The sequence below is a fragment of the Callospermophilus lateralis genome, chromosome 1 (genome assembly GCF_048772815.1).
Source record: "Callospermophilus lateralis isolate mCalLat2 chromosome 1, mCalLat2.hap1, whole genome shotgun sequence".
NCBI classification, from domain to species: domain Eukaryota; kingdom Metazoa; phylum Chordata; class Mammalia; order Rodentia; family Sciuridae; genus Callospermophilus; species Callospermophilus lateralis.
The window spans coordinates 217,772,242-217,844,330 of NC_135305.1; the positions used below are offsets into that span (position 1 = coordinate 217,772,242).

The 72,089-nt window shown below is 38.0% G+C and overlaps 3 protein-coding genes and 1 pseudogene across 6 annotated transcripts; 2 read left to right on the forward strand and 2 right to left on the reverse strand.

Moving 5' to 3' along the window:
- The first annotated feature begins 616 nt into the window (after nucleotides 1-616).
- Nucleotides 617-1,712, forward strand: LOC143400961 (putative gustatory receptor clone PTE01 pseudogene; annotated as a pseudogene).
- A 10,236-nt stretch (nucleotides 1,713-11,948) lies between these two features.
- Nucleotides 11,949-12,551, reverse strand: LOC143400970 (olfactory receptor 7E24-like). Its single transcript, XM_076857951.2, has one exon. It carries the CDS (start codon nucleotides 12,549-12,551, stop codon nucleotides 11,949-11,951), a length of 603 nt encoding a protein of 200 aa, XP_076714066.2.
- Nucleotides 12,552-21,437: 8,886 nt separating this feature from the next.
- Nucleotides 21,438-22,373, reverse strand: LOC143394916 (olfactory receptor 7E24-like). The gene has a single exon (XM_076849486.2). The coding sequence runs from the start codon at nucleotides 22,266-22,268 to the stop codon at nucleotides 21,438-21,440; it is 831 nt and encodes a 276-aa protein (XP_076705601.2). The 5' UTR covers nucleotides 22,269-22,373.
- A 5,150-nt stretch (nucleotides 22,374-27,523) lies between these two features.
- On the forward strand, nucleotides 27,524-51,223 carry LOC143394722 (uncharacterized). Of its 4 annotated transcripts, none has more exons than XM_076849377.2 (6): nucleotides 27,524-27,610; nucleotides 30,119-30,171; nucleotides 31,988-32,114; nucleotides 43,454-43,564; nucleotides 44,350-44,533; nucleotides 45,600-51,223. In XM_076849377.2, exons 2-6 carry the CDS (start codon nucleotides 30,124-30,126, stop codon nucleotides 47,122-47,124), a joined length of 1,995 nt encoding a protein of 664 aa, XP_076705492.2. In that variant the 5' UTR covers nucleotides 27,524-27,610; nucleotides 30,119-30,123; the 3' UTR covers nucleotides 47,125-51,223. The 4 variants fall into 4 exon arrangements, with proteins under 4 accessions (XP_076705492.2, XP_076705507.1, XP_076705497.2 ...); XM_076849382.2 differs by lacking the exon at nucleotides 27,524-27,610 and adding an exon at nucleotides 27,612-27,686; XM_076849387.2 differs by lacking the exon at nucleotides 27,524-27,610 and adding an exon at nucleotides 27,726-27,765.
- Nucleotides 51,224-72,089: the final 20,866 nt, after the last annotated feature.

Sequence of the window (72,089 nt, forward strand, 5' to 3'; positions counted from 1 at the left end):
TGGTCAATGTAACTCCAACATTCCTCCCATTTCCCATGCCTCCTCTCTCCCCCTCAAACACTTAACTCCATTGATATTTCTTGTATTTTCATGGGATTCCAGCCCTGCCTTTTTTTTTTTTATTTTGTTGTAGCTTCTACATATGAGAGAAAATATTTGACTCCTGACTTTCTGAGTCTAATTTATTTCACTTGGCATGATGTTCTCTGGTTCCACCCATTGACCAGCAAATGCCACAATTTCATTCTTCTTAATGGATGAGTGAAACTCTACAGTGTATATATGCCACATTTTCTTTTCCATTTACCTGTTGTATTTTACATAATTTTAATGGAAAAACTTAAAGGAAGAAAATCAGAAAACCAAAGACAGATGAAAACTCTAGATAATGACAGGCTTGTAAAAATGTCTTCTGTTAATTACCTTAATTCAGTGAGTCCTCACACACTGTTTCAAATATTATAGTTCAAAAGAATTTGTCTCAAGGTCCACAAAAAAATAAGGTATGTTGGATTGCTTCTTAACTTTCTTGTATTAAAGTGATGCTTTCATAATGAAGGCTATTACTTATTCTGTATTTTTTTCCAGAAAGAGTAGACTGCATTTTATTGTGCTCATGTACTGTTCTGTCTACTGCTCCTATACATCTAACATTCTGCTTAAAGTTCTCATCAAAGTCTGTAAGTGCATATAGAAAGAAGGGGTGAATAACACATAAAGCAACAATGAGAGTGTTTCAGGGAGATGGATTTTTCATTAATGAGAGTTATCGTTGGAGTTGTGTGGAATTCAAGTGAGAATATTTCACTTGCAAATACATGAATTCAAATGTATTAAGTACTTAACCTCTTTTATTTTTTTTGAAAGGTGTCCAAACAACACAGAAACACAACATAGAACATATCTCTGAATTCCAACTCATTAGCCTCTCAGAGGATCCAGATCAGCAGCCCCTCCTCCTTGGACTGTTCCTGTCCATGTACCTGCTCACAGTGCTTGGGAACCTGCTCATCATTCTGGCTGTCAGCTCTGGCCCCCACCTCCACACCCCCATGTACTTTTTCCTCTCCAACCTGTCCTTGGCTGACATCAGCTTCATCTCCACCACGATCACAAAGGTGCTCGTGAACACCCAGACTTACAGCAGAGCCATCTCCTATGTGGGCTGCCTGACACAGATGTCTCTTTTTCTCATTTTTGAGTCTATGGATGCTCTGCTTTTTACTGTGATGGCCTATGACTGATATGTGGCCATCTGTCACCCTCTGCATTACTTAGTCATCATGAACCCTCAACTCTGTGGCTTTTTCGTTCTTGTGTCATTTTTGGTTAGTCTTTTGGACTCCCAACTGCACAATTTGATCATCTTACAATTTACTAACTTCAAAGGTGTAGAAATTTCTAATTTCTTCTGTGACCCTTCTCAACTTCTTAACCTTGCCTGTCCTGACACCTTCTCTAATAACATCCTCAAGTATTTTCTTGGTGCCATATATGGCATTTTCCCCATCTCAGGGATCCTTTTCTCATACTATAAAATAATTTCCTCCATTCTGAGGATCCCATCCTCGGGGGGGGGGGGGGGGTACAAAGCCTTCTGCACCTGTGGCTCTCACCTGGCAGTTGTTGGCTTGTTTTATGGGACAGGCTTTGGAGCTTACTTTGGATCAGATGTGTCACATTCTCCCAGAAAAGTTGTGGTGGCTTCATGATGTACACTGAGGTCACCCCCATGTTGAATCCCTTCATCTACAGCCTGAGGAACAGGGACATTAAAAGTGCTCTGAGGAGGCTGCACAGCAGGACTGTCTAAACCCAGGACGTTTGGTGTCCAGCAGCAGGGTATTTTGGAAAATGTAGTGAAGTCAGACATCTAGTCCTTTCAATCTCATCTCCTTCAAAACATTAATGACTTTAATTTCTCATCACATTTCATATATGAATGGTTGCAACCAGGATTGGGAAAGGAGGTCTGGGAAGTTTTCAAAATGGGAACAAAATATCACTTTGAGATGGTGAAAAATTCCTGGAGATGGATGATGATGATAGTTTGACAACAATGTCAATGTAATTAAGGCTGTTGTGCTGTGTACTTGAAAATGGTAGAAACTGTAATGGTTTTGAGATTTAAATTTACCACAGTTTATCTTTCTTGCCTAATTTCTCTAACAAATGTTTCAAGGATGGTATTGAACAGAAGTGATGGAAGTGTACATTTTTGCCTTGTTCCTGAATTTGGGAAGGAATAATAAAGAAACATAAATCATATGGAAGAAGTCTAATTGTCTATTTGCTGAAGATATAATCCTATTCTTAGAAGATCCTAAAAACTGCACCAATAATTTCTTTCTTTTTTTTGTTTGCTTTAGTATATTGAATATCTTTCTAAAATAATCTATGAGAAAGCCATTCTAATTCAATGGAAGAGATGCTGAAAGATTCAAGATTATCACCCATTATTAGCAATGTAAAATGGAGGGAAAGATCCGTGAATTATACTTGTAGAATTCTGCCCCCATGGGAGAAGGGTGAAGCTGAAAGCCATCAATGGGAAAGATGAAGAAAGATGGGCTCTCAGAGCAGGGGTTTCTGGCTAAAAGCTGTTCCTTGCTCACTGTGTCAATTTTTTTCTCCCAGCCCCCTCAGGCTGATTCTTTAGGCTAAGATGGTGGAGATGGTGTTTGCTGTAGTAGAGAAAGAAAGTGGCGGGCTGAACCCAGGGGTAGTGCTAAATAGCTTCCCGAGTCACACTTGGCTCAGGCTTCTCCAGGGAAGATGGACAGAGGAGCTAGAAGTCCAGGTGGCAGGACATGCCTGGATAGCAAAGAGAGAGAGTCTGCAATGCCCATACAAGAAACAGCAGTCCAAACCCTATCTTGCATAAGCAGATGGAGTCTGACAAAGACTTGCTCTATAATGTCACCCCTGTGGGACTGACCTAGCCCTATTAAGCCCTTGGTGGGCAGCCTGGGAGAGTGGGGGTCAGGGTAGCCCAGTGTTGGACAGGACACCATGGGAGACAGACCCCCATGTGTTTTCTGGCTCATCTCCATCTCTCAAAGCTTTTGGACGTGCACACAGCTGGAGGAGATCTCCCTGGCAGAGAACTTTGGAAATGTCCCTCTAGTGAGACTGGGCAGGGGTGGCAGGGTTGGGGTGGGGACTGCCTTGAGAAAGCATCTGAGGAAAGGTTTCTTGAGCTTATACACATATTGAGCAATTTTGTAGTATACAACATCAGCACACAGAAACCAGTTTATTTCTTACATGTCAATAATGAATATGTTGAGAAAGAAATCAGGAAAACAGTTCCATTCACAATAGCCTCAAAAGATCTTCAGAATTAATTTAACCAAAGAGATGAAAGACCTCCTCAAAGAAAAGTATGGAAGGCTGGAAAAAGTAAGAGAGAAGACACCAGAAAATGGAAAGCCCTCCCATGGTCAGAGTTAGGAAAAATAAATATTGTTAAAATGGCCACATTACCAACCAATCTACAGGAGTCAATGCAATACTCATCAAAATATAATTCTGAGAAGAACTGGAAATAACAGTTCTAAAATCTGTGTGGAAGAACAAGAGACCCAGAATAGCCAATGCAACTCAGATACAGAATAACAAAAGCAGAGTAGAGCTGGAGGCATCACAATATTTAATATTGAAATACTGAAATCCTTCGGGTTTTAGATAACATGGATCAATTTGTCTAATTATGAGCTTTTTGCATTGAACCTCCAAGGTCATATGAATGTCAATTATCAGCCTGTAGCCCTTCAGCTTGATCTATTTGATCCACTGGCCTCCATGATCATGTTTCTTCCTTCCATGGTTCTGCATCAGGAAGCTCCTATTTGAGACTGAAATGATAGCTATCTTAGGGACTGAGCAGGCACTCAATGGGCACCAAGCAGGAGAGGGGCATTAGATCTGTGTTCTTTGGTTATAACCCAGCAGAGATGCACCATACCCTAATGAATCCTGAGGTAGACATTGGATGGAGGAAGGTCCATTAGAAATGTTGTTTCCTCCTCCTCAGGTCAAACATCACACTTTGACTAGCCAAACTGGAGGACACCAACATGCTAAATTTCATAATCCATTCTCCAAATGCCACGGAAGAAATGCCACAATTGAAATCACATGACTGAAGACTTGTGTTTCAAAACAAGGTCCTCATAATGCCATCCAATCCAAAGAACAGAGGTCATTCCTTGGGCTTTAACTATTTAATGTGTGGTTTGTGAATGACTTGCTTAAGAGAACTGAAAGGCAGGAAAGAAGCAGGGAGGCCCATGTTGTTGTTGAGGGAAAGAAAACGGGCTTCTAGAAAAAACAATGATTTGAGATTGGAGAATATTGCTCCAGAAAATAGAAAGGATTTATGAAAAAATAGAAAAAAAATGAGATTAGAGAGAATATAGGAATATAAAAGACAGGGTGCTGTCCATGCTGTGGATGTTTTGGACACAGGTATCGGGCATTCTCTTCCTCTTAATTAAAAAAAATGTAGGTGTGTGTAAGGTGGTGAAGGATACATCAAATAGTAATGAAATAATCCCAAGATCATTGGGTTGCTTACAACTGTGAAATATTAGTGAGGGTGTATGGACCTCAGCCTGAATTCTTTAATTATAAATATTTTTATTAAAAATATACACAGATATCTGGGTTGTAGTTCAGTGGCAGAGCACTTGCCTAGCCTGTTTGAGGCACTGGGCTCCATCCTTGGTACAACATAAAAATAAACAAACAAAAAAATAAAGACAAGCTGTCCATCAGCCAATACAAAAAAAAATAAATAAAAATTAAAAAAATAAAATACAGTGTATGGGTCTGCATGCTTCCTTCTTTTTGTCCTCTTTTCTATTTAGAAGGTATATAAGCAATATAAAAGCATAGAATCTAACATGTGTCTCAAAGTTACATTTCCTGGGACTCTCAAAGGATCCAGAACTACAGTCCACCCTCTTTGGGCTGTTCCTGTCCATATTCCTGGTTGGGTTGTTTGGGAACCTGCTCATCCTCCTGGCCATCAAATCTGATTCTCCCTGTCCTCCTTCATAGATTTATTCCTCTCCAAAGTGACATTATCATGCATTTTAAATCTCCACTAACCAAAATAAGACTCATCGCTTATGTGCACTTCTTGACACAGATCTCTTTTTATCATTATTGGGTACATAGCTGATCTGCTTCTGACTGTGTTGGCCTATGACATCTTTTTGGCTTTCTGTCATCCTACATTACCCAGTCATCATGAGCTTTGGCCTCTGTGGCTTATTAATTTTTATGTCTTTTTGGTTAGCCTTTTGGATTATTAGTTGAAAATTTGGTTGTCTTACAATTTACTGACTCCAAAGATGTGAAATTTTCTAGTTTTAGCTGCTTTATCTTACCTGTTCTGACACCTATTCTAGTAATATTGTAAAGTATCTTATTGTTTATATTTATGGCTCTCCTCATCTCAAGAATCCTGTTTCTTAATGTAAAATTATTTCCACTATTCTGAGAATCCACCTGTGGGTAGAAAAAGCCTTGTCTACCTGTGGATCTCATCTGTCAGTTGTCTGCTTATTTTTCAAAACATGCATAGAAGTGAATCTCAGACCAGCTATATCATTTTATTGTTGAAAGTTTGTGGTTACTTAACTGATGTACTCCTCTGCTGAATCCCTTCATCTATGGTCTAAGCATCAGGAACATTAAAAGTGTCCTAGGAAGGCTCCAGGACCTGTGGCATCCAACTGGAATATGTATTGTAAAATGTTTTAAAGCTAAACAACTAGTCCTCTCCATTTAGTCTCCTTGGAAACATTATTTTTGTAGTTCCATGGCTTTAATTTCTTGTCAGGTATCATAGGATACTGGAGTAGCCACTGCTGAGGAGGGTGTTTTGGGGAGTTTTTAAAATGGAAACAAATCCTCCATTTGCAAATGGGAAAATTTTCTGGAGATGGATGGTGATGATAGTTTACTGCAATGTCAGTGTAATTAATGCCTATAAATGTGCACTTGGCAGGGAAGAAATTGCATTTTTCCCCAAATATTGATTTTACTGTAATAAAAATGTAAATAAAAGGAAAATTCATCCCTAAACAGAAATTAAAGCAATTAATTATACCCAGGAGATTATTTTTCAGTAGTGGAAAGACTACAAACACTTTTTGACATTTTCTCCTCCTCTTCCTCCACCATTAATATGAGGAAGTCCTTAGAGTGGGCCAATTTAACTAATTATGAGCTTTGAGCATTGAGTCTCCAAGGTCCTATAAAAGTCAATGTCAGCTTGTGCCTCTGGTCCCTCAGCTCAATGGCTCCAGTCTAATGTATGCCGTACCTATGTCTCTTCCTTCCATGGTTTGGATCAGGAGGCTGCGCTGATATCAATCCTGAAGCCTGAGCAGGAGGTCATTTACTACCAAGCAGGGAGGAGTGTTGGAACCACAGTCCTTCATCATGACCCACCAGAGACACAGGGCAAATCAGTAAGTGTAGGAACTGAAGGATGGAGGAGGGACTGCCCAAAGCGTTGTTTTCTCTTCACCAGGAAAGTCATAATATCCAGGTAGTTGTATTGGAGAAGAATAATGTGCAAAATTTTACTTATGAGTACTCTGAGTTTGCATATGTGATTTTTTGTAAGAGAAATCTTTCCTCTCACACTCTGCTTTACATAGCCTGTTATCCACCAAAGCAAAAAAAAAAAAAAAAAAAAAAGCACCCTTTTCAACTGTGTCCTAAGCACTGCGATAGTACCCATAGCCTCATGAATCTTTATTGGGGAATTTTGAGTGCCAAGTTCTGAGCTATGTGATCCATGTAGATTGTTTGAATTTATGTGCAAAGTTCTTCCCAAGGTATAAGTACATTATTTTTACAAAGACCAAAGGAGCACAGATATTTATGTAAATTTGTGCTAGGTGTTTAGGTTGGGTAGAATAACTGAAGCCATGTTTGACTTGAGCTGTGGATTTGAGACACAGGGTGTCTGGGCTCAACAATGCTGACAGGTTGTCCCCTCACAAACCAACCATGCATTTCTTTTTCTTGTGTTTCAGGATGGGACTTTACTATTGCTCCCATTTTGGAAGTTCTGTTAGTTATAGGGATACAATAATGTGTGACATTAGCTTCCCAAATTCAGGTAGAATGGATGAGATGACGAGATCTAAGAGAAAGAAGGCACACTATAATTCTACATAGACCTCCCTCCTTCCCCCACTCTGGGATGTCCTTGCAGCTGTCCATATCCTCCTATTCTTATAAATAGAGCCTCAATTTGAAAAGGGGACATAATGTAACATTTGTATTTCATTACTATGCAGGAAACTGGAAAGAGTTATTAATGTATTTGTTATGTGCCTGCAGTTCAGCCTCTGGATTATGTTCAAATATTCTTAAGGTTGGAAAATAATGAAAAAATTAGGACATCAGATTCAGAGTTTCACAATTTCATTTTGACTGCTGCTGTTGGCTCCTACTTAGTATTTCTTGAACATACTTCAGGTTGTTAGTATGTCTGAAAATCAATATGGTAATTCAAATAGATTTCTAGTTGATACAGATGTATTAAGTAGAGATTAAAAAGAAAATGGGTATTCCCTACGTGATTAATATGTGATGAATGAATAAAACAGGGGAAAATAAAAATTGGCTGATTATTATTAATATGGCAATATGGCAAGGTTAATCTACATACTCCTTCAAATAAAATGTCTTATGACCTGAAGTTATCAGCCTTTTCCTGTAATGTTATATTTTAATTGTGTCCTTATGTGCTGTATGTTTGGTGAGGATTGCCTTATTTCTGATTCCCTAGAGCCTTTAACATATTTGGTATAAAGGGCATAAAAAAATGTTAAACACTGGATAGAACTTCCTTTGTTCACAGATCCTGGCCTTAATCTGGTGTCTTCAACACACTTGGGGCTTTCCTGTCTGTGCTTTCACCTTCTTAGGAACGTTCCATAGAACAAGAGATATGAGCAACAACTCTTGTTTTTGCCTTTGTCATGGGCCCATGAGCCCCATACTCATGCTTCACAGCATCCAAAGCATTCAGTTATTTTTTAAAAAAACAACAGAAATTTTCATAGGCATAAGATAGTGTTCACAATAGTGTTCACCAGCAGATAGCGTGTAGGTAAACAGAGAACAGACTGTTTTCTTAGCGATTTCTTAAGAAAAACCCCACAATGATCAAGTATTTATTAAGATGCAAACATGTATATTACGAGCTATACATGGTGTGACCATGAGTGTTCTTCTTCCTATTTCCATTAAGTAGTACGAGCACAGAGAGGTACTACTTATGTAGCAGGTCAATATACATGCCAAGAATGTGTATTAGTAACTCCTAGGGCAGGCTATTTTCTCTTTTACTAGAGTAAAATGTAGATAATACTCTCAATACAATAAAAATTTTCTGGAGTAGCTACTTCAGATGAATTGTTCTTAGCTGGGTCTCAGGGGTAATTTTGATAATGTATATTAGGAAAACTGTGGGTACACATGCTGATGAATTTTTTTCTGAGTCAATAGATATAGGTGATTAATAATAATATTAACATTCATCCACAGTGGATGTCAAAAAACTATCCACCACACACTCATTACAATTTTCACTTGTGTGAAATAGACAACAAAATTTTTTTGGGGGGGTACTGGGTATTGAACTCAGGGGCACTCAACCACTGAGCCACATCCCCAGCCCTATTTTGTATTTTATTTAGAGACAGATCTGAGCACCATGGGAAGCCCTAAAGCTCTCTCTTATTTCCAACCAACTTATTTCCACTTTATGAACATCTGGTCATTCCTTATGTGTGGATTTCAGCTCTCTGTCTTAAGCCACATGAGGACAAATCTGGTTTGTTATATGTCAGTTCTCACTGTGCTTGAATTAGATAACAATTCATAAAAGGACGGTACAGGAACTAAGGTAAACACTTCTGGGGAATTTTCAAATTTTAAATGTAGGAAAATAATTACCTATCTTGGTTCTCATAAGAAATTATGTTTTACCTTTCCAATTGTGTATCTAGTGGTTGTGTCTCATTTATTACTATATCCACTTGTGGATATTTTAGTATATTCACGTAATGTGACATCAGATCAACACCAATTTAATCAACATGTCTGCATTTGAAGGTCAGGGGTCCTTTTTCACTAGAGTTGGAGACCAATGTCTAACAACATCCTGGCACATAGAACAGGCTCCATGAATATTACCTATTCTTATTGTCAATAATACCCTCTGCCTATATGAAAGCATAAGAATTTGATAATACTTGTCTCAGGACTAACCTTGGATAGAAATTGTACAATTATCTAAGAAACATGAGTATACAGTCATGTATATTGTTGGTGCCATATTTGGCTTTGTTTCCATCTCAGGGATCTTTTTCTCATACTATAAAATTGTTTCCTCTATTTTGAACATCCCATCTTGGGGTGGGAAATATAAAGCCTTCTCCACCTGTGGGTCTCACCTATCCATTGTTTTCTTATTTTATGGAACAGGCCTTGGGGTGTACCTGGGCTCTGCTGTGTCTCATTCTTCTAGAAAGGGTGCAGTGGCCTCAGTGATGTACACAGCTGTCACTCCCATGCTCAACCCCTTTATCTACAGTCTGAGGAACAGAGACATTAATAACACCCTGAAAAGGCTTTGTAATAGCATATTCTAACCTCCTGTTCACTGACATCGATTGGATATGTAGTTTGGCAAATCAACTACATAACATCCAGACCTATAAATCCTGATTTTTTGGGTCAGATTATGTTTTGTAATATATTTAATTTCTTATGTTTCATACTGGAATGGTGGTCATCAGGGTTGGGGTAAAATATTGATGGAGTTTTGAAAATGCTTATGAAGTGTCATTTTGGGAAGATGAAGAGTGTTAGGTCAGTGGTGGTGACTTAGAACAAAGCAGCCCTCACAGGAAAGAAATATCAATCAGGTGCCCACAGTAACACCTGTCAATCAGTGGGATCTCTGGACTAACACCTGTCAATCAGCAGGACCCCCTGGACAATGCTGGAGTTCAGCCAAATCCCCTGACCAACTACAATGGGACAAGGAAGCCTAAAAACACCTTTTCCTGTCCCAAGCCCTTCCCTTCCCTGTAAGCCCCATAAAAGTCCAGTCTGGGTGAGCTTCCACACGGTTTCTTCTCAGACCCTTCTCCTGTCCACTCTGTGGGTCTGATCGAGTTCCACCTGGGAGTAAGTCTCAAATAAAAACTCTTCAGGGTCTTTTTTAATCTGCCTCCTTTGGTCGCTGCCCGCCTCACCTGATCTTACAAAGAGTTCTGGTGACATTACCTGGTGATAGTTTTACGATAATATGAGTGTAATTGATGTCACTGTGAATGGTCAAAATTGTAATTTTCATTGTGTATATTTTGCCACAATTGCAAATGTGAACATAATGGATCTTAAATTTTAAAAAAGGAAGAAAACCAGTGACTACTAGACACCAATGTGCCCCCAAGTAGAGAAAGACTCCAAAATCTTTTTTGGATGTTCATTTTTATTTTTCTTTATCGACTAATGTTAGGAAGTCCTTAACAATTAGACTGGCTTGTTCCAATTTGCATAATTTTGAGCTCTGTTCATTGAGCATGCTGTTATGTATCAGTAAATAATCAGCCTGTGCTATCAAATTTCAGTTGGATGGTTCTGATTCTGTGGACTTCATACCTGTTTCTTCTCCCAAGAGGAAGATCCTGTCTCAATTTGCACTCATATCAATTGTGGACATTACTTGAGCTGCCATTGGAACTTGGCAGGGGAGGGACATCAGACCGGCAGTCCTTGGTCATGAACCAGGAGAAATGCAGTGGAACTGAGTCAATGCTGCAGGGGATGATGGAGATGTCAGAAGCACTATTTCTTCACATGGCATTGACCATAATCACTGCATCTTCAAAAAACTTGGTACCTTGAATTTGCATTTCCATCCCTTTTCCATAGAACTAAAGTAAGTTAAACTGGACACCTGGGCTCTATAATTCTGCTTCATAGCCCCTACAAATTCATTTGTTCAAAGATCATGGCAGAGATTTTTATGGGCATATAATGAAAATGTGATACAAAGATAAAGCTGTATTCAGGAATAGGACTAAGGCATATTTTAGAATTCACATAACTCTAAACTCCAGTGCTTTTGGGGATTCTTTATTTGAAAAATATCAAAATGATCCAATAGTTATTAAGTTCCAGACTTACATTGGGTGCCATGCCTGATATAGAGATGGGCAGTGCTCTCCCCATTTTCATTAAACATATGAGTACAGAGTGGTGGGGAGATTTAACACTTCCAGTGGGTCAATGATATGAGAATAAAATGTTCACTTCCCAAAGGGCTATGTCTTCAGGAGCCAAATAGAAATATTGCTCAAGATGAAATTTCTTGATGATTTATCATGGAAGGATGATTACTAAACAGACTGCAGAGATATGTCAATTGTATAACTTCATAATAAGAGGAAATAGTTGATAAATTTGGACAACAAATATATTTTTAGTAGTAAAATTAAATATGCATAAATTATTGGAAGTCAAATAAATATCCTCCACTTACATATAAATGAAATTTTCACTTGTGTGATATGGAGAGAGACATTGTTCCTCAGGCTGTAGATGAAGGGGTTCAGCATGGAGGTGACCACAGTGTACATCATGGAGAACACAGCAATCTTTCTAGGAGAGTCTGATACAGCTGAAGCAAGGTACACTCCAATGGCAGTTCCATAAAATAAGCCAACAACTGCCAGGTGAGACCCACAGGTGGAGAAGGCTTTGTACTTTCCACCTGAGGATGGGATCCTCAGAATGGAGGAAACAAGAGTTATCCTTGCGACTTTATGACCCCATCACTGGGAGTGCATTAAAAGCGAAGCCTCTCTGCCCGCCGCCATGTTGGATCCCTCGAAACAATTTTATAATAAGAGAAAAGGAAGAAAGCCATAGATGGCACCAACAGTATACATGATGATATTTTTGGTAAAGGTATCAAAACAGATAAGACTAAGGATCTGAGAAGGTTGACAGAAGAAATTAGCAATTTCCACATCTTTGAAGTAGGTAAAGTATAAGGCAATCAAATTGTGGAGCTGGGATTCCAAAAGGCTAAGCAAAAGAGACACCAGAACTAAAAAGCCACAGAGGCGAGGGTTCATGATGACTTGGTAATTCAGGGGGTGACAGATGGCTACAAAGCGGTCATAGGCCATCACAGTCAGAAGCATATCATCCATGCACCTGAAAATGAGAAAAAAAGACATCTGTGTCAGGCAGCCTACATAGGAGGTGACTCTGCTCTGAGTCTGGATGCCCACAATCATGTTTGGGACCATGGTGGAGATAAAACCAATATCAGCCAAGGACAAGTTGGAGAGGAAGAGGTACATGGAGGTGTGGAGGTGGGGGTCAGAGCTGACAGCCAGGATAATGAGCAGGTTCCCAAGCACTGTGACCAGGTACATGGACAGGAACAGTTCAAATAGGATGGGCTGCAGCTCTGGGTCCTCTGACAGTTCCATGAGATGGAAATCTGAGACAAGTGCTAGATTTTTCAGTTCAGTTTTGCTTGGGCACCTTTTGAAAAAGAAAGATGTCTTGGAAAAAGGAAACCAATGAATACATGCAAGCATGAACACAATGTTACCCAGTACATTAGCCTAGAATATTTAAACACCACGCATATGTTTGTCTTGTGATATAAGGAAAAGTGAGATTCATGGTGGTATATTCACATATGCAGGAAGGAGAGCTTGGTCTGGCTCAGTCCCAGGCTCCTCCTTTTCCCAGTCCTTCCTTTCTCCCCCTCAATCCCCTTCCTCTACTCTCTGATACCTCTTCTATTTTCATGGAATTGCTTCCCTCCACCTTTTCTTTTTTTTTCCACTTATTTTGGTACACTAATCATTTACATCAGAAAATATTATGCACTACTTATTTCTCCTGAGTTTTTCTGCTTCTTGTGCATTCTATTTCCCCTCCTCTGTGAATGAAGTCCTCACTCAAATTTTGTATGTGTAATAGATAGCTTGAATTATTATTTGTGTTGCACTCTAATTTTGATTAATATGTTTAAGATGAATGTACATAACCAATATCATCAGCCTTAGGGCACATAGCCCCATCAATGATTCACTGATAATGAAATATTAGTGCTTTTGAATTTTCTTGTTGTGTATATGTTTATTTGTGTCAACTCTATATGTCTTTCCTCAAATATCTACTAAAGAAATCTATTTCTTGCTTTCCAAACACCTTATAGTGGCTTAGGTACACTGCTTCTTTGTTCTTCTGATCATAAACCCTTTTACATACTTTTGAGGACTTTAGCTTTAGGGAACCCAAAGAACTGAAGTTTGAGTATGATACTTCTAATACATTTTGTAGATTTTTATATCAATATTTCCTGGTAAATGGATTATAATTCTCCTACATCAGCTACATGAAGGCAGCTCAGATTCATTCCTTTGTCAGGTCACACTGTCATTTAATTGGGAAAAACACAACAGAAAATTCTAGGAAATTATTTAAATACATCTGGACCATTTAGTCACATCTAAACTGGGGAAAATAATTTCCTAGCTTATGTGTTATTTTTGAAATGCTTTAAAATATTTTTTTAAATCACATGAAGTAGCAGTTTTTGGTCTCATTTATAATATTTACTTGTGAATATTTTGAAATATCAAGATGCCCTGGTACTGGATTAAAATCAGTTTGATTATAATATCAGCTGGTGAAGATCTTGGTCATCCTGTCTTATACCAGGGTTGAAAATCACAACCTTAGAATATTTGCTGGCATTCTGAAAATGCCCTATTAGTATTATTTTCTATGTCTATTAACAATAACTACTACCCATATTAAAAATAAACATTTAGTAATATGTGCTCCACAACCAATATTTTACAAGGATTTAAATTATTACGTATGAAATGTGGGTCTTACTATCTCTGCATGATTCCATTTTCTGTATACCTGTTCCCGCAAAGAAACTGCTCCCACAAATTCAGTGGGTATATTTTTGTCAATATTTTAATGTTAGTTTTGATTTCAATATCCATTTGCACTTTTCTTTAAGACTTACCTGAAAAAAACCCAATGTTCATTCAAGCCATCTACAACACATTATTGCGCATGAAATTTAGAAGTTTAGATCAACATGTGAAGCACATTCCTTAACCTCAAAAGCCTTAGCTGATGCACACCATTACCTGAGGGATAACAATTAATTTGTCAATTTATTTTTATGACCAGCTTTCCAAAGTCTTGTGCCTGAGTCCATATCATGTAAATGAGGATTTCCATATAATATGTGGGTGGCAGACAGTTTTTTGAATTCCAATAGTTGATGTGCATTTCAGGTGTTCTATTAATCAGGAACATTTTTTGGTTAAATATAAACTAGTCCTCATCAAACACAACTTAAGATGTACTGTTCAAAAATATTCCCGAGGTATGTCTAGTATGAGCCCCTGCATAATTACTAAGATATTTCCTCTTGTACAGTAGAGATATTTCCAGTGGGCTCCAGCAGAGAGGACAGAAGTTTGGGGTAAGAGTTAGAAAATCCACATTTTAGTTCCATATCATTAACCTTTGCCTGTGAGCTCAGCCATCCTGTCTATAATGGAGGCAGCTGGGGCAAACCACTACTGACTTGTGTGATCCACCTGGAACCTTAATTTGAAGAGCATAGTGAGTATCGGGGATTTTTCTTGGTATTTGGAATAGCTGTGTGGATTGTTATAAGGAAAAACTTCCAAGAGTATTCTGGGTAAATGCTTGTTGACTGTGATCACATAGCTCAATTCAATTATGGGTTCATTATTTTACATCTAAACACAAATTAAAATGCTGTCTTTCCATTTGGGTAAAATAATAATGTTGGTGGAGCTTCTGAGTTGCAGAAGACTATGTTCATGAAATGAAACATGCTACACAGAACATAGCGATTACAGCCTCCCTTTAGGAAACTGTCAGTATCAGTTCATTATATGATTATTGCCAATCTCTTCCTCCTCATCACCTTCATAAACCATTTGAAATGCTTAGGAAAAAGTTCACAGGACCCAATTTCTACTTCCACACATAGAACCAGTGTGCAAGGAAATCAAAACTTTGAATGAGATAAACTCTAAAGAGTTTATCCGGTTGATAGCTCATAATCAGGAAACATTATTATATACCAGTTTTCTCCTAGATGTTTTTCTTCATTACTGTTTTCTGATTACCTTCCTTTGTGGGTATAATTTGTCACTCATTCATATTTTGTTTTGTTTCTTAAAAATCATTTAATATGGGGCTGGGGTGGTGACTCAGTGGTAGAACACTTGCCTAGCTTTTGTGAGGCCCTGGGTTTGATTCCTAGCACCACATAAAATGAAATAAACAAAATAAAGCATTGTGTCCATCTACAACTAAATATATAAAAACAATTTAATATATGTCCCTTTTTTGTGTTGGTGGACATCAACATTTCAAAAAATGGCTTAGTTAAATGCATATCTTACATCTATTAACACTAAGGTGACTTTAGTGTATGGTGCACCTATTATTGAATACAAAATACTAAAGTATGAAGAAACAGTTTGAAATACTTTATACAGGCTTATTTTTATCAACCCATTTCAGTCCCCATAAAATATATCAGGTGGAAGACATATCCTTGCTTTTCCCCTTTATTCTGTGGTCAATAATGGCCTTTACACACAGACAGATAGCTTCTAAAAGCTTCACCCAAGTTTTAAAAGTGGAGGACTTTAGCGGCAGTGAAGATCACAAAGTGCATTTTGAGTCCCAACCTTATGACGGGTTTATTGCATTTCTGGCCAGTTCTTCCTGATACATGGTTTGCAATTCTCTCACTTCAACTACCCTAAGGTTTATTATTTTATCCAATCAGACTATGACTTAAAAGGAAAAAAGGTGAAAAAAATACAGGAACTATCAAAATGTGCTGACAGCTTCTTCATCTGTACAACAGGGATAATAATTACCTACCTTAGAGGCTTGTTGTAAAAAATATTTTATTTAATTCTTTTAATTTGCATAGAGTATTTGTCCTCAGCCTCATTTATCACCATATACCTGTGGGTATCTATAAATACCTAGACATCTGGCCATAAAAGTGAAGATATTCAATCAGAGTGTCTGCATGGTGAAGTTCTTGATGGTCATTTCTTCTTCTTCTCATTCTTATTCTCCTCCTCCTCCTCCTCCTCCTCCTCCTGGGGGTGGGGGAACCAGGGATTGAACTCAGGGGCATTTGACCACTGAACCTGAGCCCTATTTTTTATTTTATTTAAAGACAGGATATCAATGAGTTGCTTAGTGCCTCACTTTTTGCTGAGGCTGGCTTTGAATTTTCAATCCTCCTGTCTCAACTTCCTAAGCTGCTGGGATTACAGGAGTGCGCCACCACACCCAGCTCCTGATGGTCATTTCTTACACCAGAGTTAATAACATCTGCCTTTGAGTATTCCATGGCATTAAAACAATGGTCCATTAATATTAGTCACCACTGATAATACTACTACTCGCAAGAATATGTAAAACTTTAATATTTGAATAAAACTCCTACTTTGTGAAGATGTGAATTATCCTCTAGACATTTGAGTTCTTGGTATCTCTGCATGGTTCTATTCTCTTGTATACCTGTCCCCAGAAACAACCACCATCATGAATTTCGTTCATTTATTTTCCTCTCAATGTTACCTTAGAAGTATTGATTTAGGTTTATATATGGACATTTTTCTTTCAAACTTACCTTGCAGTTTCTAAAGTGTATCTAAGTAGTAACACCTATTGTCCCTCAAATACACTAGTGTCCATTGACATGTGGTTTTATATCTCCTTGTATAATACATATGTTGACCTCAAAAGCTTTGTATTTTACACAGCATTACCCAGGTAAAAGATGTCACTTAGTATGTCATTTTTTTGTGACAACAATCCTTTTAAACTTCCTGTGACTCTGTCTGTATAACACAAGTTAGAATTCCTATGTGCCATGTTTACGGGAGATAGTTGTTTGACCTCCAATAATTGATGCATGTTCAATTTTAATATTAATTATCTACATTTGATACTCTGATCAAATCGGTTATTATCAATTACATCATTGTATTCTTCAGTTATACTATCAAAAATATCCCTGCATTCTGTTTTGTGATAATCCTTCCACAAGAACTCATGAAGACATTTCATAATGCACTGGGAATAATATTTCAATTTTTCACTAGTAGAGGAGATAGGAGCCTGGAGCACAAGTTAGAAAATGAAAATTTTAGTTCTGGATCTTGGAGTTGCCACTATATACAGAATGTGTGTAAAATATCTGTAAAATTCCACACACTAGGCAAGCACTTGACAACTGAGCTACAACCCCAGCCCTCTGATTTTTTTTTTATACTTCCTCTTTGCATGAAAGGTAGAATAGAGAATCAGAGGTGAAGAGAGCTAGTCATTCTTGTCCAAATATCTGGCATATGATTATCAAATATAAATTTTGTCTCAAAACAGAAATTGGAGAATAGTAACTTCAGGCAACAGCATATTTTGGTTGAGTGGTAGGAAGATTACCCTTATAATTAATAATTAGTATAAATAATAATATCTAAATATTATTTTGCATTATCTAATACATTCATCACATGCTACTCACATGGAAGCATCTATTATTATTACTAATTCAATGCAGTTGCATCACCAGTAGATCAACTCAGATGACAATGTTGTCTCAGAAATACTAACAACCTTCCTCTCTGAGAAGAGATTATAAATTCAATAGATAGTGATCAAAATTAAACAATCAAGGGGAAGACAGAGCCCCCATAGAATGGGAGAAAAATCTTTGTCATCTTCTCTTCTGACAAAACATTAATATTCAGAATACATAAATAACTCAAAAATTTAATATCCAAATCCCTCAAATATCCCAATAAATAAATGGACAAATGAACTAAATACACATTTCTAAAAACAAAAAACAAATACAGATGGCCAACAAATATATGAAGGAAATGCTCCACATCCTTAGCATACAGGGAAATGCCAATAAAAACTACATTGGGATTTCACCTCCCTCCAGTTAGAATAGTAATCATCAAGAGAACAAATAATAACCAAAGCTGGAGAGAAGGCAGGTTAGAATGACCACTGTGGAAAGCAGCATGGGGATTTCCCAAAAGAGTAGGATTAGAAATACTGTGTAACCCAGCAATCCCATTCCTTGGTATTTACACAAAAGAACTAAAATCAGCATATGATAGGGACACAGGCACATCCGTGTTGGTACCAGTGAGATTTGCAATGGCCAAATTATGGAACCAGACAGGGAGTCCATCAATAGATAAATGGATAAAGAAAATGTGGTAAACACACACAATGGAGGTTTATTCAGTCATAAAAAGAAAGAAATTACGTAATTTACAGTAAATGGGTGAAACAAGAAGTTATTGCTACATGAAATAAGAGACTCAAAAAGCCAAGGATCAAATGTCTTTTCTCATATGTGGACGCTGGAGAAAAAATAAATAAATAAAAATGGGCCTCAGAAAAACAGAAGGAAGGACAGTGGAGGTGGGGGAGGAAGGAGGGAAAGCAGAATCTTGGGGAATAAAACTGACCAAATGATGCTAAGTGTATGTACAAATGCACCCCAGTGAATCCCACTTTGGGGTAGAATTAAAATGCACCAATTAAAAAAAAATGTCAATAAGACCATTAAAGTAAAGAAATAGAATCAGAGGGAAGGAGAAGGAAAGGGATAGGAGAGGTCCTAGTGAAAGAAATGGACGTGAATGGTCGCAGAGTATTCCACTATTATGTATAATTATAATAATTGTGTAAAAAAATTCAGCAGTCATTGTCTGGGTGTGATGCAGTAATCTTGTCCCTTATTTCCCAATTATCAGAAAGTTTTAAGCAGAGGTCCAGGACCCTGACCACCAGTACATCTGTAGTGCGCTTTAAAACTCTCCAGTTTCTTGTGTAGGAATGAAACCAAGAGGTGGCATTGTATCCTTTGAGACTGAGTGGGCCAGTAGCAAGGAGGACGGAGAGGGCTTCAGAGTGTCCTACAGTTGGGAGGGGTCTGTGTTGAATTTTTATGTGCCCCTGTTTCCTGTGATCTCTGCCCTTGATCTATTCTTCCCATGTTGGATGTTGTTTTCATGTCAACTGCTCTCTCTTTGATCTACCAGGAACACCCACAATGAAGCAGAGTGAGCAAAGGGTCACTTCTGGAGTGACAGGAGTGGAAATGGCAGATTAGCTTGTCAAGGGAACAGCCTGCTGGGGTTCTCCTGCCCAGAAGCCTGGTGTCCATATTTAGACCACCTCAATCAAACAGATTTACTCATCTCTGCCTAACAACCTGGCAAAGTTTTCATAAATATAATGTACTCTTTTATTTTCTCTATAATAATGTGAACATGTGTAACTAAAGGAAGGCTCTGCAGAGACTCTGAGATAAACCAAGCCTTGTGAAAGACAGCTCTGAACCCGGCATTTAGGAAGCCCTTGGCGATGCATCACAAAGCTATGTGTGCTGCTATTTTCCTCTTAAACCTCATGATCACCTTTATACTACTCTTGGATTGCTGAGGACAGAGTTTGGGTGAACCGCTTTCTGCTAGAATGGGTAAGGTGTCTTTTGGAAGTACAGCTAGTGGAGGTGAGCTGGAGTTGGAAGTCTCACCCTCAAAACAACCAAGAATATAAAAACCAGATCTCATAACTCTTTGTTTTGCACACTGATATCCTTCCATCTGGCCATCCAGACTATCATATTTGTCCAGATGACATAGAAACAATATTTCTGACAGCCCTTTTCCTATCCAATGTCTCCCTCAGACATACTGGTCAAGTTTCTTCCCTGGTGGCTCATGAACAAAGATTGAGGATCCAAAGTTACACCCTAATCAGGTGCCCATGAAGGCTCAGAGTCATTCCTCAGGACTGATAGCCACACAGGGTCAGGTAGGAGCTTCCTGCTACAGACAACCCTGGGAGGAGGAGACCATGTATGGAGCCCTCTGAACTACCAAACTCAAGTGCTAGAGACACAGGCTGATTCATTTTAATAAACTTGGAGGATTCATGCACAGAGCTTGTAATTAGCCAAGTTGCTCTGTCACCCTAATCTCTAAGGACTTCCTCACATGGGTAGAGGTAGAAAAAGAAGAAGAGAAAATAAATATCCCCATGGTTATGGTCTCTTCCTCTACTGAAGAAAGCTCTGGGGTATTGTTCACTCAATTTGTTTTGTTTCCTTGTTTTGAATGACCCATTTGTGCCTAATTCTATTTTTTGTGATAAAATATACAGGAAACAGCAACTTCCATTTTTACCTATTTTATGTGCATAGTTCAGTAGTATCAATTACATTCCCTTTGTTGTTTAACCATTACCATTGTCCATTTCCAGAAAATTTTCATCTTGCTATACTGAAAATTTGTACCCATTCTCACAACTACATACTTATCCTGATTCTAACCCTGGCTAATGCAACATGATTATAAAACATCAGAGCATATATGTGGTCTACAAAAATAATGTAAAGAGGGAGAAGGAATACATTTGTAGAGGCTAGCTTTTGCTGCAGTTTTTCTAGCCTACCTTCTAACTATATGCTGCAGGTCCTGAGATTGGACTGTTCTTCTCTGTGTCCTCAGGACCCAGCATGGAGATGAATGCAGTACATGTCTCTGAGATCTGGAGTTGTGTGGGAATGGGATACCAACATGTACTCCAAATCTGGTTCCATAAAATATGCAACACCTTACAGGTGAGACCACAGGTGGAGAAGGCTTAATAGCGCAACTCTTGATTGGACTCTCACAATGAAGAAACAATTTTATAGTAACAGAAAATGCTCCCTGAGATAGGAAGAAATCCAGAGATAACACTAACACCATGCATGACTGCGGGCGTGGTGACACACACCTGTGATCCCAGCAGCTCTGGAGGCTGAGGCAGGATGATGGCAAGTTCAAAGTCAGCCTTGGGAATTTAGTGAAGCCCTGAGCAACCTAGTGAGACCCTGTCTCAATATAAAAAAAATAAAAAGGGCTGGGGGTGTGTATCCATGATTTAGCACCCCTGGGTTCAATCCCTGGTATCCAAAAATTTAGTGAAATGATAACAAACATATTTACATTTTATGTTGTAGATAATGAATAAGTGCTATGTGGATCCCTCCTCCCATCCTGTCTCCATCAGCACATTCTTGGTTGCGCTGACTACCTGGTTGGTCATGACTAAGGACTGCAGATGTGAGAAGCCTCCCCTGCTGGGGGCACAATCAAGGCTCAGCCTTGCTACTGAGGACTGAGAGGAACACAGTAACCAGGGGTGTCCTGGTTTAGAATCCACACTCCAAGAAAAGATGAAACAAAGAAAGATTAGGCCATCCTGCTGTGCAGCCTCCTTAGGGCACTTTTAATGTCCCTGTTCCTCAGGCAGTAGATGAAGGGGTTCAGCATGGGGCTGACCACAGTGTACATCACTGAGGCCACTGCACCCTTCCTGGGAGAATGTGAGACAGCTGTGCTAAGGTACTCTACACTACCTGTTCCATAAAATAGACAAACAACTGCCAGGTGAGACCCACAGGTGGAGAAGGCTTTGTACTTCCCTGCTGAGGATAGGATCCTCAGAATGGAGGAAACAATTTTATAATAAGAGAAAAGGATCCCTGAGATGGGAAGAAAGCCAAATATGCCACCTATAACATAAATGACTATGTTATTGGTAAAAGTATCAGAACAGGCAAGATTGAGGAGTTGAGAAGGGTCACAGAAGAAATTAGAAATTTCCACATCCTTGAAGTAGGCAAACTGTAGCATAATCAAACTGTGCAGCAGGGAGTGGAAAAGGCTAATTAATAAAGACACCGTGACTAAGAAGCCACAGAGATGAGGGTTCATAACGACTGGATATCGCAGGGGGTGACAGATGGCCACAAACCGGTCATAGGCCATCACAGTTAGAAGCATGTCATCCATACAGACAAAATTGGCAAAAAGAGACATCTGTGTCAGGCAGCCCATGTAGGAAATGGCTCTGCTGTGAGTTTGGATGTTCACAATCATCTTGGGGACCATGGTGGAGATGAAACAGATGTCAGTCAAGGACAGGTTGGAGAGGAAGAAGTACATGGGGATGTGGAGGTGGGGGTCAGAGTTGACTGCCAGGATGATGAGCAGGTTCCCAAGGACAGTGACCAGGTACATGGACAGGAACAGTCCGAAGAGGATGGGCTGCAGATCTGGATCCTCTGAGAGGCCTAGGAGGAGGAATTCTGAGACACGTGTTAGATTAGGTTCTTCTATATTACTGGGACACCTTTGGGAATAAAAGTGTTAGAATAAGGAAACAACAGGTGTTCAGCACAAGGAAGTACTCACACTTGAATTCCATGCACCTTCAGAAATATTTTCTGGGCAACTGAGTCTTCTCTGAATGCTTGCATTACTGGTATCTGTGTTTCACACCCTTCTCTGCTCATATGTAAATGAGCAGTGATAGAGACCAAGATCATTACACATAACAAGTCTATGATCACAGTGAAATATAGTCCATTTTGACAATTTTTAAGGGTGTATATTACTTATATAGAAGAGTAAGTTTTATCGTGGTCTATTTGTACATGCATTTAACAATTGATCAGTTTTATTTTCTAGTACCTACTGCTTCCTTCCTCACCTTCCCCAAGCTCCTACCACTTCCTTAATGTCCTCCCTCTTATTTTGATGAGTACCATTTCCACCCTCTTTTCTCTCTAACTTTCACATTGGAGAAAAAACATGTGCTCCTGAGTCTGGCTTGTTTTGTACAGTTTACTTTTCTAATAAAATAGCAGAACCAGCATGCCTTTTGGGCTCCATCCCCAGCACCATAAAAAATAATAATAAAAGAGAAGAAGAAGAAATACTGTTCCCATTTAAAAATTATTGTCATTAAAAGTAATCAAGAAGCTGTCCAATATAACTTACCTTAAGGCAATGAAAAAAAATCCTGGCATTAAAATGACTATAAACACTATGTCAGAGAAATTCCTGTCTCTGACTTTGGTGATCTTCAAATTTTGATGTATAGTTTAAATGCACATAATCACATAACATCAGTTAGCACAAAGGTGATATTAATGTACAGTGCACCTGTCAGTCATTGGTTAAAGAATAATGTAATAAAAAGACACCCTTATGAAATTTTTAATTTTTTTGGCATTATATTTTTGTTTAACCCCATGCCATCACAGGAAGGTATCTGTTAGGAAGACAGATTTTTGTTTTTTATTTTCTCTTGATAATTCATTTAATGATGGCCTGCCAATGCTGCTAGATTGTTGTTCTAATCATAAACTTTTATTTTCATTTGATGATTTTAGCACCTAGCATATGACCGAGGGTAACAAATCCTTCTCTATTTTTTTCTTTGGGTACTAGGGATTAAACCCAGGGGCACTTAACCATTGGCCCACAACCCCAACCCTTTTAAATATTTTATTTAGAGACAGTGTCTTGCTGAATTGCTTAGGATCTCACTAAGTTGCTGAGGATTGAACTTCAATCCTCCTGCCTCAGTCTCCTGAGCTGCTGGGATTACAGGCATGCACCCCATGAGCCAGCTTTCTCTATTCATTACCTTCTGGTTGTGCTCACTGGGTCCACATTGATCAAGAAAAGAACCTATTACATTAGGTTATAATTCAGAGTGCCCCAACCAAGTCTGTCCACTATATTTATTTATTTATTTTTATTTAGCTGAAGAAAAGGAAGTGAAATGCAGAAACATCCTGATTGGGTGCAGTTAGCATTTGCCTTATATGCACTTGGTTGTTGAAGCATCTGCTTCCCCTGAGCATGGGCTGATCAGGTGGCAGCCTATGGCTGGCTGAAAGTTGATTACTGGGATTCACTGAGACTCCATTGCTAAGGTTAGATCCAAATTGCTTAGACATCAAGCTACAGTCCACTTCACAGGGGCTGTTTGAGGCCAAACTTAATGTAACAATATCTAATCAGGTTCTTAGCTTTTAACATTCTGGTGATGTATGATCACTTTGGCCTGTGTTTAGCAAGAAATCTGTTAGATTGGTTGAACCAAAATGCCCCCTTTATCTGTGATAGTTTCCTCTTAGTATATTCCTTTCTGACTTTCCCTCCACACAACCAATGGATAAGGAGATAAGATGATATCTGAGATAAGATCTTTCTGGAAATCGATGCATTCTTTGGTTTTCCTGTCTTTGCACGAGAAGATTTCAAGCAAGACGTGAAACTTAGCAAAAGAATAGCAGAATTTATTAGAAGAGAAAGAAGGGGAAAATACCTCACAGGAGGGAGTGCTTTCTCTCAGGACAGTGACAACTCACTTCTTCCTGAACTCAGTTTTTATTAGGACAGAAGGGAAGGTTTCTAGAGAATCCCACCTAAGTGTTAAACCACAACGCAAAGAAAAGACCATCAACTCCAATTTAAATCAAATTAAAGCAAGCTTGTAATTCTGACAGGCCAAAACCCATGGGAATAGTAGACAGCCCTCCAGCTCTCTAGGAGTGTAGCTTTATAGCACTGAAAGTTGCAAAAAGGGGAGGTGTCTTGAGAACTTACAGATAAAGGATTTTTACAAGCATAACACAAAGGCAGGAATAGATTTAATGGTTCAGCACTTAGGGAGTAAATTTAGATCCTAACACCAGAATTTATGAGGTGCCATTACAGCTTCCAAGAGGGTCATTATCTGGCCAGGAAAAGCCAGAATTTATGAAGCACCACTAATGTTTCAGAGAGGGTTGCTATCTGGTCAGGGAAATCCAGGCATGGGTGAATTCAAGGCACGGGCAGGCATTCCAAGCAAGTTTAGAAATCACAAGTAATTTATAGTAAAGCCAAAATGGGCTCACAAAATAAAATGTGATGAGATGGTTCCCAGTCTTAAGAGGAAATTAGGGTGGCTTTATCACTAAGCATAACCTCTTTTGACTGATGGTAGGATTGTATCATATTTTTTAGTCCCTACTGTGCATGTTTCTATTGAACAGAAACTCTAGTCATTTTGGTTTGTGTAAAGTCAAAGATCCTCTTTCATCCAGATCCATCCCAGATCAGTGTAACTTATGCTTTGTTCTTTTATTTCCTTTTCTTTTTCTTATTAGTAAAGGAGTTTTGGGCCTGTGCTCTTCAGCCCTAGATAAAAGAATGTGACAGTGGTCCATGTCATGTTTTGAATATATCCCTTATTGCTTTTCCAATGAGGCTTATTTTAAAGCTGACTTTCTTTTTTTCTCTTCTCCCTTTTCCCTTTCCTAACTTCTGGGGAAACAGGTTTACCCTTTTCCTATCCTAGGCCCAGTTATCTGTCCTTGAGCACACATCAATTACAGGAATGAAGTAAATAGATCTCTGGGGATGGAACCAGAAGATTTAAGAAATGGTTATCTCTCAAATTAACAAATGAATTACATCAGGGTAAATGTGGAGAGTAGCCTTTTAATCACCTGTTTAAAAACCCTCTGTTCCCTGGATAGGCAGAATCATAGCCTATCAGGACAAGAACCAGAACATCCTGAAAACAATAAGCTCCTTAGTCAAGGATTGTAAATACTGCAATCTTTTTATTAACAGATTGTATTTTTCATGTTTATTTTTATGTGGGGCTGAGAATTGAACCTAGTGCCTCGCACATGCTAGGCAAGAGCTTTACCACTGAGCCACAACCCCAGCCCAAATACTGTTATTATTTTTAAAACACAGCTGAGTTAGAATGGCCTTGTGTGAATTGTTTCAAAGAAAGACATGCTGAGAGTTAGCATGTAGGCTCATGTAAGCAAAAATAACTGAAAACAGGAGTGGACCTCAGCTCAGCAAGCTGTCTTTTATTAAGCAATAGTGGAATGGCACATTTTCAGGGGAGAAAATGGTGACTGGTTAAAGGAGAGGTCTGTTTTTTATAGATCTTAATGAGAGTTAATCATAGCAGAAGATTTCGTGTGACTTAATCATGAGAGACTTGGGACATGTTGGCTGAATAGTCAGGAAACTAGTTGTGCAGGTTAAAAATCTAAGTCAGGAAAACAGTTGTAAAAGCTTGAAACTCATTGTTACTGGGATAATAATCCAGAGCCCAGAGCCCATTTGTTTGCCTTCCCCTCCAGGATACTGGGAAAGGAGGAAAGACCAGAGAGCACAAGGCACTTTGTTTGCCTTTTCTCTCCCAGGACCCATTGTCCTCCCTCAGCCCTGGGGGTTGTCATTTCCCTTTTCTAGGGAGATGCTGTTTTCCATATTCTTCACTATATATAGAATTAACCCTTTAAACACTGTTCATGTCTACCTAGAGCCACCATCATGTTCCTTGGCAGACCAGTTACCCCCATCCAAAAGACCCTTGCCATAATTAAGCTTCTTTTCTTGTCAGAAAGAATTTTACAAAGGGTGTCAATAGGATATTAGCAAAAATTTCTGTGGTTTGTAGCTTCCTCTTTCTTATAAATGCCAGGTTTGCATACAAAATTTGTGAAACCTCTGTCTAGCCTAAAAATGTGGGACAAAGAGTGACTGTTATGTACCCACCCAGTGACATGTAACCACCCCACTGAGTATAAATCTAAAAGAATTTTCAGATTCAGGGTCCAAAGCTTTTTAGATGTTAGCCTCCTCTAGACTGTTGGAGCTAAAATAAACCTGATTTCTGGTGTCCAGTCACATCTGTCCTATATCAAGGGGACAGACAGACTTAGATGTAAGGTGTAAAGGGACAAATAGATGAAGATGGTGGGAACACAAGGTTAAGAAAATAATTCTATAAAATGAGTTCTCTGTACTGATTCTCCATATGCTTTCTTTGCTAAAAAGCAATCTGCCTTCAGCCCTACCTGGCCTTGGGGGACAGGAAAATCACATTCCTTGCTTTTTTTGGCTATACCTTTTGTTTCTTAATCTATTCTTTAGGTTTGGACAGGAGAGTCTGTTTCTTACAGACATGACATCATAAATCAAGTTGGAGTAAACTATTATGAACTTAATAGTTTCATATACATTGTATAATATTTATCAAAACTACTGATAAAATGTCTTCACAAAGCAGATTCAAAACAGGACTTGATAAAAGCCACAAACTACAGCTAACATGGGAACCTTGGTGATTATTATTAACCAAGACATGAATACCTTATTTCTTATCTGACTTACAGTTAGGAGGCCCTGCACAAAGAAGAAGAAAAATAAACGACTTATGAATATTATAATAACAAAAATGCACAGGAAATATTATTTATATTTAAGTTCAAAATAACGAACTTACAGATATTAAAGTTCAGCAAGGTTTCCAGACAGAAGGACCTAACCACGTGGCCTCCGGGCCAGGCCCAGCTCCTGAAGCCCCGCCCCTTACGCAGAGCGTTTCTCAGAATGGGGAGGGGGGTAGCAGGCGGCAGAAGAGCGTGTCTGCGCACGCGCGAGGTAGCTCAGTGTGTGCCTGTGGCCGCCATGACACTTTACGCTGCAGCCCGCATCTGAGATATATTTTTGCCTCAGTCCGCATTCTATCCTTCCCGGCGGGAGCCATCCAGGTATGGGCAGCGGGAGGCGGAAGGCTGGCTTCCTGTCCGCCGCCGCATCCTATCCGTCCGGCCCCGCGCCATCCAGGTATGGGCCGCGGGAGGCGGAAGGCTGGCTTCCTGTCGTCCGCCGCCGCATCCTATCCGTCCCGCCCCGCGCCATCCAGGTATGGGCCGCGGGAGGCGGAAGGCTGGATTACTCTGGTCCGCCTTCCCCGGGCCCCCTTCTGCCCCGCGGCCCAGAGTTCCGTAGGCTCCGCCGGCGCCGCGCTCGTCCCGGTGACTGCATCGGGACTCCGGGCTGCGTCAGCGGCGGGCGCGTCTCCTGCAGGCCTGAACTGGAGAGCCCCGCGACCTCTCCCTGCGGAGAGCAGAGGCCTCGCCCGCGTCGGGGTCCCGGTCCGGATCCTCGTGCGGGTCTGCTGGTCTGCACACACCCTGCGTGGGGTGAGCTCGGCCCGTTGCCCCTGGGCCTCGCTCACTGTCTAGCGCTGGTCTGAGAGTTCCCCGGGGGGCCTGGGGCGTGTTTGACACATTGCATTCAGATACACAAGAGGGAGCTGATCTGCTGGGCAAGTGCATTTCATCCTCAATAAAGTGATACATTTTAGCCTGGCGCAGTGGTGTATGCCTGTAATCCCAGCTACTCGGGGCTGAGGTAGAACTTGATCTCAAGTTCAAGGGCAGCCTGAGCAATATAGGCAGGCCCTATCTCTACACAAAAGATTGGAAGGACCAGGGGGTGTGCTTCAGTGGTAGAGGGCCCCTGGCTTCAATCCCTAGTACTGCAAAATGCAGGGAGAAAAAAAAAAAAAAAAAAAAGCTTGGCCACTTATTTATAGATTCTTTAAATTTTGCACAGAAAATGTTCCAGTTTGATTTTTTTTTTCTCCTAAATATTTGTGTTTTCCATTTTTTTTTTTTTTCTAATTACTGCACTTGCCAGTACTCCCGGCTGAATGGAGATTAGCATATAATTTTCATTCTTGCCTTGTTCCTGATTTCAGAGAAAATTAATCAGTATTTCCCTATTAAATAGAATGTTTGCATTTTGTAACCTATAAAATCTTTTCCTTTCTAATGGGCTAAATTATTATTAGCAATGTACACTGAAATAGATTAGTCATTTCTTTGTGTCTAAGAGAATATGTCAAATAACCTTTCTATGAATACTGTGAATTTCATTAATCAGTGATTCAGTTTTTCTTTATTTTATTCTTGTGGTGCTGGGATTTAATCCAAGGACTCAACACTAGTAAGGCACTGTACCACTGAGTTCCAGTGGTTCAGTTTTATTCTTTTTTTCTTTCTTTCTTTCTTTTCTTTTTTTTTTTTTTTTTTTGGTGATTCAGTTTTTAAGCATCCGTCATTCCTAGGATGAAATGAACTTAAATTGTGATTTATACTTATTGTTCATTTCTCAATGCTTACCAATACTTTTGTATTATTTGTACTTTGTATGTGATCTGGCATATTTTTTAGTTGTACCCTTCTGGTGTTGGAAGTAGGAAATTACCTTCCCTCTGTACACTGGAATTATGAATTTCCTACTTATTTTGTGAAACTTTCTGTAAAACAATTTGCAACTTCTGTTTCCTTGTGCATGTTTTAAATATGATTCTTTTAATGACTGGATACAATGAAATTTTCTTCCTTCTCCTCCTCCTCCTCTTCTACCACTAATATCACCATCCACCACCACCGCCACCTCCACCACCTCCACTACTTCTTCCTTTTCCTCTTTCTCAGCTCTTCTAGATTCTACCTCTTATAGTTCCTGTTACCTCCCAGTAGTCCATTCAAACAATCTATAAAATGGATTAATCCACCAATGAAGTCAGACCCCTTATAATCCAGTTGCTTCCCCCAAGCCCAAACTCTGAACACTGCAGCACTGGAGACCAAGCCTTCAACACAGAGGCTTTGAAAGATATCCCAGATTCAAACCATAACAAATAGGTTGATTCTCTTTCTCAGAAATTAGGTTTTGTGGAGCCCATTGGGTGGGGTTGGGATGACAGCAGTGTTCAGGACTTTGTAGTAATCCCTATTATCCTGTAAAATGGTAAACAAGTAAAAATGTTGGTCAAGGAGCCCCAAGAAGCCTAGTGTTTAAGTAAATTAGTGCTTTCTTAGATATGAGTCAGGGAATATATATTTTTAGGGTTGAAGGCACCACTTGATACATTTTATGCTTTTTTTTATGGGGAAATGGACAGCCAGATGTTCTTAAGACTTGAGTTAATTTACTAATAAAATGTTACTATTAACCTCTTTTGTATCATTGACAAGGATAAGAGTGTTGTTTTGTATCTCTAGGGAAGAAAGGATTCTTCCAGTGTTACACAAGTTCAGTTTGTATTTACTTGGGAGTCATCGTTTGTGTTTTGAGTTGTCACTGGTAATTGATGTGCTGCAATATCCAGGCTCATGAGTATGGGAATTCTCTAGAGGGTTGGATTCCCATGTCAGCTTCTGTCTTACCTATAACTTCTCAATGTCTTACTTTTCTTTATGAAGGTGACATGGAGGAAGAAAGAATAAGTGTTGGGTTACAGAAAAGTATGATGCAGGTAAGTAAAAGGTATTGCCGCAGTCCGGCTGCAGCAAAATAACCTGGGGGTGACGAACAACTTGTGTAGATTGATACAGCAGGAGTGGAAGCCGTTTATTGTAGGACAGGAGGGGTATTTATACATTCCACACAGCTTATCTTAATTAACATAAACTAGATACAGCAGTCAACCAATAAGAAATCTCCACACTTAATGGCTCGCTGGCATTACTTCAAAAACCACTCCCTCTGGCATTTTTCCAGGTGCCATCCAGACTTGTTTACAGACTCTAACAGGTATAATGCTCTAAAAGAATATTTCTATTTCATTTGATATCCTGTTGCTATTTTGGAGCACAGGTTAGCAATCTGCTTCTTTTTTTTTTTTTTTGGATCACATGGTAAGTATTAGGTTTTGAAGGTCATAGAATTTCTATTACAAGGAAATTATTATTTTAATACAAAAAATATTCATAGAGGAACATAAACAAATGTTTTATTGTATTGCAATAAAACTTTACTTACATAGTATGTGATAGGCTAGAGTAAGTGCATGTGTTATAGTTTGGTGAGCCCAGGCCACAATACTATAAAACGGAGCCAGCTGTGGGCCTGACTTGATAGATGTGCAGGCTCTTGGGCCTCTCAGGATTGGGGGGGGGGGGAGGGGAGTTCCCATTCACTCTCTCTGTTTTCATTCATTAAAACCTCATCAAGATTTAAACCTGAGTTTGATGTTGTGCTCAATGCCTTAATAGGAATAAAGTAGCAGGTGAAGTTATTCTTGAATAAGGAAGAATTTCTGAATAAGGAATAATATAATATTGTACAATATGTGGTCTTGGTCCCATATCCTGGCATAGAGTTCCTAAAATCCTTCAAATGTCTGGAGTGATAAGAGTAGCTTTGTATGATGACTGGTGACCAGGACAGATAGCCTCAGGATGAGTGCTGGTCAAGAAGAACTAAAGTATGCTTGACTCTTCAGCCCTATTCCCTAACCTTGAAGTTGAGAGGTACTGAAGGTTAAATTGATTATTTAAATTGCTAATTTAAATCAGTCATGCTTTCTAGTAAAGCCTCTGTGAGAACCCAAAAAGAATGAATTTAGGGAGCTTCTGTATAGCTGAATATGTAGAGGTTCCTGGTACGAGGCACCCCAATAGGCATGGAAGTTCTGCAACTTTTCCTACCCTGCTATGCCATATATATTTCTTTATCTGGATAGTTCTCTGTATTTATAACAAACCATAAGCACAAGGAAGTGTTTGCTTAGATTCTGTAAGCCATCCCAGCATATTAGCCAACTCAAGGAGGGTACAGTGGGGACCCTGAGATGTAGCCATTTGGTCAGAAGTATAAATGACAATGTACTAGTTGTTATGTTGTTTAAAGTATGGGGAAGTTTTTTGGGACTGAGCCCTCAACCTGTGGGAAGAAGCTGTCCATGTAGATAGTGTAAGAATGTTATTGAATAACAGGAAACCTAGCTAGTGTCTGTTGGAGAACTGCTTGATGTGTGTGAAAAATGTTCTGTGCAGGTTCGAAGGAAAATAACTTTGATTTTTTTTTTTTCTTATTTCATTACCATCAACTGCAAAGAGACTAATGTAGTATTTTAGAAGTATTTTGGCTTTTAGACAGGATTTTCTGTGTGTGTAGAAAGGGAAAGAGATCTGCTGACGGAGTCCTGCCATAGACTTGGGGAGACCACAGAATCTTCTGAATTTCCCCTGAATTGATTCTCAGGTCCCCAGTGCTGTCAGTCTCACCCACCATCTCACACACACTGGAGGAATTGTACCTTTCTGAACAGAATTTGTGGCATCTTTTAGGACTCGGTGACCTTTGAGGATGTGGCTGTGGACTTTACCCAGCAGGAGTGGGCTTTGCTGGATCTTGCTCAGAGGAGCCTCTACAGAGATGTGATGCTGGAAACCTTCCAGAACCTGGTCTCACTAGGTAAGATTGGCAATGTTGGTTCATGTAGTGGTTTAGAAAACAATTTTATCTACTAGTTGACCTTGTTCCAGGATCTGTGCTGAGGAGTGGGAGTACTTGGTAAATAAGACAAACGTGGTCACTGACCACAGGGTGCTTACGATCTGGAGGCTTCTTCATGAAAATGAACACGGGCATATTAAACTTGTTTTTCTTTTTCTTTTTGTGGTTGAAAGCCTTGAGGATTATTAAGTATTGAATGTGTGGTGATTGAGGGGCACAGGGAGAGTTTGTGATTTGAGACCTTTGAAGATTCTACTGCTGTGAATGCCCTTTACCCAGAGAGCACTAGGAGCACACCTGTAAGTTAAACAAATGGGGTTTATTTTGCAGTCATGGGAGAACATACCCATGGGGAGTCGAGGGGCATCTTAGTAAGAGGGCATTAGAAAGTACCTATTAGAGAATCTGTGCTTTTTGGATGATTTAGAGATGAGTCTAGGGGTAGATTATATTGGTTTCTTAGACTCTTTATGAACAAGTACTATAAACTGGTGGGTAAAAAGTATAGAAATTTTTATTCTTTCATATTTCTGGCATCTGGGAGTGTGAAATCAGGTGTCAGCAGAGCTATATTCTTTCTAAAGGCTCTAAGGAAAAAGTCCCTCCCTGTCTCTTTCTAGCTTCTGGTGTTTTCTGGCAGTCCTTTTTGTTTATAGATATATCACTCCAGTCTCTGCCTCCACCATTACCTTCCCTGTGGTAGTACCTATTTCTAATCTCTGTCCATATAGGGACATCAGTCATTGAATTTAGGGTCCATCTTAATCCAGAATAACCTCATCTTAACTTTACTATATTGACAAAGACCTTGTTTCCATATAAGGCAACATTCTGAGTATGGGTGAACATTTTCAAAATAGGCTTTAAAAAAATGTATGTGTGTATGTACATTTGTATGTATGCACATATGTATGTGTGTGTTTATGTGGTACTGAGAATTTAACCCAGGGGCTCTCTATCACTGAGCTAAATCCCCAGCTCTTTTTTTATTTTGAGAAAATGTCTTGCTAAGTTGCTCAAGTTGGCTTCAAATTTGGGATCTTCCTGTCTCATCCTCCTGAATACCTGGAGTTATAGGTGTGCACCACCATGCCCCAGAGTAACAGGCTTTAATTTTTAGAGCATTTTCAGTTTCAAAGCAAAATTAAGTGGAAGGTAGAGAGATTTCTAACAACTAACATCCTCACAACACAGACAGCCTCTTTCACTATGAACATCTTTCACCAGAATGGTCCATGTTTAATTTACAAATGCTGAATGTACATTGACACATCTTCATCATTAACTAGAGTCCATAGCCTATATTAAGGTTCATGTGTGGTGTTGTACATTGTATGGCTTTGGGCAAATGTACAATGACATGTACCATCATAGTAATATATAGAGTAGTTTTATTCCCATAAAAATTTTCTGTGCTCTCACTTTTTTATCCCTTACTCTCTCTTATCCCTTTGGCAGCCTCTGGTCTTTATATCATCTGTATATTTTTTATCTTTTGTGGAATGTCATAATTTTGGAATTTATATAGTATGTAGCTTGTTCAGATTGGCCTATTTCACTCGGTAATGTGCATTTAAGTTTCCTTTATGTCTTTTTATGATTTTCCTTTTATTGTTGAATAATATTATGTAGTATAGATGTGCCACAGTTTATTTATCATCCCGTTTACTAAAGGGCATCTTGGATGCTTTCAGGTTTTGACAAGTATGAATTATGCTCTCATAAACATGTGTAGCCTTTTGTGTGCAGTTTTGACTCCTTGGATGAATGCCAAGGGACACAATTTAATTGCTGGATCATATGGTAAGAGTTTTTTTTTTTAATATTTATTTTTTAGATGAACACAATATCTTTATTTATTTTTATGTGGTACTGAGGTTTGAACCCAGCGCCTCACATGTGCTAGGTGAGCGCTAGCCCCAGCCCCATGGTAAGCGTATTTTTAATTTTATAAGAAACCACCAGATTGTCTTCGTAAGTAGCTGTACCATTTTGCATTCCCGTCAAGAATGAATGAGAGTTCCAGTTTCTCTACATTTTTGCCAATATTTGGTATTGTCAATTTTCTGGATTTTGGCTGTTCAAAAAGGCGTGTACAGGTGTGTCACTGTTTTGTTTTTCCTGAATGATTTTAGGATGTGGAGCGTACTTTTACTTTTTTACTTGCCATTTGTCTGTACTTGTTTAAGTGTTTGTTTAGGTCTTTGGCTATATTTTTATGGTATTTTTTTGTTCTTTTATTATTGATCTTTAAGACTTCTTTGTATAACGCAGCAAAAGAAATGATTAAGTGCGAAGAGACAGCCTTCAGGATGAAAGAAAATCTTTTCCATCTACTCCTCTGACAGGGGATTAACATCCAGAATATACAAGGAACAAAAAAATTCAACAACAGAACAAAAAAAAACAAACAAAAAATCCAAAGCAAACAAAAACCAAATAACCCAGTCATGAAATGGGCAAAAGGGACTAAACAGATTTTTCAAAAGAAGAAATGTGGGCTGGGATTGTGGTTCAGCGGTAGAGAGCTCACCTAGCACGTGTGAGGCCCTGGTTTCGATTCTCAGCACCACATAAAAATAAATAAATAAAATAAATATATTAAAAAAAAAGATTATTTGTTAAAAAAAAAAAGAAGAAGAAATGCAAATTGTTGATTGATTGTGTTTCTTCTTCTGTGAAGTGTCTATTCAGTTCCTTAGCCCATTTATTGATTGGGTTATTTATTTTTTTGGTGTCAAGTTTTTTGAGTTCTTTATATATTATAGAGATTAATGCTTTATTGGAGTTGCATGTGGTAAAGATTTTCTCCCACTCTGTAGGCTCTCTGTTCATGTTATTAATTGTTTCCTTTGAGAGAAGAAGCTTTCTAATTTGAATCCATCCCATTTGTTGATTATTTTGACTTTGCTTCTTGCATTTTAGGAGTCTTGTTAAAGACTCTTGCATTTTAGGAGTCTAGTCTCTGTTCACTAGAACAGAGACCCTATGCCTAAGTTTTTTATCTACTTTGAGTTGATTTTTTGCGCAGGGTGAGAGATAAAGGTTTAATTTCATTATGCTACATATGGATTTCCAGTGTTGCCGTACCATTTGTTGAACAGGCTATCTTTTCTCCAGTGATTGTTTTTGGCATTCTTGTCTAGTAGGAGATAACTGTATTTATGTGGGTTTGTCTCTGTGTCCTCTATTCTGTATCATTGGTCTACAAGTCCATTTTGGTGCCAATACCCTGCTGTTTTTTGTTACTATAGCTGTGTAGTATAGTTTAAGATCTGGTATTGTGATGCCTCCTGCTTCACTTTTCTTGCTAATGATTGCTTTAGATATTCTGGGTCTCTTATTTTTCCAAATAAATTTCATGAATGCTTTTTTCTATTTCTATGAAGAATGTAATTGGGATTTTAATAGGAATTGTATTGAATCTGAATAATTTTTTTGGTAGTAAGGCCATTTTGACAATATTAATTCTGCCCGTCTAGGATCATGGTAGATCTTTTCATCTGCTGAAATTTTCTTCAATTTCTTTCTTTAGTGGTCTATGGTTTTCATGGTAGAGGTCTTTTGTTAGATTGATTCCCTGTTTTTTTGACGGGGGGTATTGTGAATAGGTTAGTTTTTCTAATTTTCTTTCAGTGGATTCATTGATGATATATAGGAATGTGTTTTGACTTAGGAGTGTTGATTTTATATCCTGCTACTTTGCTGAATTCACTTATTCTAGAATTTTTCTAGTAAATTTATTTGATCTTCTAGATATAGAATCATGTCATCAACAAATAGTGATAATTCTTCTTTATCTATTTGTATTTCTTTAATTTCTTTCTTTTATCTAATTGCTCTGGCTAGAGTTTCCAGGATGTTGAATAGAAGTGGTGAAAGAGGACATCCTTGTCTTGTTCCAGTTTTTAGTGGGAATACTTTCAATTTTTCTCCATTTAGAATGATGCTGGCCTTGGGTTTAGCCTATATAGCTTTTACAATGTTGACATATGTTCCTATTATCTCTAGTTTTTCTATTGTTCTGAGCATGAAAATGTACTGTATTTTGTCAAATGGTTTTTCTGCATCTATTGAGATGATCATATGATTCTTGTTTTTAAGTATATTAATATAATGAATTACATTTATTGATTTCTGTATACGGAACAAACCTTGCATCTCTCGGATGAATCCCACTTGATCGTGGTGCACTGTCTTTTAAATATGTTTTTGTATGTGATTTGCCAGAATTTTATTGAGAACTTTTGCATCTATGTTCATCAGGAATATTGGTCTGAAATTTTCTTTCTTTGATGTGTCTTTGTCTGGTTTTGGTATCAGAGTGATATTGGCCTCATAGAATGAGTTTGGAAGGGTTCCCTCCTTATCTATTTCATGGAATACTTTGAAGAGTATTCGTATTCATTCTTCTTTGAAAGTCTGGTAGAACTCAGCTGAGAGTCCATCTGGTCTGGGCTTTTCTTGGTTAGTAGGCTTTTGATGGTGTTTTCTATTTTATTACTTGAAATTGATCTATTTAAAGCATGTATGACCTCATCATTCAGTTTGGGTCGGTCACATATCATTAGAAATTTGTTGATATCTCTAATATTCTATTTTATTAGAGTATAAATTTTCAAAATAGTTTCTAATTATCTTCTGTGTTTCAGATGTGTCCATTGTGATATTTGCTTCTTCATCTTGTATTTTAGTAATTTGGAGTTTTCTCTTTGTTAGCATGGCCAGGGGTTTATCTATTTTATTTATTTTTTCAAAGAACTCCAACTTTATGTTTTGTCAGTTTTTCCAATTGTTTCAATTTCATTAATTTCAGCTCTGATTTTAATTATTTCCTGTCTTCTACTGCTTTTGGTGTTGATTTGTTTTTCTTTTCCTAGGGCTTTGAGATGTAGTGTTAGGTGATTTATTTGTTGACTTTTTATTTTTTTAATGAATGTGCTCAATGCAATAAACTTTCCTCTGAGTACTGTCTTCATAGTGTTACAGAGATTTTGATATGATTATCAGTGTTCTCATTTACCTCTAAGAATTTTTTATTTCATTCTTGATTTCTTCTACTATACATCATCATTCAATTGTGTATTATTTAGTCTCCATTTGTTACTTCTATTTTTATTTTATTGTTGATTTCTAATTTTATTCCATGTGGTCTCATAGAATGCAAGATATTATCTGTTTTTTTTTTTTTTTTTTTTTTTTTTTGTATTTACTAAGATTTGCTTTGTGGCATAAGCTATAGTCTGTTTTAGAGAAGGAGCCATGTGCTGCTGAGAAGAAAGTATATTTGCTCGTTGTTCGATGAAATATTCTGTATATGTCTGTTAAGTCTAAATTATTGTGTTATTTAGTTCTATAGTTTCCTTATTTAGTTTTTGTTTTGGAAGATCTGGCCCATAGTGAGAGAGGTATGTTAATGTCACCCAGTATTACTGTATTGTGGTCTATTTGACTCTTGAAATTGAGAAGCATTTGTTTGATGTACATAGGTGCTCCATTGTTTGGGGCATGAATATTTGTAATTGTTATATCCTTCTTATATATATATATATTCCTTAAGAGGTATGAAATGTCCTCTCAAGGAAAGTATATATAATCTCTTCTGATTAACTTTGGTTTGAAGTCTACTTATCTGAAATGAGAATGGAAACCTCTGCTTGTTTATACAATCCATTTGAGTGATAAGGTTTTCCCCATCCTTTCACCTTCAGCCTGTGGATGTCTTTGCTCATGAGGTGAGTCTCTTGAAGACAGCATATTGTGGGTCTTGCTTTTTAATAAAATCTGCCACTCTATGTCTTTTGATAGATGAGTTTAGGCCATTAACATTCGAGGTTATTATTGTGATCTGATTTTGTATTCCCTATAATTTTGATTTTTTTTCTGGTTTTTGATTTATCTTAGATTCTCATTTGGTTGAGTGTTGTTTTAGTGTAGATCCTCCCTTTGCTGGTTTTCACTTTCTTTTCCCCACTTCATCCTCATGAAATATTTTGTTGAGAATGTGCTGTAATATAGACTTTCTAATTGTGAATTCTTTTAATTTTTGTTTATTATGGAATGTTTTAATTTCATCTTCAAATCTGAAACTTAATTTTGCTGGATACAAAATTATTGGTTGGCATCCATTTTCTTTCAGAGCTTGAAATATATTATTCCAGGACCTTCTAGCTTTGAGGTTCTGGGCTGAAAAATCAGTTGAGATCTGAATCACTTTCCCTCTATATGTAATTTGATTTTTTTTCTCTCATGCCTTTAAGATTTTTATCTTTATTCTCTGTGTTAGTCATTCTAGTATAATGTGTCTTGGTGTGGGTATGCTGTAATTTTGTACATTTGGGGGTCCTACAAGCCTCTTGTATTTGATTATTCTGTTCCATTCTTTAGATTGAGGAAAGTTTTTACTATTATATCATTTAAAAATTATGCATTCCTTTGGTTTGTATCTCTGCTCCTTCATCTATTCCAATAACTCTTAAATCTGGTCTTTTCATGTTATCCCATAATTCTTGGATGTTCTGTTCATGGTTTCTTACCATCTTCTCTTCATGGGCAACTCTACTTTTAAGATTATATATTTTTTCTTCATTGTCTGAGGTTCTGTCTTCCTAGTGATCTACTCTATTGGTGATGCTTTTTATTGAATTTATAATTTGGTTTACTGATTCCTTCATTTTAAGGATTTCTGCTTTTTTTTTTTTTTTCATGATCTCTCTTTATTGAAGTAGTCTTTCACTTCTTGTATGTTCTTTAATTTCACTCCTCATACTGCCCTTTATTTCACATATCAATTTAACTATATGCAATCTGAACTCCTTGGACATGTTTTTTACTGTGTTATCAGCGGCTTCTGTTGTTGAAGCATCTTGGTTTGTTTGGGGCTCTTTATATCCTTGTTTTTTTATGTTGTTAGTGTGTTTTCTCATCTAAAAGTATGGATCTAAGGCAGCATAAAATCTACCCTGTAGACTTATAGTTCCTAGGTGTCTGAAGGTTTCCAGAGTCTCACCTTTAATGGTGAGACCAATATCAATATTATTCAGCATATAATATGTAGCCTTAAACCTAATAGCTCCCACTAAGGCAACTACTGCTTCCTCGCATTAAACCAAAATGATGAATTTAATAACTATCTATAGTATAAACAGAAATTTTGTTAAAATGGTTTACAATTTCAAAGGGTGGATGAGAGTGCGGAGTAGTGTAGTATGTAATATTTGTGAGGGAGGAAGAGAGAAGGTAGAAGTAAAAATTCACAGGAAGAGTGGAAGAGGAGCCGACAGAGATTGGCTGTTGATTGGAGAGAAGTTGGAAAGAAAATAGCATAAAAAGCATCCTTTCCCAAATATGGTAGAGAGTTTAGTGAATAAAAAGTAAAATAAATCTTTTTGGAAAGTCAGACTGTCTCTGTCAGTGTTCAACAGTTTCTCAGCTCTGACTCTGACGTCTCTTGGGATTACCAAACCCAGATCAGCCCTTGCAAACCTAGTCTCTAGCCTACAAACTTGGGTTTCAAATACCTCAGGCTCTGCCATTTGTAGTCCCAAGATCTCAATGCTGCTCCTACTTGCAGAGAGACCACCAGGAATACACTCATGCAAACGAGCAACAGCAACAGATGCAGCAGCAATACCCAGGCCACTAGCACTCTCAGCAGGAAGACCCCAGGGTCCTCCAAACCCACAAGTACCCCAAAACTGGACCTGCAGGTCCTGATTGGAGTCCCCAGAGGGTCTTGTGGTGGTAAACCTGCTAGCACCCAGGTCCCAAGCCCTAGCTGGTATCCCAAAATGGGTGCAGCCACATGCAACCCAACCTGGAATCTCCCCTGCAGTAGTCCTCTAGGCCGTGGTAGCAGCAGTAGTGGCGGCTGCATTGGCAATTACAACAGCAGCTGTCGGGGCAGCGTCACTAGGTGATCTCCAGGGGTCAGCAGCAATGTGGGCTTCAGTTGCATCCACAGTTTCTTCTGTTGCAGCAGCACCCAGAAAGAACACCTCCAGGTGATCTCAGTCTAGCAGTAGAGAAATCAGAGGTAGCAGCAATAGCGGTAGTGGTGCAGGTGGCGGTTGAGTAACAGGAGACTTCTGGTTCAGCGGCAGCGACCATGGAGGTAGCATCAGAATTGAGTCAGGGGTAACTAGGTAGTGCCCAGTAAAGTGACCTCTGGGCACAGCAGTGGCTTCTGCAGCAGCCCAGAAAGAAGACCTCCAGGTGACCTCAGGCTGGCAGCAGTAGAATCAGAGGCAGCAGCAATTGGCACATGGGTTTTTATTCTTTTATAAAGAAGAATGAAATTATGGCATTTGCTGGTAAATGGATGGAAATGGAAAATATCATGTTAAGTGAAATAAGCCATATTCAGAAAGCCAAGGGTCCAATGTTTTCTCTTGTGTGTGGAAGCTTGAGCAAAATAAGAGGGAAACAGGCAGAGGGAGCCCATGAAAATAAAAAGGTAGGATAGGTAGGGGGCAGATGGGAAGGAAGGAGGAAGAGGGAAAGAGGGGACTGCAAAGTGCACCTGGCCAAATCGTGCTGTGCTCATATAGGAATATATCACAGTGACTTTCACCATTGTGTGTATCTATAAAGCAGGAATTAAAACAATAGGTAAATAGAAGGAAAACCAGTAGAGAAGAGGAAGGGGTCAGGGGGAGGGAGGAAGGAAAGGAAAGGAGAAGTACTGGGAATTGAGATGGAGCACATTAATTCCATGCATGTATGGTGTGTCAAAGTGAATTGTAATATTATGTATGTGATAATATACTAATAAAAATATGTAAAAAAAAGGAAAAGCTTTCTTGGCTGGGGTTGTTGCTCAGTGGTAGAGCGCTCGCTTCACACATGCGAGGCCCTAAAAATAAACAAAAAATGTATTGTATACAACTAAGAAATATTTTTTTTTTAAAAGCATTCTTTGTGTAAAGAACAGGAGAACAGTTTCTTATCAGATAAATCTCTGTGAAACAACCTCTTACCAGAGAAATTTCTTGCAAATGTCTTCTTTTAGGCATAGCTTATCTTTTCTTTCTGTAGATATTATTTTTCACAGAGCAGGAATTTTAATTTTAATGGGGTGTATTGTATCAATCTCTTTCTCATCAATCATACCTTTGATATAGTATCAGAAAAGTCATAGCTAAATCCAACATCATCTAGATTTTCTCCTTCTATCTTGTACAATTTTTCTAGTTTTATATTTTACATTTAGATTTATGATCCATTTTAAATTAATGTTTGTGAAGGGCATAGATTCATTATTTTATGTGGGTATGTCCAGTGTTCTAACAGCATTTGTGGAAAAGGCTATCTTTTCTCTATTGTGTTGCTGTCAATTCTTTGTCAAAGATCAGTTGACTACATAGTTATTGATTGGTCTGTAGGGATTTGATACTAGTATCTTCCCAGAGACCTACATCTGTGGATGGTCAAAATCTCTTAATTAAAATTCCCTGGTATACAGCCTAAGCTCTCATATACTTTACATTATCTCTTGATTATGTTTAGTTCCTGACAAAATGTAAGTGCTATGTAATTGAAACTGGAGTTTGAAATGAAACCAGATTCTCCACTCTGCTGGTCTGTAGGTCCACATAAGTTACATGCCTCTGCAGCTGAGAGAGCCCATTTTAGTATTGCAACTAATCACAGCAGGGAAATGCCTGTCTGGCCAGCTCCATGGGTCAGAGCTGGCAGAACCTGACTCTTCTTCACTATTACTGAGCAGTGTGTTGTAGCTCTCAATGGCAGACCTCAGCAGCTGTCTGCCATTTTTTTTTTTCCAGGTGCTTATTCACAGATTTGAAGACAAATCCAGAGACAATAGAAGGCAAGAGTGAAGGTGTAGTATTTATATAACTGAAAAGAAAAGAAGCAGAACTCTCAGGGGCTGAGAGGTGAACCTGAGAGTAGGTTTCCTCTTAAGTGTACTAGTCTAGGGACTTAAATAGCTACTGGATGAGGCATTCATCAATATCTGTGCTAATCAGGCCTTGGAAAGATACTAAGGGTGTTAGTCAGTATCTATGCTAATCATGTCTCCAAAAAGTGCCAATACTATTGGTCAACACCTATGCTAAACAAGTATTGGAAAAGTGCCAAGGCTCTTGGTTTGGTCTGTGACATTCTGATTAGTTAGGCCTTGAGTCTGTAGTCTTCACTCAGGTCGGCTCTACCTCCTTTTTCCTGCCACCCGGGACAAAGAAGTTGACTGTAATGTTTGGAATGTTTTCTGTAGGTTAGTTTTGTGAAATAGCCTCTTCATTTAAAGTCTCTCTCTTTTTTTTTTGGGGGGGGGGGTGTGGCGGAGTGCATTTTCTTATCTGTCTGCCTGTTTTACTATCTATCCTATTTTATAATTACTTTTGTACTGTATTGATTTGGTCATAAGCACAAAAAAATACATGTTTAATACAGATGTAATTTTTTTCTATTGTATTTTCTATCCATGGTTGCTTGAATTCACAAATATAGAGGGCCAACTTTACTTATGTAGATCTGTGTCTGTGCTCTCTACTCTGTTTCATTGATATATTTGGACATGACTTTTGGTGAAACCCTGTTCAACCTGATAAAATAAAGGTATTGTGTCCAACTACAACTAAAAAAATATTAAAAAAAAAAATAAAAAATATTCTGGCTGTGTCAGATCAGCTTATAATTATATTGAGGTTGCACTATGAATGTAGGTCAATCTTTTTTTTTTTTAATAATTTTTTACACCTTTATTTTATTTATTTTTATGTAATGCTGAGGATCAATCTCACCACCTTGCACATGCTAGGCAAGTACTCTACCACTGAACTACAATCCCAGCCCGATCAATCTTTCTTTCTTTGTCTTTTTTGGGCTGGGAATTAAACACCTAGGGGCACTTTACCCTGAGCTATGTCCCCAATCCTTTAAAATTTTGTTTTTCTTTGCTTTGAAACAGGATCTTGCTAAGTTGCTGAGGTTGGCCTTGACTTCATGATCCTCCAGCCTCCCAATCCCACCCAAGGGATTATAGGCTTGTGTCACCATGTCTGATTCAGATCAGTTCTTCACATTAGAGGCTGCCTTTCTTCCCACGTCTCAGCTTTTTCTTTAACCTTCTCTATCTTTATTTTCTTTCTTCCTTCCTCTCCCTCCCTCCTTTGCCTTTTTTTTTCTTCAATGGATTTGACATTTTGTTTCAGTTAAACTCATCCTTCTCTATCTTTAAAGTATCAGAGGACCAAAGTTTGACCCAATCTTATGGAAAGATATTTGTGATTCTTCATTGCTTTCCCTCATGATATCCCTTTCCTCGTGTGCAGGGTACCCACTACTCTCACCCAATCTGATCTCCCAGTGGGAACAAGAGGAGGAACTGCAGACAGTGAAGACAGAAGTTATCCAGGGTATCTGTACTGAGCAGCACCAGGAAGGCAAGAATCCTTGGGAGAAACTGGCCTGGGAGGAGAAAAAAATAAAATAGAAATAAAGCAAAAGTTTGTTTTGTCTGAGGAGGCTCATTATCCACAGATGCCTCAGAGGACTATTTTGACTGTTTATCTGTCCTATCATACTCTCCTTGTTCTTAGCAAAGATATCCATATTTGCTTTTTTAAAGGTTGTTTTTGGTATGTGTATTTTATCCTTTCTGTTTTCCTCTCCTAATAATTTTTTTAAAAATTATTAATGAAAATTTTTAATATATTTTCTATACTAATATGAAATATCAAGTTAACAGAAAAATTTTAACATAACCTTTTTTTAAAAAAAAATTCATTTATTTGTTCTAATTTGTTATACATGATAGCAGAATGCATTTTGATTCATATGGAGCACAATTTTTCATGTCTCTGGTCCCAGTAATTTCTACTGGTCATGTTACTATCACTGTCATCTTCATAGAACTATTTTTTATTTTTCAGCACTGGGGAACTACTGAGCTATATCCCATACCCTCTTTAATTTTGAGACTGGGTCTAAGTTGTTGAGGCTCTCCTTGAACTTGTGAACCTCCTACCTCAGCCTCCCAAGTAGCTGGGATTACAAGCATGTGTTACCATACTATGGTAATATTACCATACTATGGTTTCATGGAAATATTTTTTAATGAACTGTTTTAGTTTTGACCCTTGTGCCTATTAATAATGAAGTCCTGAAACAGCTGCACTGCTCAAACTCCTTTGCTCATAGGTAACTTTGTTTTATTTTTTTGTTTCAGGTTTTGAGTCTCTACTTAATACTAAGGAATTAGTTGCTCTTCAAGATAACAATGGAGAAAAAATATCCAATGAACAGAAAATAGTGAGATTCAAAAGAATTGGTTCCTGCTCCTCTATTTTACATGAAAACCAGGACTCCCATGGTGTGGATGATTGGAACAAAAGCCATGAGAAAGGTTTAAGGTGAGTGCCCTTCATATAAGAGAAGATAGTGCATCAGGAAACAATTTTGAGATTTAAGAAATTTATTTTGGGGCTGGGGTTGTGGCTCAGTGGCAGGCAGAGTGCTTGCCTCCCACATGTGAGGACTGGGTTCAATCCTCAGCATCACATAAAAATGAATAAACGAAATAAAGATATTGCATCCATCTATAACTGAAAAATATATTTTTTTAAAGAGAGAGAGAGAGAGAGAATTTTTTAATATTTATTTTTTAGTCTCGGCGTACACAACATCTTTGTTTGTATGTGGTGCTGAGGATTGAACCCGGGCCGCACGCATGCCAGGCGAGCGAGCTACCGCTTGAGCCACATCCCCAGCCCTGAAAAATATTTTTTGAAAAGAAACATATTTTCAACATAAACCTAGGTCAAAAATTATGCTTTCATAAGAATGAAATCATGGTATTTGCCAGTAAATGGATGAAGCTGGTGCAAAGAAAAAGGCCAAGTGTTTTCTCTGATAGGTGGATGCTAATTCACAATGGAGGGGGGCGGATTGGGAAGAATAGAGGTACTTTGAATTAGAGGAGAATGAGGGGAAGGGAGGGGGTGTGGGAATAATAGTAGAATGAATTGGACATTATTATCCTATGTGCATATATGATTACATGACCAGTGTAACTCTACATCCTGTATAACCAGAAGAATGAGAAATTATACTCCATTTATGTATGATGTATCAAAATGCATTCTGCTATCATGTATAACTAATGGAATACATGCAAATAAAAAATAAATTTAAAAAAAGAAAGAAAAGGATTCAAATTCAAAATAGAAAAAAAATTGTACTTTCACAAAGAATTTTTTCTACAGAGTTTTTCCTACAAATGATATTGAAGGTTTGACACATAGATTGGTTTGACAGATTATTAGAAAAATCATATAAGTCAAAAGCTCAGTTACAATGTTGGCTGTGGAAGAGCCTTCTTGAGAACTTTTAGCTTATAAGTTGATGGGGCAGAAAGCATACATATTTACTGAAAATGATAAATTTTATTACTAATAATCTGTCTTTTATTTTTAAAAGTCATGTGGTAGAGAACATCTGTGAATACAATGAAGAAAATCAACGTGGACAAATTTCAAATCTTATGCTCCAGAGAACTACTGAAGTCAAATCCTTTGAATGCTATGAGTGTGGAAAGTCCTTCCTGTTTCATTCATCACTTAAGAATCACACCAGATCTCATGCTGGAAACAAACCCTATCAGTGTAAGGAATGTGGGAAAGCCTTCCATTTTCTTTCTTGTTTTAAGAAGCATATGAAAACTCCTACTGAAGAAAAACCATATGAATGTAAGGAATGTATAAAGACCTTCAGTTGTTTCTCCATGTTCAGAGCACATATGAAAATTCATGGTGAAAAGGCAAAGTATGAATGTAAGGAATGTGGGAAAACCTTCAGTAGTTCTTTCCACCTTACAGAACACAAAATAATTCACAGTGGAGATAAGCCCTATGAATGTAAGGAATGTGGGAAAGCCTTTAGTTGTTCCTCATCACTCTCCAAACACAAAAGAATTCATAGTGGAGATAAGCCATATGAATGTAAGGAATGTGGGAAGGCCTTTATCTATTCCTCTCATCTTACAAGACATATAAGAATTCACACAGGAGAGAAGCCTTATGAATGTAAAGAGTGTGGGAAGGCCTTCAGTGAATCCTCAAAACTCACTATACATGTGAGGACACACACCGGAGAGGAGCCCTATAAATGTAAGGAATGTGGGAAAGCCTACAATTGCCCCTCCTCCTTAAGTATCCACATGAGAAAACACACTGGAGAGAAACCTTTTGAATGTCTGGAATGTGGAAAAGCCTTTTATCTTTCCACTTCCCTGATCACACATGTGAACAATCAAAGCAGAGAGAAACCCTATGAATGTAAGGAATGTGGGAAGGCCTTCAGTTGTCCCTCATCCTTTAAAACACACGTGAGAGATCACAATGGTAAGGTGCAATATGAATGTAAGGAGTGTGGGAAGGCCTTTAGTCGTTCCTCATCCCTCACTGAACACCTAAGAACTCACAGTGGAGAAAAGCCTTATGAGTGTGAGGAATGTGGGAAAGCCTTCATTAGTTCTTCCCATCTTACAGTACATAGAAGAACTCACACTGGAGAGAAACCTTATGAATGTAAAATATGTGGGAAAGCCTTTATTCGTTTCTCACCTTTTAGTATCCACATGAGAACCCACTCTGAGGAAAAACCCTATGAATGTAAGGTATGTGGGAAGGCATTTCGACATTCTTCATACCTAACTATACATGCAAGAATGCACACTGGAGAAAAACCCTTTGAATGTCTGCAGTGTGGAAGAGCTTTCAGTTCTCCCTCATCCTTTGGGAGACATGTGAGAAGCCATACTGGAGAGAAACCATATAAATGTGAGGAATGTGGGAAAGCCTTCTTTAGTTCTTCCTATCTTACAGTACATACAAGAATTCACACTGGAGAGAAACCTTATAAATGTAAAAAATGTGGGAAAGCCTTTATTGGTCCAGCCTACTTTCGAAGACATGTGAAAATTCACACAAGGGACAACATATAAATGTAAGGAGTAAGGGAATCTCTGCAAGACTTTTTCTGAACTAATGCAATTTGTGAAGTCTCATTTTGTGAAGTCTCATACTGTAGAGACACTATAAATGTGAGAAAGTAGGAGATTATCACTCATTCTTTTGAAGAGTTGAGGACAACTGAGCAAAACCCTGTGTTTGTAAGCTATATGGTAAAGCCTATTGATTTTGAACATAACTTGTGCCGCAGTCTGGCTGGACTGTGCAAAGTAGCTGGGGGTGGGGGGCGACAAGCAACTTGTGAAGGTTGAAACAGCAGGAGCCACTTTATTCAGAACAGCAGAGGTATATATACCCAACTAAATACACACAGCTTATCTCAATTAACATCATCCAATTACAGCAATCAGTCATTAAGGAATCATCATCATCTTAATAGTTAGACACAGCTTAACTCAATTAACATCATCTAGATAGAGTAGTCAGTCATTAAGGAATCCTCATCATCTTAATAGCTCGCTGGCATTGCTTCTCAAACCATTCCTCCTGGCAAAATGCCAGGCACCATCTTGACTTGGCTATGGCTCTCAACACTTGTATAAGAAAATTCAAAATTTGAGCTAGAAGAGAAGATCAGTGCCTCATTAAAGTGGACTTCTAGAGGGTCATTGATTTTCAATATTTTCTGATAGGAAGATTTAAGGTTATATGTTTCCCTTGTCAGCTTTTATGACATACTTTTGAGTATCAGGTGAGTTTCTTTAGCTGAGATGTAAATGTTATTTCCATTACAAAGTCTTTTGGACTCTTGGGAGATTGTGTGTGTACATGTGTGTATGCTTCTCCTCTGAGACAGGGTCTGGCTATGTTGTCCAGGCCTGTAACTCCTAGACTTCTGCCATAGCCTCCTAAGTTTGGGAGTGCAGGCATATATCATTGAGTCTGTCTCAACTGCATTTTTTTTTTTTTTTTTTGCAGGCAGGAAAATGGTGATTTTTTTTTTTTTTTTTAATTGTTGTTTAAGTTTGAACTCACAGAATGGGCACCTTCTTCTTTGTCTTCGTCTTTGCCTTTGCCTTCTTCTTCTTCATCTTCATCTTTGCCTTCATCATCTTCTTCATCTGGATATTGCAAGCTGCCTACCCAATAATTCCCCCCTTCCCTTTAAACTAAGAGTACCAACTGTTTTTGAGAATATCAGTGTTTGCTATCAAAGCGTTTCATGTGTAATAAAAAGTTTTAGTAGAAATTAATTAGTACAAAGGCCTTGAAAGAGTATAGTTTCATCTGTTTGCTGTTTTGTGTTTTATTCTTTATGTTTGTTCATGACTGGAATCTTTGTTAATTTAATTTTTTCAAGTTGTTGATGGATCTTTATTTTATTTATTTATATGTGGTGATGAGAATTGAACCCAGTGTCTCATACATGCTAGGTAAGCACTTGACAACTGAGCCACAACCCCAGCCCTCATGGCTGGAATTTTGATCTAATGTTTTAAGTTAATAAAGTGTGTTATATTAATTTGGATATAGCTGTGGACCACATTTCCCTAAATCACTTCTAATCCTAGGTAATAAGTTTTCTAAAATAACTTTGCAAGAAGTTTGAAAGGCTTTAGGGAAGGAGCTACAATTGCCTGCTTATTAGGACCATGATATAGGTAGACAGATGAGTAGGGACCTTGTGGGCCCCAGTTTTCAGCTCATTTTTATGAGTATTGAATTCACTGATCCATACTTGCTCAAAACTGAATGTTAAGTGCTTGACCTCAGTCTCCTCAGGGGCTGCACCTCCACAAACATCTCCATTAACTCCTGTACCCTAGCCAATCACAACTTAGATTTCTCTGGCAAGCTCTGTTATTGCCATTTTGGCATTTTTGCTTCTCATTGCACTTCCTCTGGCACTTTCACTGCCCTGTTAGAGTTGACCAGTTTGTGGAAGGATTGTCATCATGCTCACAGTCCAGTCCCATCCTTCACTCTGCTTATGGGATTGATGTCTATACAAGCCTACCATGGTCCCAAAAGTGAGTAGAGCTGTGGTTAATGAAGTTATCCTGACTGTAATTAGGCAAGCCTCAGATAGGTGTCATCCTATTTTGGTAGAGGAGGATTTATATTTGATACCTTCAGACAGGGAAGATTTTACTGCCTTTATGCGAGAAGAGGAGTGCTATGAGCTATTTCAGGTACATTTTGCTTCCTCCTCCCCTTTTTTAAAACATTGTAATTTAAGGGGTGGTGTTGTGGCTTAGTGGTAGAGCATTTGCCTAGCATGTATGAGGCACTGTGTTTGATTCTCAGCATAGCATATAAATAAATGAATAAAATAAAGGTCTATTAACAACTAAAAATATTTTAGAAAATATATTTTATCTCTTAAAAGCATAACTATACCATTTCCCTTAATCACTTTTTACTGTTTATCAAGGTATACATACACTAATGTGCAAGTTGTGTACAGCTTGATGTAATTTCACATAGATGTATACATCCTGGTGGACACATGTCCAGGATTCCAGGAAATTCATTTATCTCCTTTCTCAATAATCACTCCACAGAGGAAATAGGATTTTGACTCTTATGCTTGATTTGGTGTGCTTTTTCTCACTTTTCAAGTAAATGTTAAAACTACAACATGTACTGTTACATGTTTGGCTTCTTTTACTCAACATAATGTCTGGTTTGTCATTTGGTTGCTCTTATTTCTCTTGGTATATGCTATTTGTGGGGAATGCAATTATTGAATGATAGGATAGACTTCAAGTGTAGTTTTGTCATCATGCTCACAATCCAGTCCCATCCTTCACTCTGCTTATGGGATTGATGTCTATACAAGCCTGCCATGGTCCCCAAAGTGAGTAGAGCTGTGGTTAATGAAGTTATCCTGACTGTAATTGAGGCAAGCCTCAGATAGGTGTCATTTTCAAAAGTGTTGGTTCCACCAGTAAGTCCCCAACAGTGCATGTGAGTGTTGGCTATTCCGCATACTGGGCCCACACTTTCTAACTTTAGCTCTTCAGCAGAGTGTGTGATGGTATGTTTTGTTGTTGTTGTAGTTGTTGAAATATGCACTTTCCTGATATATCATGATTTTGAGTACTTTTTGGTATGCTTATTGGTTATTTGGATATCTTTATTAGGCTACCTTTTGAAGCATTTCACCCATTTTTATTTCCTCCACCATGAGGCCAGTGCAATGGTTTCATTAATGAGGTTCTTGGCATAAAAGTTAGCTAGCAGAGATCGAAATAAACACACAGACTCAGTTACCTTTTTCTATGACCAGGTCCGAGACGGCTCTCCTCTCTGGTTCCCACTTCTAACCACCCGGTAGGGCAGCAAGGGTTACTCAGGGCTAGCAGGAGAGAGAGAGAGAGAGCACGCCAGGGAGTAGCCTTTTATTGGGGAGCAAGAAATTCAGGGGAGAATTCCATCCAATGAAGGTTGAAGGGGGGGCCGCACTCCCAGGTCAGGGTCAGTGATTGGGCCCCTGGGGTCAGTGGTCAGTCACACCCCCACACGAACGGGTTCTCTCATCAGGAGAGGGCCAGGAAAGTTCCGACACAGCCAGAAGCCTCAGACCCAAACTGGGAGTCGCCCAGTCATGTGTGAGAATGGCTCCCCACAATTTCCTTTTTTCTTTTGAAGTGTTTCCTTGCTGCTAAAAAGTCCTTGGCTATAACTCAGCTTCAATGTGGATCCTGAGGCTAAAAGATGTGAATTTTTCTGTCTCCTTGTCTTGGCTGTGCATCCTTTTGCATTGTTTTTTCTTCAGCTGGGATGCTTTCTTCACAGTAGGCTTCAGAAGTTCTGTGCTTGTTTCTTCCCAAGATAATGCTTCAGGGAGAAGAGTGACATCTTTTTTGAACAGTTCCAATATAATTATCAAAATGGAATCTGAGGAGGGGAGGGGGGATAGTAGAGGATAGGAAAGGCAACAGAATACAACAGACACTAGTATGGCAGTATGTAAAAACGTGGATGTGTAACTGATGTGATTCTGCAATCTGTATTTGGGGTAAAAATGGGAGTTCATAACCCACTTGAATCAAATGTATGAAATATGATATGTCAAGAGCTATGTAATGTTTTGACCAACTAATAATTAAAAAAAATGGAATGTGATTATTTTGTCCACCATGGTCAGGGGAATGTTAATACTCTGATTTGTTTAGGTCCAGCTCCCAGTTTCTCATTGAGGAACTGAGGTTAGAATTTGTACCCCTAAATCATAGAGCCCTGACAATTTTGATGCACATGGAGAGGAGAGAGAGGCAGCTGTGACCAGATGGGGGCTCAAAATAGGGGCAATATTGCACCTTATGCTGACTTTGGGAAATACAAAGTCTGGGAACTTACCCAGTGTTTGTTCCTAGAAATCCTTTTAGAATGTCAGATGCCATATGTCTTTTAGATTACTAAAAATTGCTGTTAGTCTTTACAGAACATAAAAATAAGTAGAGATCTGAGTGTTCTTTATGAAGTATTTGCCTAGACCAAGATAATGAATATATTTTATGTTTTCTTGTAGACCCTTCATTGTTTGACTTCTTGTATTTAGGTTGGTGTCCATTTCAAGTATTTTTTGTTTGTTTGTTTGATACGGTGTGAGGTACGATACAGGTGTATGTGTACAGATTTGTCCACTAGATCACGTTTTCCCTCTGCTTAGGTAGGTAATCTGTCTTTTGGTTTGTTTGTCTTTCCTTGCAGCAGCACCATACTATCTTAATTTGATTGCTTTGTAGTATTTTTGGAAATCTAATAATAAATTCTCATTTTAGAATTTATTAATTTTTATAAAAATATTCACGGTCCATTTTATAGAATAACCTAAGGAAAATTCACATCTTTACAGAATTGCATCTTTCAATTGATGAACATGATGCAACAATCCATTTACCTAGGTTGTCTTTAACTTTTCTGAAGGTGTTTTATAGTTTAATTGTAGAGGTCTTGAATGCCTTTGTTTAATTTATTTCTAGATACTTGGGTGTGTTTTGCTTTGTAAATTTTTTTATTTTTAATTTTTGGATTAGTACATACCTTTGCAATATCATTTCCTTACATCAGCTTTATAGCTAGTGACATAAATTTAACTCACTCAAGTAATTCTCACCGGTTTCTAAATCTTTTATTTATTTTTCTTGTTTTATTTAATGAATAGAGGTCATGAAATTGAATATATTTTCCTTGTTCCTGTATGAAAGAGTATTCAACATCTCACCATTAAATATAATGCTACTTGTAAATTTTCATAGATAACTTTTATCAAATTAAGGGAATTCTGTTTTGTTCCTGGATTGTCAAATGTTTTTAAAAATCACAAATTGATATTGGATTTTATCCAGTGCCTTTTCTGCATGTATGAGGGTCTTTAAAAAATCCTTAATTCTAACAAAATGAACTATAATTCTTTGATTTTCAGTTGGTAAAACAACATGTATTACTGGAATAAATTAAATTTGTACATATTGGTCTAATAGCCTTTTCATTTTGCTAGATTCAACATGCTACTTTAAAAAATCATGTCTCTATTTATATTGGTGTTTGTTTTATGATTTATCAAAATATATATATGATTTATTTCTTGGTTTTTGTTCTTATTTTTGGTACTGGGGATTGAACCCAGGGGAACTCTACCACTGAGGCACATATCCAGCCCTTTTTATTTTGAGACACATCTTGCTAAGTTGCTCAGGCTGGCCGTGAACTTACAATTCTTTCTCAGCTCCCAAGTTGCTGGAATTACAGGTGTGTGCCCCTGTGCCTGGCTTGCCCCTCTTTTTTTTTTTTTTTTTCCCCTTTTTATTTATTTTATTCTTCTTTAACCTGTTGACCCAGTATTCTAATTTCTTGCAAGAAAAAAAAAAATCTTTTGGAATCATGCCCCTGGTTATTGGAAATTATTGGACTTTGCCTCACCCCAGAAAACCAATAAAAGTTTCCACATCTTGCCTTGGTTAAACAGCCTAATTCCTCAATCAGTGCTGTCCACCTTTGGTGAAGCCCTAATTAAAGGCTTGCCTCTGTGTGCCCACAATATTGGACTTGGTCTCATTCCTGTTTTCAAGCCAGAAGATCCTGTCTCCAATAACAAAGGCATCCCCTTGTCCACCCAGGCTGGTATTTAACTGGATCATGCCCAGTTCTCACACTTCCAAAATTGAAGCTGGTGGTAATGAAGGTGGAAAAATTAGTTCATCCCATAGGTCTCTGGTGCTGAAGAAGTTCTAGAGCCTCATCTGTAAGTACTGGCCTCACAATAGCTGTGCTGCCTGAGACTGGGTGACTGGTGATAGAAATGGACTCCAAGACTGACACTACGCTGGGTCACATCTGAGTCTCACATCCAGAAGACAGATAAAATTTTGGGGAGGCTGGTGATGATATAGGCTAAATGATGTAGTCTATCCCAGGTGGCATGCAGGTATCTGCCTGATGCTGGTTCATGTCTAGAGGATCCATCTGTGAGCTCGGGCCTACACAGGGGCCTTGGTCTCTAATCTGCTCAGTCTCATAGTTGCAGGCCTGGCACTGAGCTCCAAGACAAAGACCCGTACTAGCTTTCATGACCTGCTCTCCTGTGGAGGTAGTCCTGCTCCTCAGCTGCCCACTCTTCGACGAAGGGTGATGGAGAAGTTCTGTGCACTGGCAAACACGGTTCCAGCAGCAAGCTCACTCAGCTAGTATTGGAGGTTGTGGGACTGTGCATGCCCATAGGTGGTGTTTTTTGTTTGTTTGTTTGTTTGTTTTTGTTTTTTCTTACTGGGGATTAAACTCAGGAAACTTAATCACTGAGCCAATCTCCAGACTTTATTTTTATTTATTTATTTATTTATTAGTTGTAGATGGACAAATATCTTTATTTATTTTTATGTGGTGCTGAGATTCAAACCCAGTGCCTCAAGCATGCAAGGCAACTGATCTACCACTGAGCTATAACCCCAGTCCCCATCCGTTTTTATTTTATTTTTATTTTTTTTAGTGACAGAGTCTTGGCTGAGTTGCTGAGGCTGCTTTGAACTCTCAAGTCTCCTGCCTCAGCCTTCCAAATTGCTGGGATTACAGGGTTTACAGGCTGTGCCACCTGCCAGCATGGCAGCTGGTTTCACCCAGGCCTGGTAAAGGGTTTGAAATCTAAGGCCTAGACTTATTTCTTTCTCCCTTGCCTAGTTGGAAAGGGTCTCTCCATGCTGAGCTGCTTAGAGATGGAGGAGGATGGCAACTCTTTTTGTATCTTCAAACATTTTTTCATTTTGTTCTACTAACAGCAGGCACTATGGTCTCTCAACTGGTTTCCTTAACATCCCCTGCCTTCCTACTTGGGAAGGAACCCAGGCTAGGATCCCATCCTCAGGTGGGAAGTACAAAGCCTTCTCCACCTGTGGGTCTCACCTGGCAGTTGTTTCTTTGTTTATGGAATGGCTTTTGGAGTGTACCTTGGTTCAGTTCTGTCTCATTCTTCTAGAAAGGGTGCCGTGGCCTCAGTGATGTACACAGCCATCACTCTTATGCTGAACCCCTTTATCTACAGCTTGAGAAACAAGGACATTAAAAGTGTCCTAAAGAAGCTACTTACTAGGGTAGTCTAATCTCATTATCAGTGACATATATTTCATTTTTAATTTGGAAAACCAGTGAAGTTTAACACTGCTACCTATTTTTGGTTACAAAAATAGATCATATATTATGCCATAGGGCAACTCTTAGTAAATATAAAGGTGTGGAGATAATACCATGCACCATATCTGATCATAATGGAATAAAACTGGAAATCAATGATAAAAGAAGGAAGGAAAAATCCTGCATCACATGGAAAATAAACAATATGTTACTGAATGATCAATGGGTTACAGAAGACATAAAGGAGGAAAGCAAAAAATTCTTAGAGATAAACGACAATTCAGACACAACATACCGGAATCTATGGGACACAATGAAAGCAGTTTTAAGAGGGAAATTCATTTCCTGGAGTTCATACCTCAAAAAAAGAAAACAACAACAACAAATAAATGAACTCACACTACATCTCAAAACCCTAGAAAAGGAAGAGCAAAACAACAGCAAATATAGCAGAAGACAAGGATAATTAAAATCAGAGCGGAAATCAATGAAATTGAAACAAAAAAAATTGAAAAAATTGATAAAACTTTGAAAAAATAAATAAGATCGACAGACCCTTAGCCATGCTAACGAAGAGAAGAAGAGAGAGAACGTAAATTACTAACATACGGGATGAAAAAGGCAATATCACAACAGACACTACAGAAATACAGAAGATAATTAGAAAGTATTTTGAAACCCTATATTCTAATAAAATAGAAGACAGTGAAGATATCAATAAATTTCTTAAGTCATATGATCTGCCCAGATTGAGTCAGGAAGACACACACAATTTAAACAGACCAATAACAAAGGAAGAAATAGAAGAAGCCATCAAAAGACTACCAGCCAAGAAAAGCCCTGGACCGGATGGGTATACAGCGGAGTTCTACAAAACCTTCAAAGAAGAATTAATACCAATACTTTTCAAGCTATTTCAAGAAATAGAAAAAGAAGGAGCTCTTCCAAATTCATTCTATGAGGCCAACATCACCCTGATCCTGAAACCAGACAAAGACACTTCAAAGAAAGAAAACTACAGACCAATATCTCTAATGAACATAGATGCAAAAATTCTCAATAAAATCCTGGCGAATCGAATACAAAACCATATCAAAAAAATTGTGCACCATGATCAAGTAGGATTCATCCCTGGGATGCAAGGTTGGTTCAATATACGGAAATCAATAAATGTTATTCACCATATGAATAGACTTAAAGATAAGAACCATATGATCGTCTCGATAGATGCAGAAAAAGCATTTGACAAAGTACAGCATCCCTTTATGTTCAAAACACTAGAAAAACTAGGGATAACAGGAACTTACCTCAACATTGTAAAAGCTATATATGCTAAACCTCAGGCTAGCATCATCCTAAATGGAGAAAAACTGAAGGCATTCCCTCTAAAATCTGGAACAAGACAGGGATGCCCTCTATCATGTGGCATTTATACAAAATGGAATATTACGCAGCACTAAAAAACAGCAAAATCATGGATTTTGCAGGGAAATGGATGGCATTAGAACATATTATGCTAAGTGAAGCTAGCCAATCCTTAAAAAACAAATGCCAAATGTCTTCTCTGATATAAAGAGAGCAACTAAGAACAGAACAGGAAAGAAGAGCATGAGGAAAAGATTAACATTAAACAGAGACGAGTGGGGGGGAGAGAAAGGGAGAGAGAAGGGAAACCGTATGGAAATGGAAAGAGACCCTTATTGTTACACAAAATTACATATAAGAGTTTGTGAGGGGAAAGGGGGAAAAAAAACAAGGGAGAGAATTAAGCAACAGCAGATGGGGTAGAGAGGGAAGGGGAGGGGGGATAGTAGGGGTTAGGAAAGGTAGCAGAATACAACAGTCATTAATATGGTATTATGTAAAAATGTGGATGTGTAACCGATGTGATTCTGCAACTTGTATTTGGGGTAAAAAATGGGAGTTCATAACCCACTTGAATCAGAAGTATGAAAGATGATATGTCATGAGCTTTGTAATGATGTGAACAACCAATAAAAAAAAAGTGTCCTACACAAGCTCCGTAGTAGGATATTCTAATCTCATTATCAGTGACATATATTTTATTTTTAATTTGGAAAACCAATGAAGTTTAACACTGGTACCTGTAAATCTTGCCTCTTTGGTTACATTATTTTGTAATTTAGTAACTTTAATTTCCCATGTTTCACAGTGGAATTGTAGTTATAAGGGTTGGGAGAAGAGATTAATGGGAGTTTAGAGTTGAGTATAAAGGTTCAGTTAGGAAATGAGAAAAATTTTAGCCCTTTATGATGGTGATAGTTTTCTAACAACTTTAATGTTATTAATGATATTGAACTACAAAGTTAATAATGACTAAAACCATACATTTTAATATATTTCAGCACAATAGAAAATGTAAATTAGTATTGGACAGATCTTGAATTTATAAAAGGTGATTAACATGAATATAAAAAGAAAAGAAAACAGCACAAAGAGAAGGGTATAGGCAAAAATTATGATTTGGTCTGAGGCACATTGTAGAAATCACATTACTCCAGACTGCAGTGACATTTGAAAAATTTATTCATCATTAAACTCACCTTTTCCATAGTGATGGGATTTTTTATTTGAATAATACCACAATGACCCAATATTCATTAAGTTCCACACCACCTGTGGTGCTGTGTTGTGGAGATGGGTGCTATTCTCCCAATTTCCATTAAGCAGTATGGGCACAGAGAGGTGGAGAGACTTGCACACATTCTGCACATAATGTCAGGTCAGTGATACAGGGCTAACATGTTCACTTCCTGCCTCTCATCCCCAGTTGCTCTCTTTTCTACTGAAGCCAATAGAAATAATGTTCATAACACCAGAGGAAAATTCTTGGTGATTTTTCATGGAATTTTATTAATCAATAGACTGCAGTGATAGTGCCATAATAGATCATCATAAAGAGAGGATGTGATGGAAAATGACAGATTTTTTTAAAAAAAATTTTGGACAACAAATGTAACTTTTTTGCAGTAAAATTGAATATACAAAATGTTAAAAGTTAAAGAAATATCCTCCTACATATTATATGGAAATTCCCTGTGTGATAGGAAGAGGAGGACAAGAAGTTTTAAAGGATCGTTGTAATAATAAACCAATAAACTAAATGATATCCCTTCCTCAAATTAAATGCTTTGCTCAGTTAAAGCATTTATTGTACAGGTATGTACTTCAAAAACAGAATTAAAAACACATGTTGATGTAAACCAGTACATATTGGGGGCAATAGGTATGCTGTGTAATACCTAGATAGATATTTCTTGGTAAGATTCTATAAAAACTGTTTATGGATACATAAATTAATTGACATGAAAACATTGTGAGGAAAATCCACTTATAAAATTCCTTATACTATTTTCCTTTGGAGAAGAGGGTGTAGGAGAATGAAATCATATAGAAATACCAAGAACTGAAATTTCATTGGTAATTATCTAAATAATACAAAATATTAGTTTTGATGCAAACATGATTTAACTTCCACATTTAATATAGGTATTTGGACTAGGCATGGTGGTGCTTGCCTAAAATTTCAACAAAAATTTCACAATGAGTTTTAGTATTGTGTATAATTATAATGCACCACCAAACCCACAAAATTAATAAAAAATTATATATATACACACACATCCACACACACATAAAATACACATATAAGCATATTATATATATATCTGGTCTTCTTGATATCAGTAATGAGCAATATTAATTGGCTGTTTCTCAATAACATAAATATTTTAAGGTCATTATTTTTAACATAGGTATAAGAATGGAACAACAAGAACTTCACAGGCTTCCCAGGGACTCCAGAGACTAAGACAGGAGGATCAAAAGTTCAAAGCCAACCTCAGCACGTTAGGGAGGACCTAAGAAACCTTGCAAGATTCTCTCTAAATAAAATATAAAAAAAAAAGTTCAGTGGTTAAGGCCCCTGAGTTCAATCTCTAGTACAAAAAACCCTAAAACCAAAAAACAAACAAAAAAACTTCATAAGCAGATGTTATGATTAAGTTGTTAGTGTGTGAAGCCAAAGTACCTAGATATTTCAAATATTCACAGGTCAATATATTGTTAAAAAGGACTGAGAATCACTACTGTACTCAATTTAAGAGATTTAATAAAAATTTTCTTTTTTCCCTGTATGGAGCAAAAGTAGATGAAGGGGATTGAGGGGAGGGAGGAGAGGAGAGACAGGGGCGGTATGAGGGAAAAAAAATGTCAAAACTATGCTATGTTCATTGCAAGTATGCCACAATGAATTCCACTTTTGTGTATAATTATAGTGTATTAATTAAAAAACAACAGATAGGAGACCAGTAGAGGAAGGGGCTGAAGGTGAGAGAGAAGGGTAGGGAAAGGAGAGGTCCTGGGAAATGAGACTGAAAAAATAATGCTATGTTCAAGTACAAAAATTTCACAATGAGTTTTAGTATTGTGTATAAGTCTAACACACCATAAAAACCACAAAATTAGTAAAAAATATTTTAAAAGTCATATAACTTAAGTAATTGTTTTTCCTCTTTTACACTGGAGCAAATTACCCTGGTGTGTTTATATTATTTCCTGTTATTTTTTCTTTTGCTTTTTTCCTCCAGTTGAATCAGTGTGTGGTCTGGCAAAATAATGGATTAGATTTGCCTTCAGGTCTCTCAAGTAAGCCAGTAGCAGTCCCTATAGTAGGAAGTATTGACCAGAAAGTCCATTGAGTAGGTATATGAAAGTTAGCACCCAAACTCTGGGGATTAGCACATTCTCTGGTGTCAAAGTCTCCAACTTAAAAATGGAGAATAAATAAACAAACAACAACAACAAAAACAACCAAAAAATAATGGAAAAGTATTATCAGACTAATGTAAAATGGTCAATGAGAAAATGCCACAAAATGTCTTACACAACAGATATTTTACTAAGATTTAATGGTCTGATAAAGAAACCTATATTGGATGGCAGCTGGGAAGAATTCAAATAATAGTAAATGTTGGAGAGGAGGTTGTGGAGAAAAAGGAACACTTTTACACTGGGTAGGACTGTAAGTTAGTACAACTATGAGAAACAGAATGGACATTGCTCAAAAGACTAGGCATGGAACCACCATAACACTCAGCTGTACCACTTCTTGGTATTTATCTTAAGGAATTAAAGTCATCATGATACTACAGTGATGCATGCATACCCATGTGTACAGCAGCACAATTAATAATACCCAAACTATGGAACCAGCCTAGGTGTTCAACAACAGTTGAATGGATAAAGACAATCTCTCTCTCTCTCTCTCTCTCTCTCTCTCTCTCTCTCTCTCTCTCACACACACACACACACACACACACACACGAACACGTTTTATTCATCCATAAAGAAAAATAAAATCATGTCATTTGCAGGAAAATGAAATGAATTTGAGATCATCAGTTAAATAAAAGAAGTCAAATTCAGAAGGTCAAGGGTCACATGTTTTCTCTCATATGTGAAAACTAAAGAGAAAAAAGGAAAAGAAATGTGGTGGTGGAGTTTCATGAAGATCAATGGGAAATCAGTAGAATGGAGGAAAGGGACCGGAGGAGTGGGGGGAGGGAAAGTGAAAATGTTGAGGAGTGATGTTGGTCAAATTATGTTGTTATATTGTGTGCATATATGAATATATAATAACAAATTCCACCATAATGTACAACTATAATGCACCAATAAAAATATGGAAAAACCATATTAAATAAAAATTTCAAAAATGTTACTTCAAACTTCATTATGTTTTAATTATTGAGCGGTATAGTGTACCCTAATGCTACATTTGTGGTCAGTGATGTATATGTATGATTATGTAGATTTAACTAAACTATATTAAAATTTTTAGTTTACTATGGCAAATGAGTCATATATTAAATGATTTTTAAAAGATAAATATTATTTGACTGAGTGCTTCATGTAGAAAGAAGGGAAATGAGAAGACCCCAAAATGTTGAAAAACTGCTGGAATAACTGTCACACAATGTTTTCCAGTCATTAACTATTGATCATAAATTAAGGTCTGGATAAGGTAGTCCTAGTTCTAGGAGACTTTTAGAGTTTGTGATAACCTGGACCAATTTGGCTAATTAGGAGCTCTGTGCATTGGGCTTCCAAGGTCATATAACAGTCAACAATCAGTCTGTGCCTGCAGCCCTTCAGTTTGATGGCTCCAAGTCCAGTGGGCTCCATCCCTGTGCCTCCTCCTTCCATGGTTGGTCTGATTCAGGAAGCTCCTATCTGAGTCTGGATGGATAGAAATCCTGGGGAGAGAGCCTGAGGTTTCATTGAGTACCAGGCATCAGATGGGCTCTGGATCTTCAGTCCTTGGCCATGACCCACCAGAGTCCCAGTGCAAATCAGTAAGTGCTGAGGGAGGTGAATGACGGAGTATGAACTATATGAAGCATTGTTTCCTTATCACCAGGACAGACATGCATTTAGGGAGAGCCAGATGGGAGAAAAAAAATGGGTCAAATTGCACTTACCAGGATTGTGAAGTTTATGATCTTGGTTGTGGAGGGGTCCTAGAAATCTCATTCAGAGTCTTGCTTTCCTCCCACCCTGGTTCTACTTCCCATGGACAGCTCTCAGACCATTAACAGAAAGTAGGTCCCTTTGAACTCTTTCCTAAGCTCTCCAAGACATTTATGAAGGTGATGATGAGGATGAGGATAGTGTCCAACACATCATGAGCCAATATTAATTGACCTATACAAATTTTCAGCTTTCTTAAATTTACTGTTGAAATTCACCTTTTTGTTTAATAATAATTAAGCACTGTTATGTGCCAGTCATGGGTGTGGGCATTTTATACATGCTGAGTCTTTTTAAATGATAAAATCTTCAGAACTAATTAGCCCGTCTGGCAGAATTAGAAAAAAATTAATATACAGGATTCAAATACATGTCTACTTGACTCAAGTATTAGCCTTTTGAATATTTTTTGGCATATATTAATGACACAGAGTAGTGGGTTTCATTGTGGCATATTCACACATGCATATAGCATAATTTGATCAACTTCGTTCCCCCCCACCTCCACTGAAGACCCCTCCTCTTTTCTTCTGACCCTTGCCCCTCTAATCATGAACCATTATTGGAAGATTTCTGATTGCCAAGCTTTGATACTGCATACTATAGAGATTGTATTCATTTCTTTCCATGGTTTTACCAATGTTAAAACTGCCAAATATTTTAATTTTATATGAAACAAAATTAAAATCATATTTTTATGTAATTTGTAGTAGGATTTTAGGTTGAAAACTCTAAACTCTTGTTTAAATTGTGTTTTCTTATTAGAGAGAGGCACGTGTATTTAAAACTGATTTATTATGTAATAAACTTCGACCGGTTAAATGATGTCCTTCCATTAGGTAATGTTTAATCAGATAAAGCCTTTGAAGTAGAAGACAGTACATCAAACAGACTTAAAAATCACATATTCATGTAAACTAGTACATTTTAGACACATTAAGCATTGTGTTGTCATCTACTTAGCTGTGCTTTAAGTACTTTTTCGGCCAGATTTTTAGGAAAATGGCTTCCAGATATGTTAATGCTAATATGGAAACATCTACAAGAAATAATACCCTTCCTATTCATGAAAGTACCTGTGTTTGGAACACAGCTGAGCAGGAGAGTGGAATTATGTTGTGATACCCAAAGAACTCAAATTTCATCAGTAATTTTCAGGTCACTTTCAAATGGAGACAAGTATTATCAAATGCTGTTATTTCAATATGGATAGTGGGTATTATTGGCAATAATAAGAGAATATCATAATCCTAATTTTTTGTTGGAGGACTAGGGATTGAACTCAGGGATACTCAACCACTGAGCCACATCCCTATCCTATTTTATATTTTATTTAGAGACAGGGTCTCACTGAATTTCTTAAAACCTCACTTCTGCTGAGGCTGGCTTTCAACTCACAATCCTCTTGTCTCAGCTTCCTGAGACGCTGGAATTACAGGTGTGAGCCTGGTATCATAATCCTAGTTTTAAGTGCCAAGAAATATTTTAAGGCACTGAATCTCAAAGTTGATATAAGAATGTACCACCAAGAACTTCAAATACTGATATGCTGATACAATTGCTTTTGATCTGAGATCAGGGTATTGAACAGTAAATGATTTTATATTAATAAGTGAGACAGAACTACTTGTTGTACAATTTAAAGAATTTTAAAGAAACTTTTGTAACAGCCATATAAAGTAGGTAAGTTTCAGTGCCATTTTATAGAATGAGGCAATTCCCAGTGATGTTTACATTAATTCCTTTTCTATTCTCTTTTACATTGCTTTCCAGTTCAATCACAAAGCTGTAATAATGAACCTGAGTTTCCTTCATGTGGTTGAAGTAAGAGAATATGCAATACATGTATCAGGAAAGATTGACCAGAAAATATATGAAGTATAAATAAGAAGGTTGGGACAAAAACTGAGCTTTGGGGTTTTCATGAGTGCTAAAATAGAGAGTGTTTCAGGGAGTTGGATTTTTCACTACTGAGAGTTATTGTTGAAGTTGTGTGGATTTAAATTGAGAATATTTCACTTGCAAATACATGAATTCAAATGTATTAGGTACTTATTACTGTGTCCCCTTTTCCTCAACCTCTTTTCTTTTTTTGAAAGGTTTCCAAACAACACAGAAGCAAAACATAGAACACATATCTCTGGATTCCAACCCATTAGCCTCTCAGAGGATGCAGACCTGTAGCCCCTCCTCTTTGGACTGTTCCTGTGCATGTACCTGGTCACAGTGCTGGGGAACCTGCTCATCATCCTGGCTGTCAGCTCTGACTCCCACCTCCACACCCCCATGTACCTCTTCCTCTGCAACCTGTCCTTGGCTGATATCTGTGTAATCTCTACCACAGTCCCAAAGATGATTGTGGACATTCAAACACACAGCAGAGTCATCTCCTATGTGGGATGCCTGACACAGATGTCTATTTTTGCCATTTTTGCATGTATGGATGATATGCTTCTGACTGTGATGGCCTATGACCGATATGTGGCCATCTGTCACCCTCTGCATTACTTAGTCATCATGAACCCTCAACTCTGTGGATTTTTAGTTCTTGTGTCTTTTTTTGGTTAGTTTTTTTTTGACTCCCAACTGCACAATTTGATCATCTTACAATTTACTAACTTCAAAAGTGTAGAAATTTCTATTTTCTTCTGTGACCCTTCTCAACTTCTTAACCTTGCCTGTCCTAACACCTTTCTAATAACATCCTCAAGTATTTTCTTGGTGCCATATATGGCATTTTCCCCATCTCAGGGATCCTTTTCTCAAACTATAAAATAATTTCCTCCATTCTGAGGATCCCAGACTCAGGGGGGAGGTACAAAGCCTTCTCCACCTGTGGCTCTCACCTGGCAGTTGTTGGCTTGTTTTGGGGGACAGGCTTTGGAGCATATCTTGAATCAACTGTGTCACATTATCCCAGAAAAATTGTGGTGGCTTCAGTGATGTACACTGAGGTCACCCCCATGTTAAATCCCTTCATCTACAGCCTGAGGAACAGGGACATTAAAAGTGCTCTGAGGAGGCTGCACAGCAGGACTGTCTAAACCCAGGACGTTTGGTGTCCAGCAGCAGGGTATTTTGGAAAATGTAGTGAAGTCAGACATCTAGTTCTTTCAATCTCATCTCCTTCAAAACATTAATGACTTTAATTTCTCATCACATTTCATATAAGAATGGTTGTAACCAGGATTGGGAAAGGAGGTCTGGGAAGTTTTCAAAATGGGAACAAAATATCACTTTGAGATGGTGAAAAATTTCTGGAGATGGATGATGATGATAGTTTGACGACAATGTCAATGTAATTAAGGCTGTTGTGCTGTGTACTTGAAAATGGTAAAAACTGTAGTGGTTTTGAGATTTAAATTTACCACAGTTTATTTTTATTGCCTAATTTCTCTAACAAATGTTTCAAGGATGGTATTGAATAGAAGTGATGGAAGTGTACATTTTTGCCTTGTTCCTGAATTTGGGAAGGAAGAATAAAGAAACATAAATCATGCGGAAGAAGTCTAATTGTCTATTTGTTGAAGATATAATCCTATTCTTGAAGATCCTAAAAACTGCACCAATGGTTTCTTTTTATTATTTTTATTGTTTGCTTTAGTATATTGAATATCTTTCTAAAATAATCTATAAGAAAGCAATTCTAATTCAATGGAAGAGATGCTGAAAGATTCAAGATTAACACCCATTATTAGCAATATAAAATGGAGGGAAAGATCCATGAATTATGCCCATAGAATTCTGCCCCCATGGGAGAAGGGTGAAGCCAAAAGCCATCAATGGGAAAGATGAAGAAAGATGAGCTCTCAGAGCAGGGGTTTCTGACTAACAGCTGTTCCTTGCTCACTGTGTCAATTTTTTTCTCCCAGCCCCCTCAGGCTGATTCTTCAGGCTAAGATGGTGGAGATGGTGTTTGCTGTGGTAGAGAAAGAAAGTGGCGAGCTGAACCCAGGGGTAGTGCTAAATAGCTTCCCAGTCACGCTTGGCCCAGGCTTCTCCAGGGAAGATGGACAGAGGAGCTAGAAGTCCAGGCGGCAGGACATGCCTGGATAGCAAAGAGAGAGAGTCTGCAATGCCCATACAAGGGACAGCAGTCCAAACCCTATCTTGCATAAGCAGATGGAGTCTGACAAAGGCTTGCCCTAAACTGTCTCCCCTGTGGGACTGACCTAGCCCTATTAAGCCCTTGGTGGGCAGCCTGGGAGAGCAGGGGTCAGGGTAGCCCAGTGTTGGACAGGACACCATGGGAGACAGACCCCCATGTGATTTCTGGCTCATCTCCATCTCTCAAAGCTTTTGGACATGCACACAGCTGGAGGAGATCTCCCTGGTGGAGAACTTTGGAAATGTCCCTCTAGTGAGACTGGGCAGGGGTGGCAGGGTTGGGGTGGGGACTGCCTTGAGAAAGCATCTGAGGAAAGGTTTCTTGAGCTTATAAACATATTGATCAATTTGTAGTATACAACATCAGCACACAAAACCCAGTTTCTTTCTTACATGTCAATAATGAATATGTTGATAAAGAAATCAGGAAAACAATTCCATTCACACTAGCCTCAAAAGATCTTCAGAATTAATTTAACCAAAAAGATGAAAGACCTCCTCAAAGAAAAGTATTGAAGGCTGGAAAAAGTAAGAGAGAAGACACCAGAAAATGGAAAGCCCTCCCATGTTCAGAGTTAGGAAAAAATAATATTGTTAAAATGGCCACCATTTCACCAATTACCAACCAATCTACAGGAGTCAATGCAATACTCATCAAAATATAGTTCTGAGAAGAACTGGAAATAACAGTTATAAAATCTGTGTGGAAGAACAAGAGACCCAGAATAGCCAATGCTATTCAGATGCAGAATAACCAAAACAGAGTAGAGCTGGAGGCATCACAATATTTAATATTGAAATACTGAAATCCTTCAGGATTTAGATAACATGGATCAATTTGTCTAAGTATGAGCTTTTTGCATTGAACCTCCAAGGTCATATGAATGTCAATTATCAGCCTGTAGCCCTTCAGCTTGATCTATTTGATCCACTGGCCTCCATGATCATGTTTCTTCCTTCCATAGTTCTGCATCAGGAAGTTCCTATTTGATACTAAATTGATAGCAATCTTAGGGACTGAGCAGGCACTCAATGGGCACCAAGCAGGAGAGGGGTGTTAGATCTGTGTTCTTTAGTTATAACTCAGCAGAGATGCACCACACACCAGTGAATCCTGAAGTAGACATTGGATGGAGGAAGGTCCATTAGAAATGTTGTTTCCTCCTCCTCAGGTCAAACATCACACTTTGACTAGGTAAACTGGAGGACACCAACATGCTAAATTTCATAATCCATTCTCTAAATGCCACGGAAAAATGCCACAATTAAAATTACATGACTGAAGACTTGTGTTTCAAAACAAGATCATCATAATGCCTTCCAAAAACCAATCAACAGAGGCCATTCCTTGGGCTTTAACTATTTAATGTGTGGTTTGTGGATGACTTGCTTAAGAGAACTGAAACACAGGAAAGAAGCAGGGAGGCCCATGTTGGGGTTGAGGGAAAGAAAAAAGGGCTTCTAAAAAAAACAATGATTTCCGATTGGAGAATACTGCTCCAGAAAATAGAAAGGATTTATGAAAAAATTTTAAAAAATGAGATTAGAGAGAATATAGGAGTATAAAAGACAGGGTGCTGTCCATGCTTTGGATGCATTAGACACAGACATCGGGCATTCCCTTCCTCTTAATTAAGAAATGTAGATGAGTATAAGGAGGTGAATGATACATTAAATATTAATGAAATGATCCCAAGATCACTGGTTTGCTTACAACTGTGAAATATTACTGAGGGTATATGGACCTCAGCCTGAATATTTTAATCATAAATATTTTTATTAAAAATATACACAGAGATCTGGGGTTGTAGTTCAGTGGCAGAGCACTTGCCTAGTATGTGTGAGAGACTGGGCTCCATCCTTGGCACCACATAAAAATAAACAAACAAAATAAAGACAAGCTGTCCATCAGCCAATACAAAAAATAAATAAAAATTAAAAAAAAATAAAATACAGTTTTTGAGCCTGAATGTTTCCTTCTTCTTGTCCTCTTTTCTATTTAGAAGGTATATAAGCAATATAGAAGCATAGAATCTAACATGTGTCTCAAAGTTACATCTCCTGGGACTCTCAAAGGATCCAGAATACAGCCCATCCTCTTTGGGATGCTCCTGTCCATATTCCTGGTTGGGATGTTTGGGAACCTGCTCATCCTCCTGGCCATCAAATCTGATTCCCCCTGCCCTCCTTCATAGATTTATTCCTCTCCAAAGTGTCATTAGCATGCACTTTTAAATCTCCACCATCCAAAATAAGACTCATCGCCTATGTGTACTTCTTGACACAGATCTCTTTTTATCATTATTGGGTACATAGCTGATCTGCTTCTGACTGTGTTGGCCTACGACAGCTTTTTGGCTTTCTGTCATCCTACATTACCCAGTCATCATGAGCTTTGGCCTCTGTGGCTTATTAATTTTTATGTCTTTTTGGTTAGCCTATTGGATTATTAGCTGAAAATTTGGTTTTCTTACAATTTACTGACTTCAAGGGTGTGAAATTTTCTAGTTTCAGCAGCTTTATCTTACCTGTTGTGACACCTATTCTAATAATATTGTAAATTATCTTATTGTTCATATTTATGGCTCCCCCCATCTCAGGAATCCTGTTTCTTAATGTAAAATTTTTTCCGCTATTCTAAGAATCCACCCACAGGTGGAAAGTACAAAGCCTTGTCTGCCTGTGGATCTCATCTGTCAGTTGTCTGCTTATTTTTTCAAAACATGCATAGAAGTGAACCTCAGACAAGCTATATCATTTTCTTCTTGAAAGGTTGTGGTTACTTCAATGATGTACTCCTCTGCTGAATCCCTTCATCTATGGTATAAGAATCAGGAACATTAAAAGTGTACTAGGGAGGCTCCACAGGACCTATGGCATCCAACTGGAATATATATATATATATATATATATATATATATATATATATATATATATACATATTGTAAAATGTTGCAAAGCTACATTTAGCCTCCTTATTTTTGTAGTTCCATGGCTTAGTTACTTGTCAGGTATCATACGACACTGGAGTAGCCACTGCTGAGGAGGGTGTTTTGGGGAGTTTTTAAAATGGAAACAAATTCTCCATTTGGAAACATGAAAATTTTCTGGAGATGGATGGGATGATAGTTTACTACAATGTCAGTGTAATTAATGCCTATAAATGTGCACTTGGCAGGGAAGAAATTTCATTTTTCCCCAAATATTGATTTTACTGTAATAAAAATGTAAATAAAACCAAAATTCATCCCTAAAAAGAAATCAAAGAAATTAATTATACCCAGGAGATTATTTTTCAGTAGTGGAAGAACTTCAAACACCTTTTGACATTTTCTCCTCCTCTTCCTCCACCAATAATATGAGGAAGTCCTTAGAGTGGGCCAATTTAACTAATTATGAGCTTTGAGCATTGAGTCTCCAAGGTCCTATAAAAGTCAATGTCAGCTTGTGCCTCTAGTCCCTCAGCTCAATGGCTCCAGTCTAATGTATGCCGTACCTATGTCTCTTCCTTCCATGGTTTGGATCAGGAGGCTGCACTGATATCAATCCTGAAGCCTGAGCAGGAGGTCATTTACTACCAAGCAGGGAGGAGTGTCGGAACCACAGTCCTTCAGCATGACCCACCAGAGACACAGGGCAAACCAGTAAGTGTAGGAACTGAAGGATGGAGGAGGGACTACCCAAACCATTGTTTTCTCTTCACCAGGAAAGTCATAATATCCAGGTAGTTGTATTGGAGAAGAATAATGTGCAAAATTTTACTTATGAGTACTCTGAGTTTGCATATGTGATTTTTGCAAGAGAAATCTTTCCTCTCACACTCTGCTTTCCATAGCCTGTTATCCACCAAAGCAAAAAAAAAAAAAAAATGCACCCTTTTCAACTGTGTCCTAAGCACTGCAATAGTACCCATAGCCCCATAAATCTTTATTGGAGAATTTTGAGTGCCAAGTTCTGAGCTATGTGATCCATGTAGATTGTTTGAATTTATATGCAAAGTTCTTCCCAAGGTATAAGTACTACATTATTTTTACAAAGACCAAAGGAGCACAGATATTTATGTAAATTTTTGCTAGGTGTTTATGTTGGGTATAATAACTGAAGCCATGTTTGACTTGAGCTATGGATTTGAGACACAGGGTGTCTGGGCTCAACAATGCTGACAGGTTGTCCCCTCACAAGCCAAGCATGCATTTCTTTTTCTTGGACTTCAGGATGGGACTTTACTATTGCTCCCATTTTGGAATTTACGTTACTTCTAGGGATACAATAATGTGTGACATCTGCTGCACAAATTCAGGTAGAATGGATGAGATGCCTGAGATCTAAGACAAAGAAGGCACACAATAATTCTACATAGACCTCTCTCCTTCCCCCACTCTGGGATTTCCTTGCAGTTGTCCATATCCTCCTGTTCTTATAAATAGAGCCTCAATTTGAAACGGGTTCATAGCATCACATCTCTATTTCATTAGTATTCAGGAAACTGAAAAGAGTTATTAATGTATTTGTTATGTGCCTGCAGTTCAGCCTCTGGATTATGTTTAAATATTCTTAAGTTTGGAAAATAATGAAAAAAAATTAGCACATCAGACTCAGAGTTTAACAATTTCATTTTGACTGCTGTTGTTGGCTCCAACTTAGTATTTCTTGAACGTACTGCAGGTTGTTATTATCTCTGAAAATCAATATTGTCAATCAAACAGATTTCTAGTTGATACAGATGTATTAAGTAGAGATTAAAAAGAAAATGGGTATTCCCTACATGATTAATATGTGATGAAAGTATAAAACAGGGGAACATACAAGTTGGCTGGTTATTATTAATATGGCAATATGGCAAGGTTAATCTACATACTCCTTCAAATAAAATGTCTTATGACCTGAAGTTATCAGCCTTTTCCTGTAATGTTGTATTTTAATTGTGTCCTTATGTGCTGTATGTTTGGAGAGGATTGCCTTATTTCTGATTCCCCAGAGCCTTTAACATATTTGGTATAAAAGACATAAAAAATAAAAAAATGTTAAACACTGGATAGAACTTCCTTTGTTCACAGATCCTGGCCTTAATCTGGTGTCTTCAACACACTTGGGGCTTTCCTGTCTGTGCTTTCACCTTCTTAGGAACGTGCCATAGAACAAGAGATATGAGCAACAACTCTTGTTTTTGCCTTTGTCATGGGCCCATGGGCCCTATACTCATGCTTCACAGCATCTAAAGCATTCAGTTATTTCTTAAACAACAACAGAGATTTTCATAGGCATAAGAAAATCAAACTAGGTACTAATGGGAGTGACAGGAAACCTCCTTTCTCGGGCTGAGACACATGTTAGATTTCCACATCATTTGATCGTTCCAGAGTCCTTTGACAATAGTGTTCACCAGCAGATATCGAGTAGGTAAACAGAGAACAGACTGTTTTCTTAGCTATTTCTTAAGAAAAACCCCACAATGATCAAGTATTTAGTAAGATACAAATATGTATATTGCGAGCTATACATAGTGTGACCATGAGTGTTCTTCTTCCTATTTCCATTAAGTAGTAAGAGCACAGAGAGGTACTGCTTATGTAGCAGGTCAATATACGTGCCAAGAATGTGTATTAGTAACTCCTAGTGCAGGCTATTTTCTCTTTTACTAGAGTCAAATGTAGATAATACTCCCAATACAATATAAATTTTCTGGAGTAGATACTTCAGATGAATTGTTCTTAGATGGGTCTCAGGGATAATTTTGATAGTGCATATTAGGAAAACAGTGGGTACACATGATGATGATTTTTTTTCCTGGGACAATAGATATAGGTATTTAATAATAATATTAACATTCATCCATAGTAGATGTCAAAAAACTATCCACCACACACAAATTATAATTTTCACTTTTGTGAAATAGACATAGCAAAGAATTTTTTTGGGGGTACTAGATATTGAACTCAGGGGCACTCAACCACTGAGCCACATCCCCAGCCCTATTTTTATTTTATTTAGAGACAGAATCTCACTGAGTTACTTAGCACCTCGCTTTTGCTGAGGCTGGCTCTGAACTCTCCATCCTCCTACTTTAGCCTCCCTACTCGCTGGGATTACAGGCATGTGCTACTGCGCCCAGCTAGACATAACAATTTTGAAAGTTGTATTATAATAATAAACTTAAAATTTACATGATGTCCCTCTCTCAGGTCATGCTGTACATCACTTAAAGCTTTGGAGACTGGTATTTGTACTTCACAGGGAGACTTAAAAGCACATGTTGATGTCCAGTAGTACATTTCAGGGACAAGAGAAGTTGTACTGTGCACTCCTTATATGAACTTATTTACCCTTTGGATATTTCTGAGAAAACTGTTTATGAATAAATAAATCAATTGTTATGGAAACATTGACAGCAGCATCTGTCCACCAAATTCATGATAGTAGCTGTGTTTGGAGGAGAGCTATGCAGAAGAAAGGAATCATGTAGAGATACCAACAGCTCAAATTTCAAAGGCAATAATTCAAATCTTGATATAATTTTAGTGTGAAACAATTATTACCAAATATTTATACTTTCAAATTGATATTCTGTTTTATTCATTGTAATAACAGGTAATGAGACTGTATCATATCTTAAATCTTAATTCCAGTTATAATTTAAGACAGTCGGATATTCTCGTGAAATTGGGTTTGGTGTGACACCAGGTTATCTGAATGTTTTAACATTTAC

Excerpts from the sequence above, each read along its gene's own strand:
- LOC143400970 (XM_076857951.2), bottom strand. The coding sequence starts at position 12,551 with ATGGAACTGTCAGAGGACCCAGAGCTGCAGCCCATCCTATTTGAACTG.
- LOC143394916 (XM_076849486.2), bottom strand. The coding sequence starts at position 22,268 with ATGTACCTGGTCACTGTCCTTGGGAACCTGCTCATCATCCTGGCAGTC.
- LOC143394722 (XM_076849377.2), top strand. The coding sequence starts at position 30,124 with ATGGAGGAAGAAAGAATAAGTGTTGGGTTACAGAAAAGTATGATGCAG. Across the intron at positions 32,115-43,453 it reads CCAGAACCTGGTCTCACTAG|GGTACCCACTACTCTCACCC; the intron begins GTAAGATTGGCA and ends CCTCGTGTGCAG. Across the intron at positions 44,534-45,599 it reads AGCCATGAGAAAGGTTTAAG|TCATGTGGTAGAGAACATCT; the intron begins GTGAGTGCCCTT and ends TATTTTTAAAAG.